The 72,089-nt window shown below is 38.4% G+C and overlaps 3 protein-coding genes and 3 long non-coding RNA genes across 15 annotated transcripts in view; 4 read left to right on the forward strand and 2 right to left on the reverse strand.

The window, feature by feature from the left end:
* The window catches only part of LOC110880662, a 1,313-nt gene extending 1,093 nt beyond the window's left edge, over positions 1-220 (reverse strand). Inside the window, exon 1 of the long non-coding RNA XR_004870503.1 lies at positions 141-220. This is a non-coding gene — a long non-coding RNA (uncharacterized LOC110880662). The remainder of the gene's footprint in view (positions 1-140) is intronic.
* A 30,323-nt stretch (positions 221-30,543) lies between these two features.
* On the reverse strand, positions 30,544-40,422 carry LOC110880487 (calcium-transporting ATPase 12, plasma membrane-type). Its single transcript, XM_022129009.2, has 4 exons — positions 40,318-40,422; positions 34,987-35,803; positions 33,270-33,278; positions 30,544-32,768 (listed from the first exon to the last, which is right to left on the reverse strand). The coding sequence occupies exons 1-4, from the start codon at positions 40,420-40,422 to the stop codon at positions 30,562-30,564; spliced, it is 3,138 nt and encodes a 1,045-aa protein (XP_021984701.1). The 3' UTR covers positions 30,544-30,561.
* A 6,032-nt stretch (positions 40,423-46,454) lies between these two features.
* LOC110883910 lies at positions 46,455-51,119 on the forward strand. Of its 8 annotated transcripts, XR_004870507.1 has the most exons (13): positions 46,455-46,603; positions 47,253-47,309; positions 47,392-47,605; positions 47,726-47,792; positions 47,904-47,965; positions 48,073-48,231; positions 48,628-48,782; positions 48,868-48,991; positions 49,174-49,222; positions 49,309-49,429; positions 49,543-49,585; positions 49,670-50,457; positions 50,713-51,119. It is a non-coding gene; the product is annotated as an uncharacterized LOC110883910 (long non-coding RNA). The 8 variants fall into 8 exon arrangements; XR_004870509.1 differs by having other exon boundaries at positions 48,849-49,222; positions 50,713-51,118; XR_004870510.1 differs by having other exon boundaries at positions 48,628-48,777; positions 48,868-49,222; positions 50,713-51,118.
* A 7,595-nt stretch (positions 51,120-58,714) lies between these two features.
* On the forward strand, positions 58,715-60,135 carry LOC110880488 (caffeic acid 3-O-methyltransferase-like). Its single transcript, XM_022129010.1, has 2 exons — positions 58,715-59,109; positions 60,105-60,135. Exons 1-2 carry the CDS (start codon positions 58,715-58,717, stop codon positions 60,133-60,135), a joined length of 426 nt encoding a protein of 141 aa, XP_021984702.1.
* Positions 60,136-69,435: 9,300 nt separating this feature from the next.
* Positions 69,436-70,629, forward strand: LOC110880664 (caffeic acid 3-O-methyltransferase-like). Its single transcript, XM_022129143.2, has 3 exons — positions 69,436-69,738; positions 70,104-70,168; positions 70,238-70,629. The coding sequence occupies exons 1-3, from the start codon at positions 69,546-69,548 to the stop codon at positions 70,547-70,549; spliced, it is 570 nt and encodes a 189-aa protein (XP_021984835.1). The 5' UTR covers positions 69,436-69,545; the 3' UTR covers positions 70,550-70,629.
* A 1,402-nt stretch (positions 70,630-72,031) lies between these two features.
* LOC110883911 overlaps positions 72,032-72,089 on the forward strand; it is a 4,536-nt gene continuing 4,478 nt past the window's right edge. For 2 of the 3 annotated variants that reach the window (XR_002560793.2, XR_002560794.2), the window contains exon 1: positions 72,034-72,089. This exon is cut by the window's right edge and continues 194 nt beyond it. This is a non-coding gene — a long non-coding RNA (uncharacterized LOC110883911). The other variant, XR_004870511.1, reaches the window with a different exon arrangement.

The raw sequence follows: 72,089 nt of genomic DNA on the forward strand, positions 1-72,089 counted from the left end.
ACACGTAATTGGTTGAATTTAACTTCTAAACACCAAGTTGATTCTAAATTAACCAAATAACATTCATGCATCAACAATTTTCCAGGTTTCATAACATCATGAGAAATTCAAACAAGAAATTAACACAAGTTTTTACATACCTTAGAATCCTTTCGTGATGAGGATCACTAATCTATGTTTAGATTTCGTTTTAGAGCAGATTTGGGCTTTCAATTTGAGGTTTATGAGAGTTTAGGGTTTTGGAATGGGGTGTCGCCCCCTTCTTCTGCTCTGATCGACCAACACTCCAAAATTTGGAGTGTTTGGTTACTAATGGTAATTAGATTTTAGTTTTTGACAATTTCAGCCCCTCAACTTTGTTCCACCCTTTATTTGATGGGTTTTAACCTTTATGAGTTATTTCTAGTCTATCAACTAACTAGGTTAAAGGTTCCTAGTTAGTAAATTCCCGTTTATTAATAATTTATAGCTTTAACATAAAGTTTTATATTTTTGGGGTGTTACAAGTCCACCCCCCTTAAAAAGGGTTTCGTCCCCGAAACCGAATTACATACCAAATAATGTAGGGTGGAGTCGTCGCATTTCTTCCTCGGACTCCCATGTAGTGTCTGACCCTTTTCTGTGCTCCCATTTGACTTTGACTTGACTTATTATCTTGTTCCTCAAACTTTTCTCCTTACGATCTAAAATCGCAATTGGTTTTACCGCATAGTTGAGGCTGTTATCCACCTCGATGTCATCGTAGTGGACACGAGAAGTTTCGTCGGCCAAACATTTTCGAAGATGTGATACGTGGAATGTGCTATGAATCCCACTCAACTCTTCAGGCAATTCAAGTCGATAAGCCACTTTACCGACCCGTTCAGTGATTCTAAATGGCCCAATAAATCTCGGGCTTAACTTCCCCCTTTTTCTGAATCTGATGATACCCTTCCATGGGGAAACCTTTAGCATGACCATATCGCCAACCTGAAACTCAATTGGCCTTTTTCTTTTATCTGCATATGCTTTTTGCCGGTCTTGAGCCGCTTTCAAGTGTGCCCGAACTATATCAATTTTAGCGTTTGTAGCTCGGATTATATCGGTTGGCGCTAGCCCCCGCGGACCCACTTCTCCCCAACAAACCGGGGTCCGACACTTTCTGCCATATAATAGCTCATACGGGGCCATTTTAATGCTCGCGTGATAGCTATTGTTATATGCGAATTCGACCAAAGGTAAATGAACATCCCAACTACCCCCAAAGTCGATAATGCAAGCCCGTAGCATATCACCCAATGTCTGTATCGTTCTTTCGCTCTGCCCATCCGTTTGTGGATGGTAAGCAGTGCTAAGGAACAATTTAGTTCCCATCTGTTCTTGGAATTCACGCCAGAATTTTGAAGTAAACCGAGTATCTCTGTCTGACACAATGGATATCGGTACTCCATGTCTTGCTATGATCTCGTTGGTGTAAACCTCCGACATTTTCTCCGAAGTATAAGTCTCACGAATGGGAATAAAGTGAGCGCTTTTGGTTAACCTATCCACTACTACCCAAATAGCATCAAAACCACGACTTGTTTTAGGCAATTTGGTCAATAGGTCCATCGTAATTTGCTCCCATTTCCAAACCGGAATTTCTAACGGTTGAAGTTTACCATATGGTTTTTGGTGTTCAGCCTTGACTTGTAGGCACGTCAAACACTTCTCCACGTACTTCACCGTATCCCGCTTCATTCCGGGCCACCAATAGTTTTGCCTCAAGTCGTGATACATCTTGGTCGCTCCCGGGTGAATGGAATAACGGGATTTATGAGCTTCATCGAGTAGAAGCTTTTTAACCCCACATGTGTTAGGGACCCAGATTCTATTAAAGCGAGCCTTCAGGCCGTGACTGCCCACCTCTAGGTCCTTAACTTGGCCGATAATTCTTTCCTTTTTCCAGTTTTCTGTCTTTACAGCTTCATCTTGTGCTTCTCGAATTTGTTCAAGCAAGCTCGAAGTCACAACCAGTTGCATTGATCGTACCCGTATTGGGGTATAATCCGATTTACGGCTCAGCGCATCGGCCACTACATTAGCCTTTCCCGGGTGATATCGTATTTCACAGTCGTAATCCTTCACCGTTTCTAGCCACCTCCTTTGTCGCATATTCAACTCCTTCTGATCGAAGAAGTATTTCAAACTCTTGTGGTCTGTGAATATGGTGCACTTTACTCCGTACAAGTAGTGCCTCCATATTTTTAATGCAAACACTACCGCCGCCAACTCGAGGTCGTGCGTAGGATATTTCTGTTCGTGTACCTTTAATTGCCTCGAGGCATAGGCTATAACCTTGCCCCGTTGCATCAATACACATCCGAGTCCCGATAGTGAAGCATCCGAATAAACCTCCATGTCTTCAACCCCGTCCGGTAGTGTTAGTACCGGAGCTTGAGTTAACTTTTCTTTTAACGTTTGAAACGCTTTCTCTTGTTCAACACCCCAGATGAATCTTTCTGTCTTTCGGGTCAGCTTGGTTAGTGGCGACGCGATCTTGGAAAAGTCTTGAATAAATCTCCTATAGTATCCCGCAAGTCCCAAAAAGCTTCTAATTTCAGAAGGGTTCTTTGGGGAATTCCATTTTGACACCGCCTCAATCTTTGACGGATCCACCAGTACTCCGTCAGCACTTATAATGTGGCCAAGAAATTGTACCTCTCGTAACCAAAAGGCACATTTAGAGAATTTTGCGTATAGCTTCTCTCGTCTAAGGGCCTCTAACACTTCTTGTAGGTGATGTGCGTGTTCAGCTTCACTTTTCGAATATACCAATATGTCATCGATAAACACGATGACCGACTTATCCAGCATCGGTTTGCAAACCCGGTTCATGAGGTCCATGAAAGCCGCGGGCGCGTTTGTTAGTCCGAATGACATCACAAGGAATTCGTAATGTCCGTATCTCGTGCGGAAAGCCGTCTTCGGCACATCTTCTTCTTTGACCCTTAATTGGTGATACCCCGATCTAAGGTCAATTTTGGAAAACCAATTCGCACCTTGTAGTTGGTCGAATAAATCGTCTATTCTCGGGAGCGGGTATCGATTCTTTACCGTGAGTTTGTTTAACTCCCGGTAATCGATACACATGCGCATACTCCCGTCTTTCTTTCTCACGAACAATACCGGTGCGCCCCAGGGAGACACACTCGGCCTTATGAATCCCTTGTCAAGCAGGTCTTGGATTTGGGACATCAATTCTTGCAATTCTGACGGCGCAAGTCGATACGGGGCTTTTGCTACGGGTTTCGCGCCCGGAATCAATTCGATCCCGAACTCTACTTCCCGTTCGGGCGGTATTCCCGGCAAATCTTCCGGAAAAACATCTTCATAATCTCGTACTACCGGTACATCTCCAATCTTTCGTGATTCTTTTTCGGGTTCATTTGCGTATATCATAAATGCTTTGCATCCTTGCTTCATTAGCTTGTGAGCTTTCAACATTGAGCATACAATGGGATTGCCTCCTTTTTCACCATAGATGGTGACGTGTTTCCCGCTCGGAGATGTCAGTTTTATCTCTTTACGGAAACACACGACTTTTGCGTGGTGTCGAGATAGCCAATCCATCCCAACGACGACTTGAAATTCTCCCATTGACATCGGGATTAGATTTATCAAATATTCTTCATCGTCAATGCTCAGTTTGCAATTTTCACATACATCGCAAACAATAAAACTTTTATTATTACCTATCTCTACTTCTAAGGGCACAGGTAATTTAGTTAGAATAAATGAAGGATGTCGAATAAATCCATATGAAACAAAGGATTTATTCGCACCCGTATCAAATAACACACGTGCAGGAATCGAGTTTACAGTAAATATACCTGAGACCACGTCAGGTTCAATCTTTGCTTCAGCGGCTGTTAGTTGAAAAGACCTCGCCTTTGCTTTGGGGGCTTCACCTTTCTGTTCCTGCCCACCCTTATTTTCAACCAACTCCGGGCACTCTGCTTTCTTATGACCCGTTCGGTAACAATTGTAACAAACCGTTACCTTCTCCGGGCATGATAAGGCTATATGTCCCGTTTTCTTGCATATAGGACAAGGCTTATCCTTGTAATGACATTCGCCTTTATGGCCCTTCCCGCAAATTTTGCAACCCGGTGACCCGCCTTTCGTATCAGACTTCTTTGAGCTCTCACTTGTTCGTGCCTTTTTGGTAGGGCTGGGATTTACATCAGGTGCCCTCCGTTCACCCCTTTCGATACTCTTTTTCAGCTCTATTTCCCTTTCCCGAGCAGCATTTATAACCTCGGTAAGGGTCTCGTATTTGGAAGGGGTGATAAACTCTCTATACTCGGCACTCAACATGTTATGATAATAATATATCCTTTGTTCTTCGTTTGTTACAAGATCATCACAAAACTTCATTTTATCCATAAACGTTGCCGTGATCTTGTCTATGGTCTCGTTTTTGTGCCTGAGCTGCATGAATTCTTGCTTGATTTTATTCATAACCGCTTTGGGGCTATGATGCTTCAGAAATGGCGTCTTGAATTCATCCCAAGTCATGATCTTAACAGCCTCAGCACCGATCTCTCTCTTCTTGTTATCCCACCAATCTTTTGCTTGATTTCTTAGTTGACCCGTACCATAGGCCACATAGTCATTTACATCACAATGGGTTCTCTCGAATACCCCTTCGATATCACTTAGCCATCTTTGGCACACTATTGGGTCAACCTCCCCATTGTATACCGGTGGTTTGCAAGCCATGAATTCCTTGTATGAGCAAGGTTTTCTCCCTCCATGTTTTTCCTTTTCAAGTTTTGAGTTGTCTTCTAATTTCTTGATTCTATCTTCTACCATTGATAGAACTGTGTTTTGAATTCTATCAATGAAGCCTGCCAGACTGTTTTCGATTGCCTTTCCAACCTCTTCGGCAATCGCCTCCCTGACTTGTTCGGTGACTCTTGGCACCGCATCATCGTTACCTTTATCAGCCATCTTCGTTTCTGAAATGTTTACACAAGTTGTCAAAACATTCCATTTATAACACATGCTGTTCTTGTTTGATTCTATCAAGTTCATAACTTGATTTAGTCATTCTTGCTGTTGATTCAATCAAGTTCACAACTTGATTTGATCGTTCTTGCTGTTGATTCAATCAAGTTCACAACTTGACTTGATTGTTCTTGCTGTTAATTCAATCAAGTTCACGACTTGACTTGATTGTTCTTGCTGTTAATTGAGCTTACTTGCTCATTTCATGCATGTGAGTTCATTTCTCATTCTTTACATAACATAAAGTTTATTAACTGAAATTAGTTCTTACCGGATGGTCGATCAAGCTTGAACCGAACACTTATTGACAACCGAGGCTCTGATTACCAACTTGTTACACCCTTATTTTTATACTAGGATTTAATATCTATTTTATACCAAAAGCCATTAAATTTTACATAAGTTTCAAAACTTTACTAGTTAGCCTACTAAGAACAAAAGTAGAACATAATATTGTTGTTTAAGACCTTGATTACAACAAAAGAAACACTGTTTAACAAGTTTAACATAGCGGAAGCTTCGAAATGGAGTGTTCGGTTCATTCATCTTGTCGCTTGATCGCATCCTTGACTTCTAATCACCTAAGAATCAACAATTAGATCGTTAGCTCATGATATTTAAGCATGATAAGGTTTAAAGACTAAACTCCCCATTAAAAGAATAGGAAAAATAAAAGTGTTCCAGGCTCCACCGTAATTTACGGTACCACCGTAAATTACGGTGAGTGCTGGAAATTTCTGGTTGCACCGTAACACAGGAGAGAACCTCCGTAAATCAAAACCCTCTACCGTAAATTACGGTGACACCGTAATTTACGGTAGCACCTGGGAATTCATGGTTTTGTTTGGTTTGAGCATTTCAACCAAAATTTCAACTTTCGGATTTCAACATCCTGCATTATCAATGTAGTAAAGGTCTAATGTTTCTAGTACACCATACAATAGCCACTACATACATCAATTATCATGTTCGGAATATAGATCTTGTTTACTTGATTGTTTGACCCGTTTGGCTTGCCTACGGAATTTCCTTCCTTCATGGCAACTACCAACGAGCTAAAATTCGTCATTCATGCTAATATTCAATTTAACTAGAAACTTGATAAACAACTACAACGATCTAAATTTACATAATGTAACGAGGCATGTTACATACCTTTCAAAGCGAGCCCTTCAAACGAGCGTCCACACCGGTTTGTCCACTAGATGCCCCGGCTTCTTTTCCTAAAGAGTTCAAGCACTTTATGTTTAGAACTCCATGTCTTACTCACATAACGCACATTCGTGATACTTCGTATTTATGCGTTTAAACTTTACAATTCAGTTTTTTTTTTTAAAACCTTCTTTGAGGCATTTCATCGAACATTATGGAGGCAGAATTTCTATTTCATTTGTTTTCATGTTTATAAGTTGCTAATTAGCCAACTTAACTTCAATTAAGCTATCACATATCATGTAAACATCACCTCTTTCCTGAAACTATCTTCTAAGGTCAATTTTTACTAGATTAACCTCTAAGAACCCTAGAAATCATCATCACCTTGTAAAACCCACAACCCACCTTCAAGGTGTTCATGGAGTTTTCTGAATTTAGTCATGATTTCACACGTAATTGGTTGAATTTAACTTCTAAACACCAAGTTGATTCTAAATTAACCAAATAACATTCATGCATCAACAATTTTCCAGGTTTCATAACATCATGAGAAATTCAAACAAGAAATTAACACAAGTTTTTACATACCTTAGAATCCTTTCGTGATGAGGATCACTAATCTATGTTTAGATTTCGTTTTAGAGCAGATTTGGGCTTTCAATTTGAGGTTTATGAGAGTTTAGGGTTTTGGAATGGGGTGTCGCCCCCTTCTTCTGCTCTGATCGACCAACACTCCAAAATTTGGAGTGTTTGGTTACTAATGGTAATTAGATTTTAGTTTTTGACAATTTCAGCCCCTCAACTTTGTTCCACCCTTTATTTGATGGGTTTTAACCTTTATGAGTTATTTCTAGTCTATCAACTAACTAGGTTAAAGGTTCCTAGTTAGTAAATTCCCGTTTATTAATAATTTATAGCTTTAACATAAAGTTTTATATTTTTGGGGTGTTACAGTTTATTGTGACGCATCGATACAGGGGCTTGGTTGTGTATTGATGCAGTGGGATAAAGTTATTGCCTACGCTTCGCGGCAACTCAAGGTTCATGAACGGAACTACACGACGCACGATCTAGAGCTGGGAGCTGTTGTTTTCGCGCTTAAGATATGGCGACACTACCTGTACGGTACCAGGTGCACGATTTACACCGATCACAGGAGTCTCGAGCATATTCTTAAGCAAAAGGATTTGAATATGCGTCAACGGAGATGGGTTGAACTTCTAAACGACTATGAATGCGCCATCAAGTATCATCCAGGCAAGGCCAATGTTGTGGCTGATGCCCTCAGTCGGAAAGAAACTCTACCTAAGCGCGTGCGAGCGCTACAGCTTACTATTCAGTCCAGTCTTCCTGCACAGATACGAGCTGCTCAGTTAGAAGCACTGAAACCCGAAAACGTCAAAGCTGAAGCCTTACGCGGCTCAAGGCAACGCATGGAACAAAAGGAAGACGGCGCCTACTATGTAACGGGGCGTATTTGGGTCCCACTATATGGCGGTTTACGCGAACTTGTAATGGACGAAGCTCACAAGTCTCGCTATTCGGTACATCCAGGGTCGGATAAAATGTACCACGACATCAGCACTACTTACTGGTGGCCTAGTATGAAGGCTCACATCGCTACGTACGTTGGAAAATGCTTAACCTGTGCGAGAGTCAAGGTTGAATATCAGAAACCATCTGGTCTACTTCAGCAGCCTAAGATACCGCAATGGAAATGGGAAGAAATTTCCATGGATTTTGTTACAGGCCTACCTAGATCTCAGCGTGGGAACGATACAATATGGGTCATAGTTGATCGACTCACCAAGTCTGCACACTTCCTGCCAATCAAGGAAACGGACAAGTTCTCCACTCTCGCAGACGTCTATCTTAAAGAAGTTGTTTCGAGGCACGGAGTGCCCACCTCTATTATTTCGGATCGCGATGCACGATTCACGTCAGAGCTATGGCAAGCAATGCATAAATCTTTCGGCTCACGATTAGACATGAGCACAGCATATCATCCTCAGACGGATGGGCAGTCTGAGCGAACTATCCAAACTCTAGAAGACATGCTTCGAGCGTGTGTCATTGATTTCGGCAACGGCTGGGAAAAGCACCTCCCTTTAGTGGAGTTTTCATACAATAACAGTTACCACACCAGCATTCAAGCCGCTCCATTTGAGGCATTGTACGGACGTAAATGCCGGTCACCTCTCTGTTGGGCAGAGGTGGGGGATAGTCAAATTACGGGTCCAGAGATTGTAGTGGACGCCACAGAAAAGATTGCACAGATACGACAACGCATGGCGGCAGCACGCGACCGTCAGAAAGCCTACGCGGACAAGCGTAGAAAGCCATTGGAATTTGAGGTCGGGGACCGGGTTTTATTGAAAGTTTCACCCTGGAAGGGTGTGGTTCGATTTGGTAAACGAGGCAAACTGAATCCGCGGTACGTCGGACCATTCGAAATCTTAGAAAAGATTGGCAAAGTAGCCTACAGATTAAACCTACCAGCTGAACTCGGTGCAGTTCACAATGTATTTCACGTGTCGAATCTGAAGAAATGCCTATCAGATGAGACCCTTATAGTTCCTTTTAAGGAACTCACTATCGACGAGCGGTTGCAGTTCGTCGAGGAACCAGTTGAAATCACGGACCGGGATGTTAAGGTCCTCAAACACAAGAGAATCCCTCTTGTTCGAGTTCGTTGGAACTCCCAGCGTGGTCCAGAGTATACCTGGGAACGCGAAGATCAGATGAAAGAAAAGTACCCCCGGCTATTCGAAACCAATGCATCCACTTCTGAGGCTGAAGCTACTACTACTGAATTTCGGGACGAAATTCCAAATCAACGGGGGGATGATGTGACACCCCAGGAAAACCAGTGAACGATGTAACTTACCTAGCTTCCTCAGTGAGTGCGTACCAAATTTCGGGACGAAATTTCTTTTAAGTTGGGGATAATGTGACAACTCGAGTTTCTGACTTTCACTTTCGCATTAAATGCGCGTTGACTTTGACTGTTTAGTTGTTTGGATTGTGGACTTGAAATTGTACGCGTTGTGTTTTAATGAAACGAATTGTCGTTTTGCCTATATGTGATTACTTGCTGTGGTAGAATATAATATTGGAATTATTATTAAAACACTTAGTCTAAAACACTTAGTCTAGATCACGAAACATGACATACAGATCGAAGGATCACGAAAGATAACCTTAGGTTCGAAGGATCTCGAAACATACCCTTCGAGCAAAGATAGGATCCTTCGACATCTTTCGGCCCGAAGGATCACGAAACATATCCTTCGACATCTTTCGGCCCAGTCTTTCTGATGGGCTTGGCCCATTCCTGTGATACGATTTATATATGTGAATGCATGTAAGTCGTCAGTTACTTCAAAAACCCTAGCTCCTTTGTGTGTGTGCGACGGCAGATCCCCACATCCGAAGCCAAATCCCTTTTGTTGATCATTCTTAATTTCGGTTAGTGATTTACGTGTTTTGTTCTTGATTTCGACATACTTGGTTAATCTATTATGTAACTGCATGCGAAATACATGTTGATCTGGATTGATAGGATCGAATGCATAGTATTGAATGGGTTGAATGATATTATTTTGATCAGGATTCGAAAACAGATTAACATGCCAATAGTGTTCGATTATGTGATATGTTATGCTAATCGACTGGATGATATACGTATATATGTTTGATAGTTGAACCGAATGATGATTTTGTTTACATGACATATAGATGATGATTCGGATTGGTTGATGATTGATTCTGTAACCGTTAAATGATTTCTGGGAATGATAGTAACTGTCGTAGATGATCTTGTGCCTTCTGTGTAACGTAACTGATGAAATGTGCTTGTTAATCGATAACATGATAAGATGGATTAGGGTTTTGTGGTAACTGTCTATGAATGAAAACTGTTGTGACCGAAAGATACTCGCTACTCGAAACATAGCTGTTGTGACCGAAAGATACTTGTTAGTCGAAACATAGTTGTTGTGACCGAAAGATACTTGTCCTTCGAACCATAGTAACATTGACCGAAGGATAGCATTGACCGAAGGATAGCATTGACCGAAGGATAGCATTGACCGAAACATTATTAGGTTGACCGAAAGATGACAGTTGGTCGAAAGATGACATTAGGTTCGAAACATAACTTTTGGTCCGAAAGATAACTGTGATAACTGTGGACCGAAAGATAAGGGTGGATCGAAAGATATATGGTTATGAACATACTTTGAATGATGGAATGTATGTTTGATTTATTTGGCATGCCATGCTTGGCGATGAATGTTAACATTTGTATTCGTGTACACTAGCTGATGATTTAATGTGAAATAATACGTGTTGTGCCGATATGCAAACTGACTGTTATGTGAACATTAAATTACATGCGTATCATTGTGAACATGAACTGATTTGTTATACGTACATACAATAGGACGTGATTAATTACTTGTGAGTGCATAACCTAGCATACCGAGCAAACCAAGGTGAGTTCACACTCTTACCAAGGCATGGGATTCCCGGGGTGTTGGGAATGGGATTGAAAGGATAAGGTTGAATAGATACACTACTGACACTATGACTAGACTACCATATTACTATCCTCGGATGTGAAGGATATTTATGCTGATCACTATCCTCGGTTGTGAAGGATACTTATACTGATCACTATCCTCGGATGTGAAGGATACTTATACTGATCACTATCCTCGGATGTGAAGGATACTTATACTGATCACTATCCTCGGATGTGCAGGATACTTATACTGATCACTATCCTCGGTTGTGAAGGATACTTATAGATACTGATTACTATTACGCATTTACTTTCTGTGAACTCGCTCAACTAGTTTGTTGATCATTCTGTTACATGCCTTGCAGATCGTTAGGTACTTGGAGCTTGCACTGGAGAAGCGGGTCGTTGTGGGCAAGGATCGTGGTCTCTACGTTGAACTATTATGACATTTAAAACTATTAACTACTGTTGGTTTATTTACTATGCTTCCGCTACACTTTGAAACTATGGTTATGTTTTGAACACCTATCGTATTGAATGGATGGTTTACATTTATTTTACTTAATATTAATTACATGTTCAATATGATTGGTGGCTTGATCCTGGTCAGTCACGCTCCCAAGCGGTGATACTCCGCGTGTGGATTTTGGGGGTGTGACATCATGTCTCTCTTTATGGCGGTAGTTGATGAGGGCCACCTCCTTCTGATCGTCCTCAGCAAGGTCCGGCATTTCCGTCTCCACTTTCTTGAAATATCGATCAAATCTCTCACACTCCAATCGCAGCACATGGAACCTAGAGGATAGTGCGTCAACGGTCCGGTTGTGTTCCTGACCACGTAGTTCGGCGAAATTTTGTTGAACACGGACCCAGAGCCCACCCTGTCCTCGAGGTGGAGGATCGATCATTGCCTGCTCCCATGCTTCGCATAGAGCAATGCCTTCAACGTCAGTCCAGGAGGCGGCCATTGTCGGGTCGTTGACGTCGTCAGATTTTCTAGTGAAATGGCTGATATTTGTTTGCAAATCTTTTTGAAAACGGCGGGTGTTTTGGGGTAAGTGATAAGTGAATGGTTTATATAGTGGGGTAAATGTGTGCAACAGTAAAAGTTAAACGGCTTTTGAGTTTTCATTTTTTTACCGAAGCGTCGGGAAGCGTCGGTCAAGCATCGGGGGGCGTCGGGGTCAAGCCTCGGAAACGTCGGCCAGGCATCAGAAACGTCGGCCAGGCCTCGGAAACGTACACATGGACGCATTAAAAAAATTATGGTTATCATGCGTCGGTGACTGACGCAATTTCGTAACGGAACGGACGCTTCAACACGTGTCGCTTGAAATGGAACGGACGCTTCAACGTGACAGGCGGACGCTTCAAGTGAAAGGCGGACGCTTCAACATCAACATCGGACACGTGTCGCTTGAATGGAAACAGGCACTTCAAGTAAAAGGCGGACGCTTCAACGTGAAAGGCGGACGCTTCCGAGACTGGGAGGACCTTCCAAGGACGCAGGAAGGTGACATTTTTGCAAATGCACTTGGTCAACAGACATTTTGGTAATTTCCCCTAACAATTTTACGTCAAACACCTTTGAACTTCAATCCAACGATCCAGAGCAAAGTTAACCTTCTTCGGCTAAAGTTTCTTTTTTTAAAAACATCGAATTTCTTGTATTAGGCTACCGCACTTCCTAATTTGGAGAGCCCGCCAGACTATGTTGTCTTAACTGGGCCCATGCGAATTAACAGGTCCCCACCACAAGAATTTCTATAAGAAAACTACTATCTTACTTCACCCCTGCATGGCGGTTCCTCCTTTAGGTGTCGTCTCACTGCACAAACAGATGTGATTGTGGAAATACTTGTTATAATCATATCTTTGATCTTCAAATCAAGGCGCCATCCAGGGGCGGACCCAAGCCCACCCCAAGGTGGGCGGGCGCACCCCCGGGGAAAAAAAAATTTAGTGTTAAGTCCGTCGAAAATCCCGTCCGCACCCCTTGGAATTTTTCGTCCGCACCCCTTGGAATTTTCCGACCGCACCCCTTCGGTAAAAAGTGTTATCAATTTATATTTTAAGTTTTTTTAGTAAACTCTTGTTTTTTTAAATACTAACTAAATTATATAACTTTTAATACCTAACTAACTAAACCCAAATATTCAATACCTTTATCCACTTATAATTACTAACTAACTAGCCCACTAAGTCTTAACCCATTAACCAAACCCAACAATATTTCAAACTAAAATAAAATAATTTAAGCCCAAAACCCTTAGAAATTGTCTCCCGCTCTCTCTCCCTCTCTCTCTCTTGCGTCCCTGCACTGTCAGCGAACAACATCACCCAACGACAACAGTCTAGCAGCCGGTGACCACCGTAATCAGACACCATACCACCGCCGTTCGACACTAAATCCAACCGGAATCCGAACACGGGTAAGTTTCTTTGTTATTTTAATGATTTTGGTTGATATTATAGGAGAAAAAGGGTAATAAAGTTGTTAAATAGGTTTGAAATTTTGTGTGTTTTAACGTTGTTTATGGTTGTTTAGATGGTTTTTTGGGTGATTATGTTGTTTAGATGATTTTTAGGGTGATTACAACTTACATTATGATTTCTAGGGCTTGAATAGTTGGAAATTGAAACATTATCTTATGGAGCGATTAACTTATATTATATAGAGAAAGACTTGTGAAAAAAGTAGCTTTATATTATGTTTTGGATAGATTTCAAAAAATGAAAACCCATAGGGCGACGTTTTAATTATGTTTGTAACAAGGTTTGACATGTTTTTGATGATTATATAAAATTAGTTTAATGTTCTTTTGTTTTACATGACCCGGCCCGACCCGAACTGACCCGATACGAACCGATTTTTTTACTTATGTACCTAGGGGCCTAAAATTTTTAAAAATATTCCGCACCCCCATGAAAAAATTCCTAGGTCCGCCACTGGCGCCATCGTCATAGAAAGGTACGCCCACACGTTTTCAATAATGTGTAATTATTTTCAGTCGTAACTCGAACGCTACCTTTGATCTATGTTATCTCCGATTGGAATTTCATCGAGTTTGCATAATTAACGGAAGTTTATATCTCAGTGTCGTGTTAATTTTCATCAACTTCATTGATACGTGAAGAAAGTAATTAATATATGTTGATTGAATCTACTGCATTCTGAATTTGAACGAATCATTTAACCCTAACATTCAATAGTGATTGAAATTCATGATTTGGTGAATCTGAATTGAGACACTCTAGTGATTAATCGTGTAATGATACAGTATGATAAAAAAAATAAAAAAAATAAAAATAAAAAAAAAAACCATACTCCATAGCTTTCCTTCTGGTTTGATTTTTTACAAAGTTTGGCTTAGAAAAATCACTAATTGGTAGTAATAGAATGAGGTTTGTGTTAAGATTTGCAATAAGAATAGTGCTAACGATAAAAATCCGGTTTGGTAACGGGTAGGATGTTTAAAATTCAGATGAAAAAAAAAAACGGATTGTCAACGGATCAAACAAGATACAGAAATCACAACTTGAACAACTCGTTGGGTGATCTAAACTTGAACTGAGATACAGACACTCATCACTCGATCCAACTCTAGGCTCCAAAGTCCAAAGAACACCATTCAATATGCCGCTACCGGTAACTCAAAAACTGAGAAACACAAGAAATCAATTTCTTTGTTAAAACATTCACTCTTTTCATTGATTAAAAGTTAAATACATATAGATCAATCTGCACTATCCACGTTTAAACAATATGACAATTAGTAACTAAGTACTACCTGAAAATAAAGAAATGCAACTACATAAAGTATAGAAAGGAAAATGCAAGAAATAGTGAAAAAAAAAAAAAAAAAAACTACTGAAAGTGGTGAAGGTGGGTTGCTTCCATCCTGCATGAGATTTTTTTCAACCTTCATCATGGAGCTCCAAGTGATCCAACTGTGGCACACGGGGTAACCGACCCGTTTCAAATGACTCGTAAAATGTTGCTAACCCACTACTATCAGCTAAGTTTGGCATGACTCAAGGTGTGGGTATTTTACTACACAAAAGGAAGATTAGATAATTATTGCAGAATGCAGCTATGTAGTAGCTGAATTTCATAAGGATTTGCATTGGTTTTCTAATAGTTTTTTTTTTTTTTTTTTTTTTTTTTTTGTAGTCTTGGGGAACATGATAACTGATGTGTGCTAAACAGACTATAAAAATTAACTAAGTTAGACTCTCTAAACTAGACACTACAAAGCTTTAAAATTTATAAAACAGACTCTCTAGACCTAAGCCACACAACCGGCAAGTGTACCGGTCAGTGTAGTATAGCCTAAGCAAGTCCGAGTATCGAACCACAGGACTCTATGTATCACGCAAACTAGACTTTGACAGACGCTGACAGACACGACTAAAACTTGTTTTAATTGATTGGGGGGGGGGGGTTACGGAAAACTAGAAAATCTATATTAAACTACTAAATTAAACTAAAATTAACTAATACGAAATAAGACTAAGGACTTTTCTTTATGCGAGAACAAGACCACCTAGACAAGAATCCTGGATTGTTTTTAAGAGATTACCGATTAAGTTAAATGCACGAGTTATAGAACCGGGATCGTAAAGTACTAAACCTATTAAGAACCAGCGAGGCCCCTCGACCCTTCTCAAGGAGAAACCTGTGGAACTACCTAGGCCGTTAATCCTACCGGTTATTAGACGCCTTTCCAGTTGTCTAATTATTGTGTAAGTACCCTAAGGTTGACCTATTCTTTTCCAATCCTAGGTCTAGGGTAGTTTGAATTAATTAATTTGACTTGATAGACTAATAAGACCGACAGGTAAACCAAGACATAACCTTTCCCAAGGCCTATCTAAAGCAATTCGCCGGGTAAGACCTACCAATAGCCCCTCACTTTCCAGGTATTAGGACTAGTAGAACACTAAGACTTAGTAAATTATTACCAATTACTTCTAGGGGTTATTGCGCAATTCTCCCTAAAGAGTTAAGGTTTTCTAACGTGATATAGACACTCACCGAAATCCTAAACCCTAATATGACTCTATGTTGTGATATAGACCGTCACTAAGAATCATACGAAGCAAATAATAACAATAAACCAACTCAAAGCATGCATACACATCAAATCATTAAATCAAACCACTTACTAAACACAAGTAATCCATAACAATCATGCAAATAACATAAACCGGTAAAAACGTTATATCAATCCATTCATCAAGTCTAGGCGGTTATTGAGTTTAGCCTAGCATGTTCATAAATGAAAACAAATCAAAGATGTTTAACAAGGAATTCATTGTAACAAGTTTCGTAAAAAAAATCAAGAACAAAGAACTAGAAAACCCGATTAGATCTTCAAGTCTTCTTCCCCGAACTCGTACCAATGATTCCTAGGCTTCAAGATCTTCGAAAAAGCTCCAAGAATGCTCAATGATCGCCCCAAAGAAGTCCCCAGTCGAATTAGGGTTTTTCCAAACGTTTTTGATGTTTTTATATCACTTTCCAAAATAACCCTTTACTAAATTCGAAATAATTACCAATCAGGACGTTCTGGCTGGCCGCCAGAAACTCAGGGACAAGGTGGTGGGGTGCCAGAAAGTGGCTCTTCAGCTTTTAAACTCTATTTCAACTCTTCAACCTTTCCAACATGCTTCAAGCCTTGACACTTCAACATTTTAACTCGTTTTGCTCGGTTTCTCGCATATTTGAGCATCAAGACCTACGAAACATGATTTAATCAATAGCATGCATATTCTAACGAAAAACAAAACTAAATATAACGAAAATTATACAAACTTTACACGAATAAATGATGTATTTTGCAATACATCAAACATCCCCACACTTACTCTTTTTTCGTCCTCGAAAAAGAATTATGCAACGGAATCAGAAACAAACAATTACCCGGGCCAAAAGTATAGGTATAATTAATTAAAACCAAGATTTGCGTTAGCCGCGATTGTGAATATACTTATCCCTTTAAACCCGAATCCAGTCCTAAACCCTTATCATGTAAATTTAGTTTAAGTGCGGTCAGTCTACCTAGGGTCTCACGCTAGAATCTACAGTCCACCTACTCCCAACTCAAGCTTATAGGACTAAAAGAACGATCATTTGACCAATTCCTAACCGTTTTATACCAAGATAAAGAGAGTTTGAAATCAAATCTAATTTTATTTCTTTTCTCTTTTTTTTTTCTAGCTTGCTTTTTTTTTTTTTTTTCATTCGTGAGACTAGACGATGCTTTCCCTAACCCAGCGGTATTCCGACTGTAGAGTCGCTATCCCCAATCACAGATTACATAGGTTTCGGTACTTTTATTCAGCAAGTCGATTTCACACATCCTAGAGGCATTCCGGCTGTAGAGTCGCTATCCCCAACTCGGATTACATAGGCCTGTGTTACTTTCATTTAGTTTCTAGCTCACTTTTATTCTATTTTTTTTTTCCTTTTTCAGCGAGATATGATAAAAAACTCTAACTATCTTAGCTTATAACGGCATCCCTTATACTATTTTTGCCGGTTTTAGTTTCCCATATTTCCCAGGCGAGAACCCACTAGCAGACCGACAATTAAGGTATATTAACTCAAAGGGACTTAGAACCAAAACCCGGGCCTATCCACATATCCCAAACTAGACGCAAACTCAGTTTATTATAATCTCATATTATTATTATTTGAACCCGAGCAAAAATTTGTTTTTTCTATCATTTTCCGTTTAAAAAATATGCAAACTTCTTTTATTTCAAAGACATTTTCTATTTTTTCAATTTTTTTTTTTTTTTTTTTTGGATTTTTCAATTTTTTTTTTTCATAATTAAGACTCAATATTTACCTGTATCCCATCCCCACACTTAGAGATTGCATTGTCCCTAATGCAAGAACGAGAATACGACTCAACAACTACCTAAAAATCAAAACTAGAAACGAAATAAATAACAAAATATACAACAACAAAAAAGGGAAACGACTTAGCTGAGTATGTGAGACTGTCAAAGTGCCAGTCATTTCCACATAAGCCCTCCAATTCGATACGCGCTCAGCAAACAACTCCTAACCTCGGACACGCGAACGAAAGCGGCTACAACAATCAACCTAAGCAAACAAACACCAAACACTAGCAAAAGATAGTATGCAAACAAGCTACTAAGTGTTAGTGCAAGCATCCAACAACCAAAAGTTTAACCATCCCCAAAATCCCAACCAACCTGTTTAACGTATTTAAGTACAAACCAACAAACGAGGAACAAAAACAGCATAAAGATAAAAATAAACAAAAGATATAGGCTGTCATCCTCGCTGCATCCTCGCTCTACTCCTCCTCACCTGCATGCGTCCCACTAGGACCTGCCTCAGACGGCTGCCAAGAAGGCGGCGGCGGCACACGAATACCCTGCATAATGGCTCGCATCCCATCCTCCAATCGCCTCTGACCTGCCACAATCTCTGCTAACACCTCCTGCCTAAGCCCACTGATCTGATCATCAACAAACATACGCAACTCATCGAAACCCGCCTGCATAGAATCATATAAAGAATCCAGAGTAAGTGGATCGGGTCGTGGCTGCGCTAACGGATACCGCCTAGCAAGAATATCCTGACGAATACGAGGGACATAAGGCCTCTGACAGCGGGTAGGAACCGCACCCTGCATAGCCTCCGCAGCACCTGAACCAGGCGGAGGCTGAACCTGTGGACCCTCTCGTATCGGCTCCCAAGTAATCGGATCAGTACGAGCTATAATCGCAGCAGACTGCAAATCCCTAACACTCATCAAGCAAGGGTCGGGGCCCTTCTTCATCTTGTCAGCCGGGTACCTCTCAAACACACCCAAACTCTCGGCCAACCAAGTAATCAACGGCCCACAGTAAATACGGGCTCCAGCACCACCCCTCCATAACCTCTTGATAGACATAGCAAACACAGTCGCCAAGTTGACTGGCCTCTGCTCAACCATACACATCAGACAAAATAAGCTCACCTGATTAACCTTGTTGTCTCCCTCTCCTCTACCAACCAGAGTCGCTGCTAGAATTTTGTGGATATAACGAAGAACTGGATCAGTAATATCACTAGCAACTGCCCCTAAAGCATATGGCACCCTCGATATGGTGCTCCAAAACCTCGATAAATCACTATTCGGAACACAAAACCTACGCTGCTTCCTAACCACCCCTTGCAAACTATTAATAAACTCGGGAGCCCTAACCTCTTCTTCCGTGTAAAACTGAGTTGCCACTGCAAACTCGGGGACCGTCATCTCATAAGACTTCCTACCCAAGGCAAAGAATACTGCACCTTTTTTGTTAAAACTTCCTAGCTTAAAGTCGAAAGTCGAGTGAAATTCTATCGTGATTTCCTTGTATTGTCGCGCATCACAATCCAAAATTTTCCTAAATTTCGGTCCCAACAACTGTTCCACCCGAGCCCTCGCCCCTAAACGATCCAACATCTCCCAATCAATCCTCCTATACGGCAGCAGCTCTGTCGTATACAAAGCACCTAACTTCCGAAACTCCTCCGAATTCTGCACAAACTGCAAAAGAGGGATGTCCAAGATCCTTTGACGTGGACCATGCGGACGTCCCGGCCCCGTATACTCAATAGCCCTTTTTGAGTCCGACTGCTGCACAACCCGTACCGGTACCGGTTCCGGTTCATCCTGCTGAACCGGCTCGATCTCCCTACCCACTGAGTCCCCTCGTGGGCGAGTATCCGTGCCTCGTTTCCTGCTAGCCCGAGTCGAAGTTCCTGCACCTGGCATTCTGCAAAATAATTCAAGTGTGACAAGACAAAGAAAAGCAGAATATTAGTCACGAACTATTTTTTTTTTGGTATTTTTGAATTTTTTTAATTTTTTTAATTTTTTTTTTATATATATATATATATACATACTATACAAAAAATAACGGTCGTATAGCATTACGTTCGCGGCCGTAGTTTAGAAACAAAGTGATATTAAAGCGACGTTTTGCAAATCCTTTTTAAGCATAAACCGAACCTCGCCCGAATGGAGATTGAGTACGGGCGAGTGGTATCACAATTCAAGTAAGCAAAAGACGCCCTAAGACACTAAAAACGACTCCAACACAATTAAAACGACACTAAAGACCCTAAACTAACCATTTAACTAGACTCGATCTAACTTAGACGCAAATTACACAAATTACAAACTAATACCTTCTCCCCGCACTTTACTTGCCCTCAAGTAAACCCAAGTGCCTCCCAAACCGACATCGCCATCCAAACTTGCTTAAAATCAGCCGTGAATTAATTTAAAACAAACTTTAGCGTCGAAAAGTGCCGCCTAATTAAAGGAGGGTGGAATTCGTCGCAAAAGGTCGGTTCAAAAATGCAAGTTTGGAGACAAGCGCGTGAACATACTACAACCCACTCAAAATTCAGCAAAGCACGTTCCAACCCAACCCGCAAATTACCAACATCCCGAAAGCAAACCACAAACCAAACCGACATTGAGTGTAAACCGATGAAAGTTGAAAAACTTATATTTTGCATTAGCGAAACGGGTCAAAATAATGACTAAATCTGTTTTTATGTCAACAATTCACCCAACCGGATCCCCACACTCAATGTTGGCTAACGGTATACCCCAAGCCATGATGAATATTGCAATCGAACGCCAAACCAAACCACCCGCAAACAATATTCTGCCTAACCAACCCAAACCGAGCCCAACCGCAACCGTAGACATCCGAAGAACCTTGCAAAACTTCACATTCAACCAACACCTAAACCTAGATTATCACTAACTAAACAAAAAAAATTAAAATATACAACTCAACATACAAAAGTCACTGGAGACATACCTTGGATATGGAGGGAAATAAGATGAACAGAACTTTTTCGGTTGATTTATTGGTTTAGGGAGGTGGGTGGTGGTTAGCGGCGGCGGTAGAAGTGGTGACCGGAAGGAGCGACGGTGGGAAGGGGGTTGATGTGTGAGGGGTTGGTCGCCGGCGGTTAGGGGTTTAGACGGGAGTGGTGGTTGTAAGGTGAGTGGGGAAGGTGAGCGGCAGAATGGAGAGGAGGAGGGGGCAACGGTGGGGAAGGAGGTTGGCGGTGGTTGGGGGTGAGTGATGGCCGGCGAGTTGAGGCAGTAAGGGGGAAGGGGTGAAGGTTAGGCGAGGTGGGGAGGGTGTGGCGGATGTGATGTGAGGGAGAGGGTGGTCGCAGGTGGTTGGGGGTGAGTGTGGCGGAGGAAGGTGAGGGGTGGCGGCCGGCTGTGTACGGCGGTTCAGAGAGGGGTGAAGGAGAAGGGTGGTGGGTGTTTGATGTCTTTGGGTTATGGGTATAAGGGTGGACAGTGTTTATGGGTATTTGGTTATTTGGTTTATGGGTATTTGGTTTATGGATATTTGGGCTCAGGAAGTTTTTAGGTACAGATACGGGAGGTGGCTTGGGGCGAGAAACAATTGAACTAAGTGGCGGCCAGCCACCACGATAACTTGGATCCGAAAAAAAAATTGGTTTTAATTTAAAGTTTCAGCTATGGTATATGGCGGCCCGCTAGGAATGGCAGTAGTTTGTGGCGGCCGGCCACCACGTGAAAGCTAATTCCGAAAAAAATATGTTGCGTACGTGCTGGCGGGGGCTAGAAAGATGTGAGGTGGGTGGCGGCCCGCCACCACGTAGTACTTTCCGTTTTTTTTTTTTTTTTTTTTTTTTTTTTTTTTTTTTTTTTAAGTTTGCCCCACAATTCCTTTTCATGCATTAGAAACAATTTTGATTTTTGCCCAAACCATCAAAGAAACCAACCGAATTTTTTTCTAAGATGTAAAACTTACTTGTATCCTTACTCTTCTCGCAATTTCCTGCAAATCCTCGGTCATGCCCTCCTGCAAACGACTCAAAAAACAAACAAAGACCCGACAAGACTAACAAAAACACACGTTAGCGACTAAAAATGACGAAAAAAAAAAAAATGAAGATACAAACGGTACAAAATATACACTCGGGTTTTCACCCGAAACACTAGTTGGCGGCTTTTGGTGGGATTTCGAGAGGAGTTTCCTCCCTCTCATCTTTGTTTATCGCTCCTCCAATGTAGTGTTTCAAACGATGGCCGTTTACCGTCCAACTACGACCGTCCGACTCATCCATAATCTCCACCGCTCCATACGGAAACACGTAATGAACCATATATGGTCCCGACCACTTTGATTTCAACTTACCTGCAAAAAGCTTCAATCTTGAGTTGTAAAGAAGCACTTTGTCGCCTTTGCTAAACTCCTTCACTTTCCGTAGCTTCCTATCATGTAACAACTTTGTTTTCTCTTTAATTCCCAACGATCTAGCATAGGCCGTATCCCTAAGCTCCTCAAGCTCATGAATTTGAAAGAATCGTTTCCTAGCGGCTTCGGTCATGTCTAAGTTAACGGATTTCAATGCCCAAAGCGCTCTATGCTCTAACTCGACGGGAAGGTGACAAGCTTTTCCGTAGACGATCATAAATGGTGTGGTTCCTAAAGGTGTCTTGTAGGCGGTTCTAAATGCCCACAATGCATCGTCTAGCTTGTCAGACCAATCTTTCCTACTCTTACCCACGGTTTTCTCTAAAATTCGTTTAATACCGCGATTCGCATTCTCCACTTGTCCACTTGTTTGTGGATGATATGCGGTGGACAAACGATGAGTGACACCGTAACGTGCAAGCAATTTCTCCATCAATGCGTTGCAAAAGTGAGTGCCACGGTCACTAATTAAGGCTTTAGGAGTACCGAATCGTGAAAAGAGCTTCTTTAGAAAGTTCAAGACTACTCGGGCTTCGTTTGTGGGAAGAGCTTGGGCCTCTACCCATTTGGAAACGTAATCGATCGCCACAAGTATATAACGGTTTCCCTTGGAGTTTGGGAAGGGTCCCATGAAGTCGATGCCCCAAACGTCAAAAACCTCTACTACTTGTATGGGGTTTTGAGGCATCTCATCATTGGCGGAAATATTGCCGGTTCGTTGACATGCATCACACATTTTCACGAACTCCTCGGCATCTCTAAGAACGGTAGGCCAATAAAAACCACAATCGAATACCTTTTGGGCGGTGGTATGTGCACCATGATGTCCTCCCGTGAGGCCCTCATGCACATGTTTTATGATATTCCAGCCCTCCTCTCTCGACACACAACGTCTAAGGATTCTATCTCCTCCTATCCTAAAAAGAAACGGATCATCCCACACGTATTTCTTTGCCTCACTAAACAATCTCTTCCTTTGTTGATGTGACATCCCCTTCACCACATTGCCACTAGAGAGATAGTTTGCTAAATCGCAAAACCACGGCAATCCCTCTTTTTCGGCCTCGATAAACTCTATAGACTCGTGAGGGAATGTATCTCCAATCTCCTCCTCACGAATCTCTTCCCTCTTGGGATCCTCTAGCCTCGATAAGTGGTCGGCCGCTACGTTCTCGGCCCCTTTCTTGTCCCTAATCTCAATATCAAACTCACTAAGCAAAAGAATCCACCGGATGAGTCGGGGTTTAGCGTCTTTCTTTTGGAAAAGGAAACGCAACGCAGAATGATCGGTGAAAACGATGGTCTTGGACAAAACGAGGTATGAGCGGAATTTATCAAAGGCGAAAACTACGGCTAAAAGTTCCTTCTCCTTGGTAGTGTAGTTTTCTTGAGCGTCGTTGAGTGTTTTGCTTGCATAGTAGATGGGGTGGAAGTGCTTATCCTTTCTTTGTCCTAAAACCGCTCCAACGGCATAGTCACTCGCATCGCACATGAGCTCAAAGGGCAAGCTCCAGTCGGGCGAGATAAGAATAGGTGCACTAACCAACTGTTCCTTCAAAAAGTTGAAGGCTTTAAGACACTCCTCGTCAAAGACGAATGGAACATCTTTCTCTAGCAAGCGGGTCATGGGGCGGGTGATTTTCGAAAAATCCCTAATGAAGCGTCTATAGAAGCCCGCGTGCCCTAGAAAACTCCTAATCGACTTAACACTCGTGGGTGGAGGCAACCTACTAATGGTATCTATTTTCGCACGATCTACCTCTGTACCCGCTCTAGAAATCTTATGCCCTAACACTATACCTTCCGTCACCATGAAGTGACACTTCTCCCAGTTTAGCATAAGCTTCGTCTCTACACATCGCTTTAACATTCTCTCTAAGTTCCTCAAACATACCTCAAAAGAATCACCATAAACCGAAAAATCATCCATGAAAACCTCCATGGAATTCTCTAGCATATCCTGAAATATGGCGACCATACAACGCTGAAAGGTAGCCGGAGCGTTACATAACCCGAATGGCATGCGTCGGTACGCATAGATGCCGTAAGGGCATGTGAAAGTGGTTTTATCCTGATCCTCCGGTGCAATGGGGATCTGGAAGTAACCGGAAAAGCCGTCTAAGAAACAGTAGAATTGTTGACCGGCTAAACGCTCCAACATTTGATCTATGAACGGTAGTGGGAAATGGTCTTTACGGGTGGCATCATTCAACTTTCGGTAGTCGATGCACACGCGCCAACCCGTGACCGTGCGTGAAGGGATGAGCTCGTTCTTTTCGTTCATGACAACGGTCATCCCCCCCTTCTTGGGGACAACCTGTGTAGGACTAACCCAAGGTGAATCGGAAATGGGATATATCATCCCGGTGTCTAAGAGTTTAAGAACCTCTTTTTTCACTACATCTTGCATGTTAGGGTTAAGCCTCCTTTGTGGTTGCACCACCGGTTTATAATCATCCTCCATGAGTATCCGGTGGGTGCAATAGGAAGGGCTTATGCCCTTTATGTCGGACAACCTCCATGCGATGGCCTCTTTGTTGGCCCTCAACACATCTAACAACCTCCCTTTCTCACTCTCATCTAACGCGGATGAAATAATGACGGGTAGTTCGGAACCCTCCCCTAAGAAAGCATACTCTAGATGAGATGGAAGTACTTTAAGCTCTAAGGGTGGGGGTTGGGTGTTGTCATCACTAACCGCTAGCACATCGGGGATTAACGGAATCCCTTCCTCTAACTCTTCACCTACACTCTCTAACTTCTCTTCCTCCTTCTCTCCTACCACTAGGTCCGCTCCACTAATGTACTCTAAGCAATGGTCGACACATGAGATAAATGAGTTCAAAAAGTAGAAGGAGTGGCAAGGACCACTATAGTCATCCGAACCGCTCGGGTGGTCCATAGAACGGTCGATCTCAAAGGTAACTCTCTCCTCACCGACTCTAAGGGTGATCTTACCATCGTAGACATCTATTAGAGCTTTGGCGGTGCGTAAGAAAGGACGACCTAAGATAATGGGCACTCTCTCATCCGCTTCCATATCTAGAATTACGAAATCGGCGGGAAACACGAATTTGTCTACCTTTACTAACAAGTTCTCCACTATGCCCCTAGGGTACTTAACGGACCGATCGGCTAAAGACAATGTCATTCGGGTGGGTGCAAGCTCTCCTAGGTCTAGTTTCTCATAGAGAGAAAAGGGCATCAAGTTGATACTAGCTCCTAAGTCGGCTAAGGCACGAGTGTTGGTGTTACTACCGAATAGACAAGGGATGGTGAAAATACCCGGATCGGTAAGCTTTTCGGGAAGCTTATTGAGCACCACGGCGGAACATCCCCCATTCAACGGGACGTTAGACAACTCTCCTAATTTTTCTTTGTTCCTAAGGAGATCCTTTAAAAACTTAGCGTATTTAGGCATCGATTGAAGTGCCTCTATGAACGGGAGGTTAATCTTCAATTGCTTGAAGATGTCTATAAATTGCCCATATTCCCTTGAGTATTTTTGGTTCTTAAGGCGTGAAGGGAACGGGACATACGCATGGTTCACTAAGGGGGAAGGTCTAACGTCTATTGGGGTTTTCTCAACTCTCTTCTCACTTTGAGACTCATCGGGCTGTGCGGTACTTGCTGGGCTTAGCCTGTTTTGCACTTTGCCGGGAGCCTCCATTTCAATCTCCTCATCTATAACATCTCCTTCCTCATCAACTACCCTCTCCTCGACTCTAGGGTTTCCTACGGTCTTGCCACTCCGGGTGGTAATGGCTTTAGCATGAGCATTGGGGTTGGGTTGTGTATTACCCGCAAATTGCCCGGGTAGCCTCTCTTCTAATTTTCTAGACATATCCCCTACAACTCTTTGAAGGTCTTGAAATGAGGCTTGGTGGTTCTTAAGCATGAGGTCGTGTTCACTAAGGGTCTTTTGGGTAGTTTGGTCCCTCACAACTAGTTGACTCATCATGGACTCCATTCTCTCTAAACTACCCCCTAGATCATAACTTGAACCTTGACTTGTTTGACTTTGGATATTTGACCCCCCATCCTTGACCTGTCCATTGAACCCTTTGTTGAACTGCCCACTTGAACCCCCACCAAAGAGTGAATTTTGGCCCCTATTTGGGTTTTGAGCCATTTGAAAGCCAGGAGGTCCATTTGAGCGAAAAGTGTTATTATTATTAAAGTTATTATTATTATTATTACGCCAACCCGACCCAAAATTATTATTATTACCCAAACCGCTAGATTGACCTCTACCGAACCCTCCTCCAACGTAGTCGACCTGCTCCTCACCAACAAGTAATGGACACACATTCGTGTCGTGACCCCCTCGACAATACTCACATTTGTCTATCTTAGCCCTAATTTCTTTGAGTTCCCTAGACATATTTTCCAAAACAGAGGCTAAACTAGGATCCATTGTGACATGGTTCACCCCTCGGGCGGGTGTACTAGTAGTGGTGTGGGAATTACCACTTTGATACCTCTGATCGGATCGTGCTTGGGATTGAGACTGAGCAAATGCCTCAAAACACTCTCTACACTCAGCTACTGTAAGAATACCCATCATGTGCCCCCCCCCCCCCCCCCCCCGCATTAGTGTCGAACCTATCACGAGTCTCTTGGGTGAGACCGTTATAAAATTTCTCACATAAAGCCCAATCAGAAAGACCATGCTGGGAGCAACGAGCACAAAGATTTTGGAAACGCTCCCAAGCAAGGTAGTAAGGCTCGTCGGGCTCCATGCGAAAAGAGTGGATTTGGTCCCTAAGACGTGCGGCTTTGGCGGGCGGGAAATACTTGTTCAAAAAGGCTTGACGAAGCCCCGCCCAAGTGGTAAAGGTACCGGTTGGTTGAGAGTCCAACCAAGTAGCCGCACGGCCGGCTAATGAAAACGGGAAAAGCTGTAAGTAGGTGGCATCGTTGGGTGCACCGCTAAGGCTAAAGGTAGCTAGCATCCTAGAGAAACGGTTAATGTGGGCCGGAGCGTCCTCATCATCTCGGCCATGGAATTGGATACTATTGGTGATGGCCTGCATGGCATAAGATGGAATTTGCCATGAATTTTCATTAACTATGGGTGGAACGGTGATGGGTGAGGCGAGGCCGGTGAAATTTTGGGTGGCTTGCTGATGGACGGTTTGCCTAGGGTTGGCCATTGGTTCTAAGTTTTCTGAATTACTAGAGGTACTAGAAGTAGGACTATTGGGTGGGGAAACCTTGGGTGAAGTTTTAGGTGAACGGTTTGGCGAAGGTGGTGGTGTGGGAGGCGGGGTGGAATCAAAGTTGGGAAAACGAGAAAAGGATGAAGAAGCAACCTGAGGGCCTTGGCCCAACTGAGATGATGACTGCTTGACTGGTGGTGGTGGTCCGTGCGAGCGCAGATGTGGCATCCACTACAAGCAAAAACCTGAACACAAGAAAAGCAGACAGAAGTTACTACGACTCAAGATGAAAACAAAAGACACAAAACAAAATAAAACACGTAGCACGTATTTGTCACTGAAATCTATCAAAGCTAATGAACGCAATTGCCAAGAGTCCCCGGCAACGGCGCCAAAAACTTGATGTGTGCTAAACAGACTATAAAAATTAACTAAGTTAGACTCTCTAAACTAGACACTACAAAGCTTTAAAATTTATAAAACAGACTCTCTAGACCTAAGCCACACAACCGGCAAGTGTACCGGTCAGTGTAGTATAGCCTAAGCAAGTCCGAGTATCGAACCACAGGACTCTATGTATCACGCAAACTAGACTTTGACAGACGCTGACAGACACGACTAAAACTTGTTTTAATTGATTGGGGGGGGGGGTTACGGAAAACTAGAAAATCTATATTAAACTACTAAATTAAACTAAAATTAACTAATACGAAATAAGACTAAGGACTTTTCTTTATGCGAGAACAAGACCACCTAGACAAGAATCCTGGATTGTTTTTAAGAGATTACCGATTAAGTTAAATGCACGAGTTATAGAACCGGGATCGTAAAGTACTAAACCTATTAAGAACCAGCGAGGCCCCTCGACCCTTCTCAAGGAGAAACCTGTGGAACTACCTAGGCCGTTAATCCTACCGGTTATTAGACGCCTTTCCAGTTGTCTAATTATTGTGTAAGTACCCTAAGGTTGACCTATTCTTTTCCAATCCTAGGTCTAGGGTAGTTTGAATTAATTAATTTGACTTGATAGACTAATAAGACCGACAGGTAAACCAAGACATAACCTTTCCCAAGGCCTATCTAAAGCAATTCGCCGGGTAAGACCTACCAATAGCCCCTCACTTTCCAGGTATTAGGACTAGTAGAACACTAAGACTTAGTAAATTATTACCAATTACTTCTAGGGGTTATTGCGCAATTCTCCCTAAAGAGTTAAGGTTTTCTAACGTGATATAGACACTCACCGAAATCCTAAACCCTAATATGACTCTATGTTGTGATATAGACCGTCACTAAGAATCATACGAAGCAAATAATAACAATAAACCAACTCAAAGCATGCATACACATCAAATCATTAAATCAAACCACTTACTAAACACAAGTAATCCATAACAATCATGCAAATAACATAAACCGGTAAAAACGTTATATCAATCCATTCATCAAGTCTAGGCGGTTATTGAGTTTAGCCTAGCATGTTCATAAATGAAAACAAATCAAAGATGTTTAACAAGGAATTCATTGTAACAAGTTTCGTAAAAAAAATCAAGAACAAAGAACTAGAAAACCCGATTAGATCTTCAAGTCTTCTTCCCCGAACTCGTACCAATGATTCCTAGGCTTCAAGATCTTCGAAAAAGCTCCAAGAATGCTCAATGATCGCCCCAAAGAAGTCCCCAGTCGAATTAGGGTTTTTCCAAACGTTTTTGATGTTTTTATATCACTTTCCAAAATAACCCTTTACTAAATTCGAAATAATTACCAATCAGGACGTTCTGGCTGGCCGCCAGAAACTCAGGGACAAGGTGGTGGGGTGCCAGAAAGTGGCTCTTCAGCTTTTAAACTCTATTTCAACTCTTCAACCTTTCCAACATGCTTCAAGCCTTGACACTTCAACATTTTAACTCGTTTTGCTCGGTTTCTCGCATATTTGAGCATCAAGACCTACGAAACATGATTTAATCAATAGCATGCATATTCTAACGAAAAACAAAACTAAATATAACGAAAATTATACAAACTTTACACGAATAAATGATGTATTTTGCAATACATCAATAACTATGCCAAACATCTTAGTAATTTTGAGTATCATTGTGATCCCTTTGTGTCAGGGGCGGACTTAGAATGTTAGTAGAGGTAGCATGGGCTACCCCTCAACCCCGTCTCCGTAGTCTAAAAATACCCCTTAACTCTGTTTCCGTAGTGTAAAAATACCCCTCAACTTCATCCCCGTTTACAAAGGATACCCCTGGTCTAAAAAATAAAAAAATTGGGATACCCCTAAATTTTTGAGCTAGTTCCGCCGTTGCTTTGTGTATACCGTATATGCCTTTGTGTTCAATCTTGCTGTTGCATATATGTACCCTTGACAGTTAAATAGCTTAAAGGTATTCAAATCTGGTATTTGTTGTCGCTTATACATACGTACATATATTCTAGTTGTTTCAATATTTTTTTTCAACCTCATCCTCTATACTACATGCACATGAGCTGGTTAAACCCATAAGAAACCTACGACCTGCTCATGATCTATATAAAATGTAGTTTCCCTCATCCTAGAAATGAACACACACAGTATGCTGCGAAGGAGTTTGCACGACGTAAAGTATTGTACCGCAAGACACAAATGTTTTAGTACACACCGCTTTCTTGATAATAAGTAATGCACGACTCACTGAGACAACACAGCACCAAACACAAACAATAAATGCTCTTCAACCCTTCTTGCGCCGCATATACAACACCAAATACTCACTCACACCAAATACATAGAACCCAAAAGCCCCCCACCCAATATTATAACAGCTCCATATTTATTAATCTCTCTAGAGTTATCCAACTTGTAAGATTACCACCCCACGCCAAAAGAAATACTCACACCTCACGAATGAAATTACACGAAATGAAAGATAACTTATATTGCACCCGTCACTTCTAACGTAACACTCGAATTACCCAGATGCTATCCGGATTAACTTATATTGCACCTGTCGCCTTCATTCTTTGATGGTTATACAAAGAACTTTTGGCAAAATTCAATAAGTTGCGCTTCTAATCACTGATGGTTTTCTTATAGAGTTGCTCTTATATGTGTGTGTGTGTTAGCAACAAAAGCGTTAAAGAGTGTTATCGTGCATCTGTTATGTTCACTGCATACATTCTCTCAATGTGTTTACTTTCAAACTTTTGTTCATTTTCATCACTTAGAATTCTTCTTTGTGGGTCTCTTTTATTTGGTGTATAGCATGATCCTTGAGAAATGAATATGAAACCCAAAAACAAGGAATATAGGGAACAAAACCATAATACTATTTTTATATAATCATAAATCGCAACGTAACTAAATACAACGGAGATGAAATAAAATCATAAAACTGCTATAGTCATGTATATACAACTGTTTGTAACTTAGCGTCTAATGTAGCTTAGAAATGGTTTATCGGGTACTCGTATCAACTTCATAACCCATCCAATAGGCCAAGACAAAGCTGCAATACCAATACATATTCCCCACTGCACACCATTTAGTCTTTCTGTATCAGCAAACTTGTTCAAAAACTCCACCATCACAATCTGAAGGATTATAGTAATTCCGATTATTCCAATAAACAACCTGTTTTTGTGTATCCCTTTGAATATATTCCTTTTCTCCAGCTTCCTCGAGTTGAACTCGTTAAACACTTGACATAGCACGAAAGTATTGTAAATTATTGTGTCTTTCACCCTCTCGTTCACGTTAAGTATCGCCTCACCTCTAAACTGGAACGTCAATAGAACAGTAATCTGGAAAATAGCTTGTGCAAGTAGGTTTCTCCACATGATATTAGTTATGAGAGGTTCGACCCGACCCACTGGTGGTTTGTTCAAGAGTTCCTTAGTGGGCCCTTCTGTAGCAAGTGCAAGTGCAAGTGCACCCAAAGTATCCATGATTAGATTCACCCACAGAAGTTGAACTGCGGTTAAAGGGACCCCACCAGAAGTTACCGCTGCAATGAAGTTAATAACTAGAGCAGCGACGTTTACCGTGAGTTGAAACTGGATGAACTTTTGGATGTTGTTGTACACACACCGTCCCCACATTAATACAGTTGAAATAGTGGCGATGTCGTCGTCTAAGATCACGATATCTGAGCTCTGTTTGGCTACTTCGGTTCCTTGAATGCCCATTGAAAGACCAATATCCGCTTCTTTGAGTGCCGGTGCATCGTTTGTCCCGTCGCCGGTAACTGCCACAACGTGCCCTTTTTGTTTCAAGCACTTTACCATCAAAAGCTTATCAAAAGGCGAAGATCTTGCCATCACACGGATTCTATCAACCTTTTGCATTCTTTCTTCATCTGTGAAATTACGAAACTGGACACCTTCCACCACTTCGTCTTCACACACTTCTTGACCTGATTCAAGTATCCCACATTCGGTGGCTATGGCTTTTGCTGTGAATAAGTTGTCTCCCGTTATCATCTTGACTTCAACTCCAGCGAACCTGCATGTTTCAATAGCTTTTCTGGATCCGGGTCTACATGGATCCTTCAATCCAACGATCCCGAGCAAAGTTAACCCTTCTTCGGCTAACGTTTCTGTACCTTCAAAAACCTTCTTATGCGCGAAAGCAATGCACCTGAGACTACTTGCTGCCATTCCCTCGATTATATTCTCCAATTGTTTTCTTGAATCGCTATCAATGATCTCTTTACACCCGTTGCTTATATAATATTTTGAGCACATTGCTAGTACCATCTCTGCAGCTCCTTTCCAGTGAACATGAATGGTGTTGTCGTTGTTTCGCCTAATCGAAACCCCACTTCGTTTTTGCTTCGAATTAAATGTCTCGACATGAAGAACAGTCGAACATTGTTTCAGTTTCTCCATATCCATCTCCAACTCCTCAACCGCCCACGATAAAATCGCTTTCTCGGTTGGTGACCCCGAGTATTCAGGTACCAGTCGTGAAGCGTGTTTGAATATCGTACCTGTAGTGTTGAGCCCAACTGCCTCATGTAGAAGTTCAAGGACTTGTAAGGCGATAACATTAGAAGCGTGTTGTTCTATGTACTCGAGACCAAGCCAGAACTTTGTTACCGTCATCTGGTTCATAGTCAAAGTCCCGGTCTTATCGGTACATATAACCGTGGCGGAACCCATGGTCTCACAGGCGGATAACTTCCGAACCATGGCTTGATCACTCATCATTCTCTTCATAGAGTATGCAAGTGTGAGCGTCACTGCTAGCGGTAGACCTTCAGGTATTGCCACCACCACGATGGTCACCGCCGCCGAGAATATACCCGTAACAGAATCTAGTATTTCGTTTACACTCGTGCCTTTCCCGTTATACTCTCGTTTACCGTTTTCATCTTCTGTGTTTCCCGTGAAGTAACGAATTAACATAACTAAAAGAACTAGGAAAGCAACTGCAAGACCTACCTTTCCAATTGAAGAAGTTAGCTTGTTGAGGCGTGATTGTAATGGCGTTTGCTCGTTATTATCACCCGTGATGGAACTCATCATCTTCCCCCAAGAAGTGTTCATCCCAACTGATAACACTAGCATCCGGCAATGCCCGTCAGCCACTTTAGCACCAGAGATTAAAAACGGATTCCTATCAGCGTTTACGTCTATTTGCTCACTCTTGTTGGTATCAGAATCGTCGGACACCCAGGACCATTCGGAACGGACCGGGTTGTTATTATATTCACAATCACAATCAATCATATAACAACGATCGCAGAACTTCATTGTAACAATAATGAACGAACAGTAATACGAATGATTTGAATGGAAAACTTACTGATCGAGAAACAGAAATACTTGCAGCACTCGATAATAACATAAACTGACTTCGAATACCTTCAACAAATGTCTGTTACAACGCTACGAAATAGAACAATGATGCAGGGTTCTTATAGGTGTGAAACGGTGCCTCTATACGGTCGCGTCTTTTCCTTAAACGGTGTATCCTGAATAACCGTTGCAGCAGTTACAACAAAGAGACACACCGTTTCACCTTTGGGCTTTATAAACCCTTGACCCGTATCATATTTCTATCGGACTGGACTATAAACAAACTGACACGGACATTGTTCTTTGACCCATACTGGACTAAAAATAACCTGGACAAACATGGCCTACGGCCCAACCGAAATAAACTAAACATAATAATAAAAGTCTGACCCATTAACTAAAATAAACATAACGTAAACGCGGCCCATCAAGAAATACGTGCTTAACTTTCGGTCTTCATTCTCCCCCTTAAGCACGAATCTTCTTGACCCGCAACAATCTTCACGCATCTTCGTCATCGGTGACCACGAATGTGATCACCAAGTCCGCATCATCCTCGGTCTTGACCTCCTTGACTTGAGCATTCTTCTTTCCATCTTTCTCTTTTGCTTTTGCATTCTTATCGCCCTTTTCCTTCATATATTCGAAGTACCATTCAAACAACTCGATATAGTGAACATACGAAACCTTCATCTCGAAGCCATCAACCTTCTCGTACCCATACTCGAGTGCAACTTCAGCCCACGAATCATCTTCTAATACCTTTTTAATTCCACCCTTGAGATTCACAATACGGTACAAAAGTAGCAAATTCACATCTCTTCCGTCTAGCAATTTCGGTGGCATCTCTCTTGACTTAACAATACCAAGAAAACTTGGTAAAAACCATATCAAAACATCATCAAAGTTGGCATCATAAAACTTGTCATAACCCGCCAATTCTTCGTGCATTAAGTGCAAATCCAACGGCTCTAAACAACTATCCATAATCAAGCCGTTCTCGATCACGTCATGCAAGAACCAAAGGAGCAACACCTAAAAGCAGTAAAGCAAATACTACGTTACATCAAAGGAACTAAAGAGCATGGAATCATTTACAAAAGACAAGGAGGATGTAAGATCACAGGTTATAGCGACAGTAGTTTTGGAGTTAATACAGACAAAGGAAAAGGAACAACTGGTCTGGTATTCTACTTTGGAGAATCACCTATAACCTGGTGTACACAAAAACAACAAACAGTGGCACTATCATCATGCGAATCAGAATTCATGGCAGCCACTGCAGCAGCATGTCAAGCACTATGGCTTAAAAGATTGTTAAGTGAAATCACAGGCTGGAAGGAAGAGAAGATAACACTCAGAGTAGATAATGTTTCAGCAATAGCACTCATGAGAAACCCAGTCTTTCACGGAAGAAGCAAGCACATTGACACACGCTATCACTTCATAAGAGAATGCGTGGAAAACGAAGATATCAGTGTGGAGCATATAAGTGGAGAACTACAACGGGCAGATATACTAACAAAGGCACTAGCAAGGATCAAGTTTGCTACAATGAGGGAACTGCTCGGAATTCAAGACTTAAAGCAATTCATGGATGTTCGAGATTAAGGGGGTGAATGAAAACCGGTTAATCTCTTAACACCATGATTAGTTAGATAGATAGTTTAAAGTTAGTTAATTAGCGGTTACAAAGTATAGGGGCCGAAATTGACAAGATGGAAGATTATAACCACCACCACCACCGAAGGGGTGTGTCCTCCTCCCTTCTCCTCATACCGATCGGCCAAGAGACACCACCAAAGGAGACGCAACTGTTCGGATAAATGGCTATAAATCGACACAACTCTTCACAAGCAATCTCATCCACAAGATCCAAAAGACACGTCTATTCACGAAGAGACACGTCTATTGGATCACACCCTTTAGAAACTATAAATAGGGATAGATTTCTCATTTGTAATTCACTCTCAACATTTTATGTATTCAGATATTCAGTTTATATTCAAGTTATTCAATTGTCTAGAGATCAAGATCCATTTTGGGGCCAACAACTCTCGCCTGTCATGCTCGACTCGTCCACCAGCAATGAATGCCCGTCAATAAACAACCCGTCTGCTGGAATCTGATCTCCGACATTCAAAACCACAATATCTCCAACAACTATATCGAATATCGATATCTTCTGTCTTCTCCCTTCTCTAACAACATCAGTCTTGATATTATTGCTTATTTTTGACAGACTATCAAACTGTTTTTCTTGTCTAAAGTTACTAACCGCAGACACAACGATAACTAGAAAGACTGCGAGAAGTATGCTTCCACCTTCATACCAACCCTCTTTGATTCCGTCCTCTTTGATGCCAAAACCAAGAGAAAGAACCGCGCACCCCATTAGTATGAGAATGGTGACATCCTTAAAAGCCTCAGCCACAAAATAGAACAAACCCTTTGGAGGGGGTTTTTGGTAAGTATTGGAACCAAACACGGTTATCCGTTCGTCTAAATCTTGACCGTTGATTCCATTTTGAAGATGAGTGTCAAGGGTTTTTGCTAAACCCTTAACACCGTCAGCCCTGCGAAGCGTTGCCAAGTCTTTGTTTTGTATGATGTTAACGAGTTGTGTTTGATCAATACCATGGTGTTTGAAATGATGATCAGAGTTGTCTTTGATATTGATACTAACCTTAGGAACATCAGTTTGTGGGATGATTTCGATAACGGAATAGGTAGGAAATTCAGAAACGGGGAGTGCCTTGGAGATGAGGTTTTTGGCGAAGGATACCAGGGTGTTTGAAAAAGAGATAGTGAAGTATGCAAGACGCCATCTTTTCTTGGCTTTGGTCAGTGGCGGAGCCAGAAATTTTTTCTTATGGTGTCATTTTTTATGGATACCCCGGTTTATAGTAACCCGGAGTCGAACTTTTTGGATCGGTTCGGATCTATCGGATCAAATCACATAATAAAAACAAATATCATAGTAAAAGTACAATGTTATTGAATAAAAACACATAATAAAATTACAAAGTCATTTGAAAAAATGTATTTAATAGTTGCTTTGTACGCATTTTCATGTTTTGAAAATGATTCATAATGTTTTCAATGGCAACTTGCAAAAAAAATTGCTCTTTTTCATTATTCAAATGATCATCAAACATCCTGTTAGGTTAAACAATTGAAACAAAACCAAATAGACACGGGGCTATAATGTTGGATTAGAAAAAAAAAATAAAAATTAAGCATGGATCTTTAATGATTTAAAGTATACTAATTAAATTCAAGTAACTGGGCTTAATTTTTGAAATATAAATTTGTTTATTATGTAATTCTTTTAGAAGAAAACAAAACAATGGTGTAGTTTGTAAAAAGACAATGGTGTCGCTCGTAAAAAAACAACGGTGTCGTTCAAATTTTTCCTATTATACTTTGTATTTGCTCCAGAAAATTCAATGGTGTCGGACGACACCGTTGTTCAAAGTGTGGCTCCGCCACTGGCTTTGGTAAGGGTGTGAAAGGTGGGGGTGCTCATCTCATAAAGCATGATACCAGTGTTGTTTTTGCAAATTTCTGTCAGTGAGAAAAGGTTGAAGAAATACAAGATGGTGAGGATTTATATTCTTTTTTTTTTGAACGGCAAATTTGGATCACTGACGGACCACTGGAGTATCATCGTGCCACCAGCAGAACCACCCGATCATATCCATCTCCACTAGGCTAATGCCTATACACCAATTCAGGAGGAAACCCAATAAATCTGAGAAAAACCCCCTTTGTGGGAATCGAACCCATGACCAATTGGTCACAAGTCTTATCCCACCACCAAGATACCACTAGGCTATAATGCCATGGGTGTGAGGATTTATATTCTGGTTCCAGGATGTGCACCTCCCGTAATTATATACTGAATAACAATAACTACACTCGCTTTGGAAAATGGCAAGAAACTTCCTAGAAATCAATACGAACACACACCAAAATTGCATGACGTGATCATCACAAAATTAGTGATCTGTATTCAGGCTTCGAATGTAATTCACGTCTGAGCTCCAGATGTTTATTGTTGGGCTGCTTTGTTTTTTACGCACGCACCTTTGATGTGACTTCTCTGATCTTTCTTCTTCTTTCATTTTCTATTTCTATTTAAATAAATATTATGTTGTTTTCTCTTAAAATTTGAACTAGGAATGCGACCCGCCGCAATGCGGCGGGAATTCTATAGTTATAACTAAGTCAATCTAGGACCCGCACCTTATGTTAAACCTGTCAAACGGGGAAAAAATAGACGATGTAAAATCGTTCACCTACACATGCATGTTGCGTCGTGTTAACTCTCAAAATTAGAACGAAACGTAAAAACGTTAAACCAAAGACGCACGCTGCGATGTGTTAAGTCACAAAATTTAGAACCAAGCATAAAGCGAAAAATTTGCGGAAAACGAAAACTATAAATGACCAATGTTGAAAGTAAAAAAGTTATAAGCATAGATTGCAAAAGATAAAAAGTTTTGGGTTAAAAGTAAAAAAAAAAACAAATAGTTTTGAGTTAAAAGTAATTTATGAAATACTTTTGGGTGAAAAGTAAAAAAAAATCAATTTTTTTTTGGAAAACCCCGAAAGCCAACGTTACGACAACCATATGCATAACCATTTTTTCTTTGAAAACCTCTCAAAGCACACCCCGCGTTGCGGCGGGGCATAAAACGGTTTCAAATAGTACTAATGTCACACAATCGTCATCGACGGTCGGCCCTGAGAATTCGTGTACCTTGTTCGAGCTCGAAAAAACGTGCCCTTAGACCTTAACGGAATTGAGTATTGGCCTCACTAAAGATTGAAACCTAATGTCAATGGGCTAATAACTAATATCAACCATAAAAATAGTTTTGTAAGTGGGCCTATGTTGGTGTTTGTATGAGTATACCCTATTAATTAATTTTTTTACATATGCATATCGGATTTTTTTTAGAATAACGTGCCCTTCAAAATATCGGGCCCTGGCCGGTGGTCCTCCCCGCCCACCCTCAGGGCCGGCTATGTCGACCACCAACACTGACTCGACCTAGGATATGCGTGTTGCGACAAACCTGTCAAACATGGAAAAATAAAGGTAAAAACGTTGAACCACACATGCACGTTGCGTCGTATTAACTCGAAAAATTTAGAACTATACGTAAAACGAAAATTTGCGAAAGATGAAAAGTATAAGTGACAAAAGTTGTGAAGTTAAATTGCAAATAATGAAAAGTTTTGGGTTAAAGTTAAAAAAACAAATTATGTAGGGTTAAAATTGTAAAAGATAAAAACATGTGGGTTAAAAGTAAAAAATCAAGTTTTTTTTTTGAAAAATACCCAAAGCACAATGTACAAGTGATGATGCATAAAAAAGTTGTAAACTTATATATGGAATAATGTAGATTTTTATATATTTTAAATCATCATTATCCCATAGTCGTGTTTAGGGTGGACGGTGTGAGGGTTGAGGAAGGACCGGTAAATATAAAAATTGTTGTAAAGTTTAAATTAAAATAATTTGGCTTTGAGGAAATCTGAAATTATACCGTGTAATCTGTAATCTGGAGCAATTTAAAAAAAAAAGTTGAAGTGTCGTTGACGTGTCACACGGGGAAACTGAGACGACATCACCATTATCATGATATAAATTTTACCATAAAGCAAATCATTATAAAAGTAAATTTTCAATTGTAGAATATGTTTTTATTTGTATTAGTGTGAAATAGAAGTTTCTTAAGAGATTTGTAGCAAAGCAAATTAATATATTAAGATAAAGCACATTCTATTTTAAAGCTACGAGGATTTCTAATAATCTATCTCACATATACATATTATAGATATAATGGGTAAGATCAAAAGAAATCTTAGCTTTTCAACTTTTAAATCGATGGCTAAGATGAAAATGTTAGTTTTTCATTTTTAATTTGAATACTATATTGCTATGAAAATATGATAACTAAGAAAATCCAAAAAATATTGTGTTGTTGTATAGCATTTTTGTGCTGAATTTTTTATATTATATTTTAGTGCTACATTTTATATGCTTGATTTTTTGTGTTAAATTTTTTTGTACTAGATTTTGTTGTAATGAGAAAACAAAAGAGCGAAAGTCTGTGCTTTTTGGACTAAAATGTTCTTCAATCCTATTTAGGCAAAACCCCTTTTTAGTGGATCAATCCCTAGATATAATATTCTTATCAAAATTTAAAATATATATATATATATATATGTGTGGTATTTTTTTTAACGGCCAACAAACTCAATCCCGAGCACTCTCGGGGCGCCCACTGGACAAACGGAGTATTCTGAGAGTAACCCGAGTCCACCACCAATTCCGGGGAAAACCCGGTAACCCACACGCCCGTAGGCACGACGGTGAAATTACCCGTAAAACCCGTTTGGCTCAAGATCCAACTCAGGTTTCCTTGGGTCTCCTATCATTGCCCACCAGTGTCTCACTCTGCACCAAGTGGGAGTAGAACCTGCATCTCTCAAGAGAAATGCAAGCTCTCCACCACTTGATCTAGAGATCATTGGCATATATATGTGGTGTTAGGTCCAGGAATTAAATACATCATTAACAAGTATTAAGACTACAAGGTATGGTGATGGACCATCCTTGGAGGATGATCCGCCACGTAGGCGCCACGTCACATTCCTCCCTAAGATGGTCCATCCTCCAAAACTAGAGGGCATGGTAGGATGGTCCTAGTCATAGTTCTCCACCACTTTTTATGTTTTTTTTATTTTTTTTAGTGTTCTATTTTTTTAACATTTAACAAATATACTAACAAAATATTTTCATTAATATTAAACCCACATTACATAAATATAAAAAAACATAAACTTAAAAAAAACAAAGACTTAATAAAAATAAACATAGAGTTAAATAATTTGATGTTTTTTCATGATGTCGTGTTGTAATTTTTTCAACATCTAACGTTTCGGCTCGGGTTCGTCCTCGACATTCATCATCATTATTTCCCATTCCTTGAGCCGAATTTTTTCATCGGAAATTCGGATTTTCTCATTCGCCAATCGGACCTTCTCGCGTAACTTTTCTTCCGATGCACGACTTTTTTCTTCGACGCCCCGCTCCTTCGCCTTCGTCTTTTGGGCCGTGACGTCGTTGTACATTTTTAGGTGTTCAATAAACTCAACCATGTTCGGGTCCACCTTTTCCTTTTCTTTTCCCTTGGCCCGCTCCTTCTTTGTTTTGTCTCGGCCCGGTGGACGCTCCAGTTCACGTACGTTATACTCGTCTTCGTCATAGTCGGCGTCATCATTTAAGTTTATGTGACACCTCGCGTCCGATCCACCGGCGCTAAAACTACCCGTTTCCGATGTTTTTTGGCGTTTCGCCATCGCCACCTCGTTGGGAATAGGCGCCCATTTTGGTTCATCTTTTACAACCATCCACGCGCGAACGTGAGGAAAGTTGCTACCATTCTTGTCCTTATACTTTTCCAACGTCATTTTGAACACATCCTCGTCGTTCCACCCGCTACGACGGTCACTTGTATATAATTTATTATATTCTTCGCAAAACCTATTGATGGACGAGTTCATTTTCCGCCACTTTCAGGAAACCGAGTCGAGATCTCGATACGGGCCTTGGTCCATCAAGGCGAGAAACTTGGCCAATACCTTGGACCAAAATCACCCGATTGGTTAGTACCTATAAAAACAAACAAAATATATAAAGTGTTAACATAATAATAAACAAAAAAAAAAACTTCAACAAAAAAAAAATTAAAACTTTAACAATCTACCTACTGTTAACAAAAAAAAAAACTTTAAAACTAATAAACCTAAAAACCCACTGTTAACAAAAAAAAAATAAACTTTGAAAAATTTGAACTTTAAAAAATGTAAACTTTAAAAAATGTAAACTTTAAAAAGATGTAAACTTTAAAAAAATTACGAACCTTTTAACGGGTTGTCAGAAGTGCCAATGAAAGCCTTGGCTAAGGCTTCTTCTTCGATTGGTGTCCACTTAGTCGCCTTCGGTTTCGACGGTTGATCACCCACCACTTGCTTGCCTTTGTTTCGTTTTCCTTTCCCTTTAGGCGGTTGGGTTTCGGGAACAATTTCCACATCGTCTTCGGGTTCAGATTGGGTCGGGATCGGTTGAGGTTGAACGGGTGGTGTGGGGATCGGTTGAGGTTGAACGGGTGGTGTGGGGATCGGTTGAGGTTGAACGGGTGGGAAGTTCCAAGCACCCCGCATCATCATTTGTTGAAGGGCTTGATTTTGGGAGATTTGAGCGAATTGGTTTGGCGAATGTTGGAATGAAGCAAACGCGTTCGATGAATATTGCGAGAATTGGTTCGGTTCTAGCGTCGGATAATATCCCGGAACCGAAAAAACATTAGGTTGGGTCGGATTGTTGGGAGTATTCGGGTTGTTCGGAGTGTTCGGGTTCTCCGGGTTGCTGAACGGATCCATGAAAATTATGTGGAAGAAGGTTTATAAAATAGTGGAAGAAGGTGTATAAAAATTATGTGAGAAAGAGGTGAAATTTTGGGGTTAATTTGGTGATTGAAAGTGAAAATGAAAGGTAAATATATATATTTTAAAAATGTGACTATTTGGATTTATTCAAATTATGGAAATTCTTTTTTTATTTTTATTTTTTTAACGGTCAAAAATTGAATGTGGCCCCACTTTTTTGGACCGTCTCCAACGGCAAGGAATGGACGGAGAGGCCGCGACGTGCTGGGGGCGGCACGGTGTGACCAGCGGCGCCGGACCGCGACGTCCCTGGGACGGGGACCATACCGAGTAGCCTAAGGATTTATCTTAGCACAATAGCACTTCAAGTTTTGTTAATCACTAAGCGTGTCTACACCCTGTTGAATTGAGTTCAGATTCAAGTTTCGTAATTAAGTAATTGAAAATGTGAAAAGTATATTAATTATTAAATTAATGAAATTTTTAATTAATTTAACCGAATAAACTAAGTGAACTGATTAACCGAAAACCAATTGGTTAATAAAATAGACTAACTGATGACTTCAATTTTGGCTACAATTGAGGATAATAACCGAACCGAACGAACATGCACACCCTGTCTAATTTTGCCGCCGCATTACATGGGCACTCTTTTAGTGTGTGTATTGAACAATTTTAATCATGGTGCAAAGAAAATTAATTTACAGAATTCAAGTATTTATTCATCCTCCTGTCTTAGTGAATGATCATATTTGATCTCTAAAATTTACTTAAATCACGGTTCACGCGGTGTTAGGTTGGTAATTTGGTATTGTTCACCATAAAGCTATGTCGATGTCACGCTGATTTTTAAGGAAATTTTATCACTATATATAGATATTTTATGCGTTTTATATTGGTTCAACTAATCTTATAAACTTTGGAATTTTGTATTTAAAGATATTTTATGCGTTTGATGCAATAAATATAATCTCAAACTAGTATACTACACTGCGTTCCGATTGATGCTGTTTTCTTAACCCGAACGGCCTGGAAACGGTTACACAACTGGTGCAGTAGAGCGCCTTTGTACCGCCTCCTCCATTTAAACCCAATTTTTTTCTTGGAAAAAGACATTTAGAGTTCCTATTTTATTTAATAAATGTTTCAGATTTTATTGACACTGAAATTTCATGCTATGAAAACACATTTAAAGTAGTCCATATTTGTTTAAAATTTGTTATGATGATATCCGGTTTTTCAAGACGATTCGAGTTATGGACCGGTTGGATGACCAATATTCCTGTTATGAAAACACATTGTTTGGATGAATAAATGCAAAACATTAAACTTTTATTCAAACAATGCGCTATATAGATAATCAACAAAGTATATATCGAATATTGCTTTTTTAAAAGAGATTTTACATTATTGAATAACAAGCTACACAATAATTTTCTAGTTCCAAACTTGCAATAAGGTTGAAACTACAAAACAGGAATCTCCTATCACTCTACGAAATTGCTTGCAACTAACTTGGAACCTGTACGATTGTGTAACACTTACACTTGTCATAACATGTATTACCATGCATCGATTTTGTGTGAAAATAACCCCCAAAGCGTCGGGAAATTACATAAGAAGCACTTATGGGTGAATCGATTCATGTAATAATATAATGCAACCAAAACGTGTGTGAAGGATTCTTTGACTTATTCTTGGACCACTCCTTTGTGCATATAGATACCACTTTGTTTGATTATAATTTTCAAAGAATCTTGAAAGATTGTTATGAGCCTTTTTATTTGGACCATTAAACAAGTTTGTAGTTGATATAAATTTTTTAAAAGCATTTAACCGATATTAAGCATATGCAAGTATGTATGTATATAAGGATGTTAGGCATATCTTTGAAAGAAAGACGAATGTGAATGCAAAGCCCATGAGTCGTTTTGACAAGAGCTATGTGAGGCCGAGATTCTAACCATTTACTTGTGTCATTCACATGGCCAAAGCGAAAGACATCATAAAGACTAGGAAAGATGCAGAGGTATATTGCTCATAACCATAGATTTCAGGGATTAAGCAACAAACACCAGAAACATGAAGCATCGTATAAATTAAGCAACAAACAATTGAATTCCGTCTGTAAACGATTGAGGTCGAAATGCCTAGACAGGAATATTTCAAATATAAGGAATGGTTAACTTTGAAGATGATTATTTTTATAGCTTTAAGATTCATAATTGTCATGTTTTTATTCAACAATTACTCCCGATTACCTTACAAGGAATGATTTCGCTTCCTATATGGGATGCGATAACAGAGTTGTGGACTTTCTTTCGTGTGATATTTTTAAAACAATTATACATACAAGACATGGAAATAATGCAAAACAGTATTTGTTGTAACCATTTACAAGTTGGAACAAATGGTTCCACCTGGTTTCTTTGACTCGATGGAACACCTAGTGACACATTTGATGTGTAAAGCCATTTTGGGTGATCATGTCCAATATCCATGGATGTATACTTACAAGAGGAGGCTTGGGTTATTGGAAAGAACAGTCAGGGTATGTAGTTGAAGCATATCTTGTAAATAAACTATCCAACTATTGCTCTATATTTGATCCGCATATAGAAACAAAAAATAATCGCGTGCCAAGAAAATTTGCTCCTAAATACTAACAATCCATTATATCAAAAATTCACAAGAAGAACAAGTGCATTATGCACTGTATCCTTCGAGATGTACCATCACTAGCAAATTGTAGCTAATATGTGGATAATAAATCTAAATGCAACCTTGGAAGACATGTCGCTAATCTTGTTGTTGGTAATCCTTCAGAAACCAAACTACCACAACAAAATTTTTGATGGAGTATCGCTACCGGATTCTCATAGGCAACCCGCTTCGTTGACAGTTTTTCGACAAAAACGTACCTAAGCAAATCTCATTTTGCGTAATATCACAATTTGTTCATCGTTAGATATGGACACCTTGGATGTATCGTTGATTGTGGTACGTTAAACATACATTGTAGTTGATTTAATGTTTTTAAGTGTTTTACAGTAATTACTTTTAGTTGATATATTGTTATATCATCTTCTTATCCAATATTTAAACATGTATACACACATACATAAATGATAATAAAACCATACACTATATGTCCATTGCATACATCTTGTCCGTGATATAACTTTTTAGAGGATAGATTAAACAAAAGTTGATTTTCTTTAAGTAGATTAAGATAGAATCTTATTGACAAAAGGTATAGGAAAACAAGAGGGGCATAATAGTACATTTGGAATAGCCATTTTGACTTTTTTCGAATCTTCCCCCTTTTAAACGTTCATAACTTTTTTATATAATATTTTTTTTCTAAAAAAATAGCATCATAAAATCGAGCATATTTTCATGTTTAGTTTGAGTACCATATTCCTATATAAGAAAGGACAACTAAAAAACCGAAATTGTGTTGTATTTTTATGTTGTATAACAATTTTGTGCTGAATTTTTTTATTAGATTCCTATGCAATATTTTTGTGGTAGATTTTTTATACTGATTTTTATATTTTTTTGTACTGGATTTTTTGTACTACTTTATTTTATTTATTTAGTTATTTTTTTTTTGTTGTATTTTGAGAAAACAAAAAGGTGATAGTTCGTGTTTTAGGACCGAAATAGCTCTTTAATCCTAGTTATACAAAGTGACATATGTTATCACTACAATGATTTTAAACTACATACAAAAAAAAACTCGTTTTTAAAGCATCTTCCACACTTTTATATATACTTGTATTTATCTTATTTTACAGTAATATTGTCTAAGAACTTGGGTGCCTCAACTTTCGTATATCACTTAAAAGTTTCACTTTTAACATTTTAATGTAAGTGTTTTACATATTATTTAAACTAAGTTAGAACCCCGTATATTACACGGGTTGCACTGTAATTTTATATAATAAATAATTAAAAAGATATATCTTTAAAAAAACTCGTATATTGCACGTGTTGAATAAAATATAATGTCATATGTTAAGATAAATAGTCATCAAGATTTATCTTTTAAAAATGAATATTGATGTACTATTTACTTATTATAACATTTTACTTTGTTTTTTTATTTTGCATAAATGTAATTCTATATAATAAATAATAAAAAAGATATATCTTTAAAAAAAACTCGTATATTGCACATGCTGAATAAAATATAATATCATATGTTAATACAAACAGTCGTCAAGATTTATCTTCTAAAAATGAACTTTGATGTATTATCTACTTATTATAACATTTTATTTTGTTTTTTTTATTTACTTTTAGATTAAAAACACTGTATTATATGGGGTTGAATCCCGTTTTTATGATACATTCAAATTATGAGATACAATTATTTTAATTAGTTTTTTGCACCTTCATGCTTATTTGTTTATTTCATTTATAAAACACTCGTCTTAAATTTGTATTCAAGAGAGTTTACGGTACAAAAAAGGTGGAGATCGATCCACAAGTTTTTATATGTTTCATCATTTTTATGAATTATAACATAAAATCGAGAATTAAATTCTCTTTGAATAGAGTATAGAATTGTTATATTTAAAAATGGTGGTCTTTCTACATGTTGATGCAATGTGTGATAAATGATGAGTTTAAACCAATTATAACAGCTCACCTGCCATTATAGCTAGTGACACGTAAAAAACACTTACAATTTGATAGAAGTATATGCCGGACAAAGAATAATTATTTAATTCTAGTGAAAAAAAACAATAATACAATTATTAAGTATATATCATACGGGCACCTTTAATTCCTAATTTACCATAATTTCAATCGTTTAAAAAATTATTATTATTTACTATCTATATCTATATCTATATACTATATATAAGCATTTCCTATGGATAGAAATGTAATTTAACAACGCGTACAAACTTTATAACATGTACAAACAAATAAAGCTTTTTTACAGGGGTTGAATTTGTATTTTCCTCCAAACTTTTAAGACGTCTGAGGGGCACAATCGAGATTTCATCCATGGAACTGAAGGATCCTACATTTATGATTTATGTCACCACTTAAACCGTCAATGACGTTACAGATGGATATCCCAGGCAAATCGACTTCTGAGAGACAGGATAAACTGACCTCATCATCTTCAACATTTGAAAGTTGCAGTTCAGCCATTAATCGATTTCACATGACGATTTATAAGAAGGTATTTTGACTATTTTATTCGTCATCTTTTCGTTAGGTTTCCGATTAGAGCTTTTAAGTTCATTCTTCTTGTTCGATTCTCATTAGTAGTGTGATGATATGATAATTTCATTTTGAATCATGTTTATTGGTTGTGAATTTGGGGATTATGACATGAGTTAGTTTATATTTTTTTGTCTGATTCAGTCATGCACGCCACATGTTTGATAATATGCCTATGTGAGATGTTTGTTTTCTTGAATCAATAGTTGAACTCCAGATTTGAAGTTTATTGCCATTAGATCATGTGTTTAAATTTTGTTTAAGTAGTTTGGTTATTTGGGCTGATGTATGAAGCATGTTGGTTGATCATTGCTGTAAACTTTTGAGGTATGCATTTTAAAGAAAAAAAATCATGTTTGCTTAGTGTAGGCACAATCATGTTTCATTTTCAACTGGAATTCATCAACAACTAGAATCAAGATCATGATGGTTGGTATTTCTAATATAGTATACTAGATATATACGTTTCTAGAAACTAGAATACTGATATATGCATATAATTATTATAATATATTGGTATATCAACTGCCTAAAATTTATATTTACATTTTCTGTTGATGATGAAATTGATATTATATATGTGGTTGGCAATACTTCATTCACTTTAGACTCACTGAACTTCATTTGCGAGTCCACACAACGGTGACCGGAATCCTTCTTTTCAGGTGCGGATTCTGTACTTTTTTGTTCTCAATTTTTAATATTTTAAAGCCTTAATTCGGAACTGATAGCACTATTTTTCTGTAGGTGATGGTTATTGGGAATGATCAAATTATTGAAGGGGTGTATGCATTGTGCTACTTGTAGACTTGTATAGGTTGTGTTACTGGGAATGATCTAGCTAATGCATTGCTATATCAATAAAGGAAATTCACCACCAAATGCTAGAAATCGTTCGTTCAGGGTTACAATCATGCCTTCAAAGACACTTAATAGTCCATGGTCATCTCTTCTACCCGATGTATTGCTCCCCATAACTTGGGTTTTCCATTTCTAAGTTTATTGTGATCTTGTGCAAGAAAACACAGAGCAAAATATCATTAGGGTTTTTGTAGATCAATTAATTCTTTGATAACTGCAGATTCTACAATCATTTTGAAGCGAAGCAGATTCACCACTTTAATCCTGAGGACTCTCAATTTGCCAAGGTCTAATTCTTTTACTCTTAATTTCTTAACTGGCACCAAATGGATTTGTTAGGGTTTTTTTAGCATTTTTACAATTTTAGCACATCTATACATTTTCACCACCGAAAACAGCCACCGTCACGCCTGACGCCGCAGTCGTCTCTGTCATGACATTCGATTCTTAACCAATACAGGTATCAGTCGAACCCGAATTTGTGTTTTATGGCACAATTTTTAGGTCTGTTTAAATATCTTTCTATTTGGTTTGTTTAAATTTGTCTGCAAATATTTTCGGAAGCAGACGGGGCATGCAATACAGGAACACAAAAGGGAAAGTCAAACATTTAGTTTTAAACTGCACAAGCCGATGCAAGTCCGTCACTACTCTGCCACTGCCTTGCCTGCAGTTGCTTCCCGTAATGTCGATATTCAGTCCGCGGTCAACTTCATCACCCAATAGGTATGGTTAATTATTGTTGATCAGTTATTACTCAGTTTTGTTTGATTTTCTTATTTGGTGTTAAATTTTTATGCTTGAAAAGTTTATAGGTTATATGCTAAATTGGTTCGGGTCAACCCGCGAATATTTGGGTTGTGTTTGGATTCAAATGTATGACACGATTTTTGGGTTCGAGCCGTCAGGTTGAACCCGCTGACCCACAAACACGACCCGTTTAGCACCCTTATTAAGGACTCTCTTTTGTTGTACTTTTTAACATCAAAGAGAACAAATTATGTTGTGGTTAGTGAACACAACCGCTTTCGTCTATTATTCCACACAAGCTATACAAAGTGTATAAACTACATATTGTACACGTTCATTTACTTAACACACCTCTTGTGGTTTGAGCTGCAGGTTCCCAAAGGCTTATATCGCCACATTCAACAAGGAATTCCAAAGATCTTCCTCATTATTTTTCTCTATTCAACAAGGAATTCCAAAGATCTTCCTCATTATTTTTCTCTTCTCAAAATGTCAGTCAAGTACCGATTCCATCCCACCCCTGTTAAGTTGTGTTCCAGCCTCTTGAGTTTTCATTTTCCTTTCATGCTCCCCAGATACTAAACTCGATCTAGGTTGTTTTGTTTGTTGCAGGAGGCAAGGTTAAGCAGGTGAACGACCAGGTCTCGGTGGTCTGCAAGGGAAGTGATGATGGTGGTTCAAGAAGGAGCAATAACCGATTAGGGTTTTCAGGGTAACCGGGTGAAGAAGATGACCGGTAAACCAAACCACGTGCACCCGTTTCTGCGAAGTTCGAGTTACAGTCCAAACTTCAGGGTTATTTTGTTCTATTTTACTCTGCCCAGATTTGCCCTTTGCTTTAGAGATTCTGTTCAACGAGTTAGTAAGCGTTTAATTTCATAGTCCTTTTTTATGATTTATTTCATTTGTTTTTTTTAGATCATGAACAGTTTCAGATCTTGAACAAAACAACCCAAAGCAAAGAACGGTATGTATGTAATATTGGGTTTTAAACTCTTCATTTTCTTGAGTTTGGTAGATGAGTTTATGAGATTGTTTGTTTACATTATGAAGAACATTGAAAGGTCATGAAGGCCGCTACATAGATAAAGGCGTCGTATAGGTTAGGGCGGCAACTGGCAACGGCATACCGGGAAGACAAACAGACACAGACGCTGCATCATCTTCTTCAACGGTAATTAATTGATTCTGCTCATCTTCTTTATATGGAGATTCGAGATTGCAACAGGTTAGAAGAACTCAGAAACAGTCGAACAAACTAATTGTTTTATTGTGATATCCCACTAGGTTTATATGTAATCCGTCGCGAAAGAGAATATTGTTTTAGTTGGTAAGACTTTCTTCACTGGACCTTTTGTTTCATGTTGATATATTAATAACTATATTTTTTTCTGATAATGCTTGCTTTCCGAAGGTGATGTGGGCTAGGAACTGCGAAAGGACTGGTTTATCTCCACGAGTACTATAAGATCATTTTGTTCGTTTGCTGGCCACTATAAGATCATTCATTGGCGGTTCTTAATTGCCGCTTCATGTGAAAAAAGAAAAAGAGTACATTAAGTTACATGGATGATGTTCTCGTAATGCATGTGATTTCCTTTGATTGTCATTTCATGTTTCTCGAATTGTCGCTTCGGTTATCACATTTTGTAGTTTGTTCAGTTTTTATGTGTCGATATTATGATATAGGATCTAGCTTGTCAAGCTGATTTCATTTTTTGCGTAAATTTAAAATTTATTTTTTTGGTTCTGTTTTGAGCTGTAAGAGAAGCTAGAAATGAAGGCAGGCGTGGTGGACATGGCGATCACGGGTTCGGGCGTGATGGCTGTCTCGGTCACATTTTATGTTTGTGAACTTCTTAAACATGTTTCTGTACCTGAACTGTTACATTTTTTAATAGACAACAAGGTTCTCTGCTGCATCAGATGCCACACAGTTAAATCAGGCAACTTTTGGAATGGGTTTGGTTTGGGTGTGCTAAAACACTTTTTGGCAAAGAGCTTTAAGGCAACTGGAAGCATTGGGATAGTTTGGAGCATATACTTCATATCTAATACTAACGGTAGCAGCATTTTCTTCTCGAGGCCTGAATATAAAAGATTATAAATTTGCCGACGCAGATTATTTGAAACTTGAAGCACCAGATTCTTTGAACTGGGCTTTTTGGTCTCCAAATGGAATCGATGAGCCTAATTATGAAGGTAAACATGTAATTTGTTTAAAAAAAAACTCATAAACATGGTATATTAAAGTATGTTAATGTTTAACCACTTGTTTTTAATCTGTTAGAAAGATAATATAATAATATAATGTTAGTTGAACAAGTGGACTGCACCTTATCTTATCTACATATGCAAGTGGCCAAGAAATTCTGGTTCGTGCTGTGTTCGGGTTCAACCGCGAACATGACCCCTTTAACATGTGCATTTGCTAGTTCTATTTAAATTTTTGTGCAGCATGCATGACACGAATGCTCTAATGTGTGATAGTGGATTGAATTCAACAAAAAATGTGATTTATCACTTTCAAGCCCGTTTCACTATTCCTAAATCCCTTGAGGCACACACCAGGATGAAACCTTTATTGGGTAAGGAAGAGAAGTCACAAGTAGTTGTTGTTTGCAACTTTAGGGGGTGTTTGTTTTTTCTTCTAACATCTTCAAGGAGCTAATGTCTGCAGGCGCGCAGACGTTACCCCTTGAAGACTGTTTGATTTTTTTTTTTTTAAAAGATCTGAAAATAGCTTCTTTTATCTTAAAAAAAAGCTAGAAATCCTTTCTTCAAACATCTTCAAACATCAGAACTCAACAACTCTCCCATCCTCCCCAAATCTTCAAACATCTCCTCCACCCTTCTTCTCTTCTTCCCTGCACATTATAACTCATATAATTAATTTTTAACTCTTTAATTAATTAGTTAACTAATCATTAATTATCCTACATATAATCTATAAAACCTACACGTATCAAAATTTTCATACATACACCCTATATATTATAGAATTTTATTCTACACAGTCGAAATTTATCCTACACACCTCGAAATATATCCTACACAACTCGTAATTTATCCTACACAACTAGTAATTTATTCTACACTTTAAATTGGGTTGGTTATTTGATTTGGAAAAAGTATATATTTTGAAAAAGAGTTACAAATTTTATTTAGTTAGTTATTAAAGGGGAAGAATACAAATTAATGATTTTTGTAAGTTTACCAATATACCCTTATATTAAAATTAAATGCAAATATTAAATGAAGCATTCTTATTGGTTGAAACTTCATCTTTTTTTTTTTCTTAAAAAAATTCTTCTCATTTGAACCCTCCACTATATATATATATATATATATATATATATATATATATATATATATATATATATATATGGAAAGGGTAAAATGAGAACCATCTTGAGTTGTGAGAACCCATGAGAACTAAGCCTTCCAAAAGGTTTTTCCGAAAAAGATTTTTCTCAAAAATCTTTAAAAAAATATCACTTGTTCCAACAAAAAAAATAAAAATAATTTTGCATGCAAAAATTTACATTAGGTGCAAAAAAAATATCATCACTGTAACAAAATTTACATCAGGTGTAAATAAACTTACATCAGGCGTAACTACTGACTCGAGATTTTTTCTTTTTGTAATTCGGTTTTACATATGTGTTTATAATATTTTCATCTACGTTTTTGCAAAAAAAAAATGTTGGCCAACTCGCGCAGGAAGTAGGAGTTCTCAATGTTCTCACAACTCGTGGTGGTTCTTTATTGAACTGAAGCCTATATATATGTATATATATACACACACAAATTATATACAGTTTACCTTCTTGTCATGGGCAGCACTAGCAAGCAGCTTCCCATCGGAAGAAAAATGACAGCACAAGACTTTCTTTCTGGTGCGTATACAACCAACTTCTGCAAAAGAAAAACATGTTATAAAAATATCAATTATAACCAAGCATGATTAGAAATTTCAGTTTGTTAGGCGCACAATCTGGATCTGTTCTAATAGAAGAACGTGGCCGAATCGATCAATGCACTACTAGAAAAAGGGACAATTTCCTACACAATTTTTTTCGTCACAGATTACTACACTTTTATGACGAATTTCCTACAAATTTTTTTTCAAGATTTTGTTACAAATTTTCGATGCATCCATGATGAAAAATAAGAAAACCTTAATTAATTGACAGTTGCGTAACAAATCTATCGGAAATAACCTACAAAACAAAAAAAACAAGGGAAATGATATCGTTTCCTACAGATTTATGACGAAAAATAAGAAAACCCTAATTAATTGACAGTTGCGTTATAAATCTGTAGGAAATAAACTACAAAAAAGTTAATTATTATTTTTTACCGAATAAATATTTATATAACCGAAAAAATAAGTGAAAATAATATCGTTTCCTACACATTTATCATGGAATATTTATTTTTTAATTAACTTAAACCATCCGTCAGTATTCCGTCACAACTTGTGACAAGTTTCTGACAAAAAATAAGAAAATCCTAATTAACTGACAGTTATGTCACAGATCTGTCACAAATAATCTACAAAAAGGATAAATAATAATAAAACTAGTATATAATAATTATTAAATAAACACATTTCCTAAACATTTATGACAAAATGCTTATTTTTAAAAATAATTGTCACAAAGGCGTAGGAAACAATCCATGTATGAATACAATTTCCTACACACTTATGACAAAATGCTTAAATCCATTGCAAGTTGTGACACATTTTTGACAACATTTAAGGATTTGTCACAAATGTGTAAGAAACAACCTATATAATTATTCTTATTTTAAATATTAAATATACGTAACTATGTGGACGTATGCATATGAGTATAATGTGAGTATGTATATATGTATTTGTGTATGTATGTATGTATTAGTGTATGTACAGTGGCGAATGATAATGGGTGCCCGGGGGTGCACCCGCCCACCCCAATGTTTCGGTTAGAAGTGTATATGGTCCGAATTTTCGTCCGAAAATTTTAAAAATTATATAGGATCGCCCCCCGATTATTTTTCCTAAATAATGGATAGTTTGATAAATATATTTTAACTCTTATTTTATTTGTTTAACCCTTGATTACTGACCACACAATAAAATTAATATCTCACAAATAGCTTCATGATTTACATAGAAAAAGAAATTGCTGATAAGTTTGATTCGGGAGACATATATAATGAATTCAAAAATCATAAAGGTCGTCGGGCTGAGTTGTAATTTTTCGTCCAGGTTTCATTTATCTCGTATCATTATGTATATATAGGTCTTTTGTTTGTTATACAATATTTAGTTTTTCTATGTGCAAGAACAGGTCCTTTGAATGAATGATTTTTTTTTTAGTTTTATTTGAAACTATTATTATTTGACCTGACCTGAATCGAATAGCCGACCCGACCCGACCCATAACATACCGATAGGAAATTTTTTTTGGGTCCCATCCGTTTACGTCCCCTCGAAACTTTTGGTCAAGCTCCGTCACTGTGTATGTATGTATGTATTTGTGTATGTATGTATGTGTGTGTGCATGTTTGTATCTATATATGTATGTGTGTGTGGATGTGATTATATTTGTTATTAAGTGTGCATTTGTATACATGTATACATGTGCGTGTGTGCATGTGCGCGTGTGTGCGGGTGTGCGTGTGTGCGTGTGTGCGTGTGTGCGCGTGTGTGCGCGTGTGTGCGCGTGTGCGTGTGCGTGTGCGTGTGTGCGTGTGTGCGTGTGTGTGCGTGTGTGTGCGTGTGTGTGCGTGTGTGTGCGTGTGTGCGTGTGTGTGTGCGTGTGTGCGTGTGTGCGCGCACCACTAAATATATATGTACTTACATAAATTGCCAAATTATATTTTGTGTAATGGGTTCGGAAGTATTTAATGTATAATAAAGCTGTACGTAAGATGGATTGGTAGGTATCTATAAGTATAATAGGTATAACTTTGTAAAACAGAAGTATCTCATGTATAATAAAGTTGTACCAAATACTGATTGAAAAAAATGATGTTGGACTTTAGAAAGACGAAATGTACCAAATACTGATTGTAAAATAGGTTTTTCGTATTACAGATTATTTCTGGATTTTTTTGCTAGAAAAATGCTGAAATATTAATTATTATTTTTTTTTGCAGTTTTTTTTATTTAATAAATTAGGTGGTTGGAAATGTGTCACAACATAATAAGATTTTGTCGAAAAATGGTCAAAAATAGTAGTCCTTTTTTTTATTTTGTCAGAAATCTGTCACAAAACATACTAAGTTTCGTCGAAAAACCGTTACAAACAATACTCAATTTCCTCATAATTTTTGTAACAACACTTCTTATTTATTTGTAAGAATTGGGTCAAAAAAATTCTTAGTTTCCTCGGAAATTTGTAACTACATTTCTAATTTATTTGTAGGAAGTGGGTCACCAAAAATACTCAGTTTCCTAAGAAATTTGTAACAACACTTTTAATTTATTTGTAGGAAATGGGTCACAAATAATACTGTATTAAAATTTTTTTAATTTTTTTGTTTTTTTGTTTTGGTCAGAAATGTGTAGCCAAAAAAATAAATCCTAAAAGATAATAATTAAATATATTGTAGGAGATTCGTAGCAATTTGCGACGTAGTAGTTTCGCAGAAAATGTGTAGGAACTTGCGTAGGAAATGCGTTGAAAACAGGTTTCCTACGAGCTGTTTTCCTACATCAGGTGCTTGTCATAAATGCGTAGAAAAACCAGTTTTATGACGTATTTCCTAGGAAAACTAGTGTAAGAAGTTTCAGATTTTCTAGTAGTGAATGGCGAGGTGCGGAATCCCTCGACATCGTATGAGAATCACCAACAACAATATCACTGATAATTATGTCCAATTCCTTTGATAATATGTGAAAGTACAAAAGATCCGGATGTAAACTGGACAGAGCTTCGCTATGACAATCTGGCAAAAGGTTCTAGACAAATGGCCCTAGTCCACTATTTATAGGCAATCCAGGGAAGTGAGGGTGTTACCCGATCGGATGGTCATCCGATCGGATTTGTAAATCAGATGAGACTATGTAATACCTTTAGATGACTCTGCCTTGTGCTCAATACGCGTCTGCTTCATAGTACCACAAAGTTCTCTTTCATTTCCTCCTTGTTGCAGAAAAGATTCAACGTTATCATCCAGAGAATAACATCCCTAAAATGTTCAATACTTCAATGTCATCCTAAATGGTTGTGTTTCAATGATTCAGATTATCTTTGTAAACATTGTGTTTTTCTAAGGGCAAATATCATAAAAACAATATACTTTCTATTTTTTCATTAAAGTCACTCCACAGTTTTTGCACATTTAAAACATTCTACTTTGTTTTTTTTTTTCTCGCAAAAGTCAGTCAACATTTTTTGCACATAAAAATAAGACATTGTACTTTCTGTTTTTTTTTTCTCAGATAAGTCACTCAACAATTTCAGCATTTTGAATCATTTTTTAAGAAATAAAAATTATATAAGCAACGTATGGTACAAAAAAAAAACACACGTATGCAGACACGCGCTACACGTTATCAATCTTTATTTTCTTGCACCAGTTGTAAATTATTATTTTTAGAACATCTCAAAAATTCATCTAAAATTTGAAGATGAAATTGATTTGTTTCGACCTTCGTAAATCAAACAGATTAATGTAACTAACTATGGTTTTTACAATAATCAATATTTTCTGAATTTAAAAGTTTTAAGTTTATATATTATATGTAAGTGCATTCTCTTTTAAATCATTTACATAGTAAATAAAAGTTGACTTCACTGATAAGCAATGGTTTTGTAATATTGGGTGCAAAGATGGAACTTATTAAAGAAAAACTTTATTGCAGGTTATTTAAAATTTAGAAAAAAAAAGTTGTTGAGTGACTTTGTGAGAAAAAGAAAACAGAAAGTATAGTGTTTTTATATGCAAAAGATTGTGGAGCAACTTTTGTTAGAAAAACAAAAAGTATAGTGTATTTTATGATATTCGCCCTTTTTCTAATCATAATTATTAAGAATGTAAAAATGGACAAATAAGTGTTAGCGGACCAACCCAACCGGACCCACCCCTTTTGACAACCCCACCAGCTGGTTAGTTGACGACGCAAACCCACGGGTTCCCTCTGAACCATACATCATCATGCTCTTCGGTACACTGTTCACATGCTGCATACTGCTAGCGGTGGTTATTCCATCACCAGGTGTATATGTTGATGCTGGGGGGCTTGGTGATGGACAGCTGTATTCACGGTGCCGGTACTGTTGGCGGGCCTCAGTGGCGGAGCTTGACCAAAAATTCTGAGGGGACGAAAAGTCATGGGACCCAATCTATATATTGTATAAATATTTAGGCAAAATAACTGAGGGATAATCCTATATAATTTTAAAATTTTTGGACAAAAAATAGGAAATTTTACACTTCTAACCGAAACATTAGGGAGGCAGGTGCACCCCCACTTTACACTAAGCTCCGCCATTGGCGGGCCCAGAAGACGAATGTTGTATTCTTTTTCTGTTAGTCTGCTCGAAAAAAATATATATAAATTATAAAACAAATAATATCAGATTAAATATTGTGCAATTAGGATTTATCTACAAGCATAACCTGTTGTTGTGGTTGGTCCTGCTGTGAGCGTTGGTTGTTACATATCATGCCCGGCTTGTGCACGCCGCCTCGTCTTGCCCACCCCCTGCTCCGGCACCGGGCCATGCCCGGCTTCTCCGTCTCCCCAGCGACGGTCTCGACGCCCCTCACTCCCCAGCTATACATGCATGCATACATGCATACATACATGCATACATACATACATACATACATACATACATACATACATACATACATACATACATACATACATACATACATACATACATACATACATACATACATACATACATACATACATGTGCATGCTACATACATACATGCATACATACATACATATATATATATATACATATATATATATAAAGGGGTTCATCCCCCACCCTCTAGGTCCATCGTTAGTCTGAGGCATCTTTCTCTGTTATGTAAAATATTCAATGTTTATTAATTATACTAAAACAGTACTAACTACTAACTGAACCATGCATATTTATAAGTCGTGGTATATGCCCCAAAAAGATAAAGATACTGACACTTGTTTTGCAATGATTAAAGTTATAAATCATGATGGTTCACATAGTTTAATCTCTGGCAACCATGACCCTTTTCAATTAATTAGAGGATTTCGATTGGTTGGGGAGGGAAATGGATAATAATGAGGGTCATAGTCCACACTATATAGTGTAGTGGATTCGGTTGGTAAACGAGGGTGGAGTGATATGACGCCGACGTAGAGGGTGGCGCTGATCATTTGGGTCATGAGTCATGACGACACCACAGGTGTGTTGAAAACGGAATTGTATTCAAAGTAGTGTACTTTTTTGGCATCATAAACTATAGTTAGTGCGGTTACCGTGACATAACAAACCGATACCGTCATTGGAAGAGGTTGTTTCAATTTGAACCAAGCCTTACCAGGTTTCGTTTTTGTTTTTTACCATTCGTTCAATAACATAATGTGGTTTGTGTACACACCCATAATCTCTCTTTCTCTCTATCTCTCTCTCTCCCCCTCTCTCTCTCTCTCTCTATATATATATATATATATATATAGGGTCAGGATTTAGAGAGAATGGTGAAAATATGAGAACGGTGAGAACGATTTTGGTGGTGACATGTGGCATTGATACTAAATTACACTAAGGGGTAATATTGTCAAAAAAACTCACTCACATGAACTGGGTGTTCAAATAAAACGTCATAAAAACACCAATTCAGAAAAACGCCATGAAAATACCCAGTCAAAAACGCCATAAAACACTTAGTTCAGAAAAACGCCATGAAAAAACTCAGTTGAAAATGCCATAAAACACTCAGTTCAGAAAAACGCCATGAAAATTCCAAGTTAAAATGCCATAAAAACACATAGTTCAGAAAAACGCCATTAAAATAGATAGTCTAAAACGCCATAAAACACCCAATTCAGAAAACCTCCATAAAACTCAGTTAATTTTTTTTTCGAAAAGTAGATCAATAGTATACTCGTTGGAAAGATAAAAAACGCTGAGTTTTATGGTGTAATTTTTTTTCAAAAAATAATCACGTATAAAAAGGTTATTGTCGTTTAAATATGATGGGGAAAACGACATGTGATTAGCATCTGCACCTTTGTTTGTATCTTCCTATTTACCCCTCCTGGTAGTTCCAATGTCCCTATTATTTACAAAAATGTCACCGCATCAATCTTAGCCACAAACCACTAAGATTTTGTGGCTGAGAATCGTTCTCACTGTTCTCACGCTTTGAGGCGTTCTCTCTTGATCCTGTTCCTATATATATAATACCACTCAAAACAAACTAAGGTCTAAGGCTCACTATATCATTTGGTTCTGGTTCAATCATGGACTCTTACAAGATGTCCGAGGAAGAGGAAGGGCTACTAAGAGTGAATCAAATAACCATGGGAATGCTTCTTCCTATGGTCATTAAAACTGCCATAGAACTCGATCTCTTTGAGATCATGGCAAAGACTCCTGGTGGCAACTTCTCTTCTTTTGATCTTGCTTCTAGTCTTCCTAGACAAACCCAGGAGACCCCGGTGTTAATTGAACGAATTCTTCGGTTTCTCGCCAGCCACTCGGTTGTCACGTCAACCGTAGTAAAGGATGAACATGGAGGTTCTAAGAACTTATATGGCATGACAGCCTTGTCCTATAACTTTGTCCGAAGGCAAGACGGGACGTCGCATGCTTCATCCCTTCTCTTTATCAACGATAAAGTACTTGTTAATTCTTGGTTAGTTATCTATATTCACTTCTTTTATATATAGCTTCCTTACATATAAAATCATTGTCAAGATGACATGAGATCCAAGTAGTGATGGTAAAATGAGTATATCGGATAACATGCCAAGCAAGTTGTCATTAGCATGAACAATTGTTTTATAAAATAATTAATGCGTTATTATAAGTTATAAAAAGTTGTGTACACCTATTTTTTTCCCCAAATTTTACCGTAAAATCCATACAATCCGTCGATCGGCAGTCAAATCTCGTTTTGCTCGTGTTGTAATTTCCAGCCGAAAGTTTAAATATATAAGGCTGCTGAACTTTTAATTGCACCTGTTACTTTTTTTATGGAGAAAAAGAAAACCTTAGGGTGTCCGGGGCACCCTCGGTGACCCCCTTAGGTGAGCCCATTCACCTATTAGGTGAGCATTGCCAACACTTAGGTGAGTTAGAGAGAGAGTAGAGAGAGAGGGTGAAATAGGTGGGGAGTTGCCGAAGAGAGGGGAGGAGAGAGGGAGATCTTGACCAATCAATGCTTTTCTTTTTTTTTCTTTTTTTTTAAAAAAAAAACAATTCACCTAAGAGGGGAGTGCCGCCATCAAAAAGGGGTATTAGGGGAGTGTTAGAGAGGAGTTGACGTGACATTTTATGGTTGGTTATGTGTAAGAGGGGGGGACTCACCTAAGAGGTGAGCACCCCTTACACCCTTAGAGAACAGAGAAGAAATAAAGATGAAAAACAAAATATAAATGCATAGCATCGGGAATCGGGATACGATGAAAAACAAAATATAAATGCATGGCATCGGGAAACCAATTTTTAAAATATTTACCTTTCCAAGAAATTATAGTTGAATTTTAATTAAAATTCATTATTATTACTCTAATTAATAAACCAAATAGTATACTGATGGTATTATGCTTAGCCAATAACATTTTTTTCAAATATATTTTTTGTTTTTTTTAACAAATTTATAGTATGTTCTTATATTATATTTACTAGGTTAGGTCATGCGGTATGGGGCTTGGGTTGAGGCGTGGGTTGGCTGAAAACGCCCAAGCCACCACCCCGGGGGGCTTGGGTTGGGGCGTAGGTTTGGGGCGTGGCCCCATTGGCGTGGGTTCGAAGCCGGGCGTGGGGCGGGCTAGTAGGGCTAGTAAGGTGACATGGCGGGCTCTCAATGGCTAAACCAAACTCATGCCCCCAACCCAAGCCCCACCATACCCCATGGGCGTGGGTTTGAGTGGTGGGGATGCTCCCGTTCCACGTGTCAACAAATGCCCAAACCCAAGCCCCACCATACCCCATGGTCTTATAACCCGTCTTTTACACGGTCGAATAAAAGAATCAAATATATAGTAATGAATATTTAAGTTATAAAACGATAATTTTAAACGTTTTCAAATGTCCAAATAAATTTTGTATCGTGTATGATCAATATGTGATGTTTATCAAGTTTATAAATATGAAACGATTTAATTCATCGATTAAAGATGCTACATAATCAACTTTCTCATAAGTTTCAGCACTCACAACAACCATTTTGTGTATGTTTTTTAAAAATTGAATGAATTATATATAGACACACAAGATTAGAACTTGTGTATTACACTACACAACTTAAGTAAATATACTGTTTAGCACTTAATAACAAAAATTAAATGTTACGTTTTCAGTTCAGCTTGTGTTATTCTAGGGAGCTGATTAGGTCTCTTCTTCCCACTTGGTGATCATTGCATATTTGCATGTTTAGCCTTGGATGTAACCTGCTCACAATCATCAGCACAAGAGTGTATCGATAATTTTATCCTTCAACTTAGGTTCAGCTAGCTTTTAAGGTGGGCTTTCCTTCGGTTTTGACTTTTTCTTTTTGTTTTAACGTGTTCGCCTTTTCTTTAAAGGGGCTGATTTCGTAAATTTAGTTTCTTTAGAAACCCTTTCTTCAGAAACCGAACTTACGGAATGAACTGGTGAATCAGTTTCTATAGAAACCTTTTTTTTAGACTCCTCCCTTTTGGGATTATCTCCATAATTAGTTTCCACAGAGACCTTTTCTTTAGTCTCTAAGCTTTTGGTATCAGTTGGATTTGATTCATCAGATGATGAGCAGTTAAAAATAGTTTGGCTATCATCTGATTCAGATTTTGTAGCTTGTTCAGAATCTTCACAAGCACTATGCTCATTATCTGGTGTACCAGAATCTGTAGTCTGATTATCAACATGTTGACCAACCATTTCATTCACACAATCAGACACAACAATATTTTCAACTTCATCACATACGGAGGGTTCTGAGGCATCACTTGAGGTCTCAGGCATACTGGAACAGTTGTCTGAGTCACTCAAATCTCTCGAAACAGGTGTTTCGAATTCCTCAGCAGATGCACCAGACTCCTCTGGTAAACATTATCATCGCAATCAGATTTAACAACCACATCATTTAAATTTTTAGTTGTAGCACCTCGAAATTTTGTGTCCAATAATGTATTGACACGTGTCTTGAGTTTACACGTGGCATTTAATATTAAATAAAGGACTAAAGTTGACAAACCTTGAAAGTATGTAAATTCGAGGGTTATAAATGTCAAACAAGGGTAAGTATACTGTATAGTAACCCTAAACGATGCTCGTACCTTCAAACGAATAAATCATGGATCGTACGGAAGCGAAACGCGGAAGAAAGTGAGAGATTACAAGCTGCAGGGGTTAACTGTGTCAACATGTTTAATTATACCTCTGAGTGACCCTTTGACGTACCCGAGGCTTTGTAACAGTAAAATACACTCACTAGAAGGTACTATATAAATTCCGTGAAGTTCCGTTTTAAAACGAGAAAGTTAAGATCAAATTCGTACGAGAGGGGTTAAAAGCATCAACAATGAAAGTTAAGGCTTCTCGGATAATAATTAAACTAACCGGGGGCTTAACAGCACGGGTAAAAGGCACGAGGCCCTTAATTGTAATTAACCGAGGGCCAAATCGCAAAGTTACCCCTTCAAACCCGAAAGGTTAGGTTATTAATTACCGAAGATTTTGTTAATCATTACAAAAGATTTAAAAAGATTTAAAAACAACCCTTACGGACCGCAAAGGTCCTGCCTTACAGACCGTAAGGGGGTAAAAGATTTGGCTTGTCTCCGCCACAGGCTTACGGACCGCAAGGCCCAAACCATACGGTCCGTAAGCGATGCCCAGCGACAGAAAGTTGGCTGTTGGCTGTTTAAAACGTTAAGACATTAATGTATGGGTTTCCCAGAGGTATGGGCGACCCCTAATCACTCTCTAGCACTAGAGGACACATGTTGTTGATCAAGGGGGCATGGGTAGACATGTTTGTCAATAATCTAAGGCCTTAGAAGTACTATATAAAGGCCCCATTGCACAACATGTTACTCACACCTTCTCTGCCTTCATTGATCACATATGGAGCTCAACATTTCCTCTCAAGTGTCCTCTAAGCAAGCATAAGACCTCTGTAAGTCGTTCAATCCTTTGTGGTTTAGTTTTGCTTAGTTATATAGCTAAAAATCAAACCGTCGTAATTACGGTTTGACTTCGAGATTAGTCTACAATGGCTCAGTCATATCTCGAATTGAAAGTAGTTATAAGTTGGTATTTATGTGGGTAATAAACCCCTAAAAGGGTTCCCCCTGATCACCACTCTAACTAGTTCAAATGTCGAGTCAAACGTATACTTAAAAAGTCAACAGAAAGCCATTTTTGCGATTCTTGCATAATATGTAATATAGATGATATGAAACCTGTTTGAACACTCATAAAACATGATGATAAGTATACTAACTTGTCTAAGCTCGTTTGATTCGGCCATTTGCTATATTGACCCGGTTCGGAGCCGAATGTCGCAAAAGTTTGACTTTTGCTTTGACTTCAGTTCTGACCCGTTTTAACGTAATGTAGATATGCCTTAGGACTCTCTTAGGACCAGGTCACGTGATGGTATCACCCTCTGTGACCAGTTCGTTGTTTGTCCGAGTCTTTTACGCATTTCCGTTAATTGCTTAAAAGTTGACCGTAACGCTCTTTTCAAAATAAGACGAGTATTTGGGACACGTGAAGGGACCATAACCTTGCTTACTAAATTCTAAGCATGTCCCTAAAGTTTCACGCCAATCCGAGGTCTAGAATAGGAGTTATGCGAAATAGCGCAATTAAAAGAAACTTCTGTAATAAACAGCGCGATTAGCATAACGCCTACCTAAACCAAGATTTCGACATCACCAAACCTTTTACTCACTGTTGTAAAATAATATTTTGGGATTTTTAAAGATTTTTAATTAATTTTAACCTGCTCATAACCTGCGGTTATGGCTACGGTTCGGTAAATACCGAATATGCCCTTTTCGGCCAAAACTTGAGTTCTATAAGGTCTTTTGACCCGATTCCAGTTGCTACTGATTTTAAATAATAAATAAAGTATTTTGGACTTTATAAACTGAACGGGAAACTCAGATTTCCTGTAGAACTCAGAAAGCCCTTTAAAAGTCCTTAAAATGACCGGAAAACCCCTACGGGGCGTATAATGAACTTAAACTCGTTACGGGCATCACGGAAGGTATCCTACTGATACCACAACCTCTTTAAGGCATATTGACTTGGAAAACAAGTGTAGGACTCTTACGGTTACCCGTTGCGCCTATTGCGCGCACGGTTCGGCTTATGTAACTAGTTTACATAAATTAGCCGATACGGGTCAAACCATACTATTTTGACCCCAAAATCCAGAGTGTGAATATTAAACCCATATAAAACAAGTCTTCGAACTTGTTGGGTCAGAAACACATTCCATTCTCGGTTTTCGCCTTTCACGCGATTAAACCGTATCTATCCCTTGAAACTGACCGGTCTAGGCTACGACTAATATAAAGACCCGTTAGGATTCTAATAGGTTATTTTAAAACCTTCGTTCCAGAATAGGAGCCCCAGTAAAAGATATCTGTGATTTAATCAATTAAGGACAATACTTGCAAAGGTAAATACTTTTAACTTATTTTTCGTATTACGGGCTTGAGTTACGGTATATATAAAATACCGCTTGATCGAGCATCAAATCTTCCATCGTTTGGTGGTTAATTGAATAATTTGATAGGCTCGTTTAAACAGTCTTGTTACTTAAAAGCCTTTGGGGGGTTAATGACCATGTCCCGGATATCCTAGGCATCATTTTACGAAATGGCCACGACCTCGACATCCGGGTGTAGGCGTACACCCGACATTATGTCTATATTAATAAAAGACGTAACCGTTGGTTTACCCACCTCAGTTTTACGCAATGTGGTGTGTCTATTGATCTTTAACCCGGACTAGATCCGGGCTACTGAACGCAAAAGGAACATGTAATTCGTTCACAAGATTATAATATTAAATAATTCTCCCAAGTTATAAAAGAGTTTGTGCCTTGTGCATTCAAATCAATTTTTAATAAACATTTTACAAAAGTGTCGGTTGAATGTATTTACCAGTGTAAACTGACGTATTTTCCCAAAAAGATTAACTGCAGGTACTAAACGTAATCGGCTGGCTATAGCTCCTTAGCATCTTAAGAAGTCTCGCAAGCTTTGATGCCTTGTCTGTTGAACAATACTTTTTTATTATTTTGATCCCCCTGTGGATACCATTCGACTATTGTGATACATTCGATATTACAATCAATGGTTGAATTATATTTATCTTTATGCTTCCGCTGTGCTTTCATATAATTGTGTGGTTTGACTATATTGTTGCCAACTACGTCACGGTAATCCCCCACCGGGCCCACCGGTGATACACGTGGAAATCGGGGTGTGACATTAGTCTTAGCAACATCACTAGAAATATTGTCTGAAAAAACCCTTAGTCTCAGCAAGCATAGACTAAACATAGTTCCAAACGTGAGAATCATGTTCAACACATAAAGTAACATCCAAATTATCAGCATCATTTGAATGTCGTTCATCATCCACTTCAGACTGCTCTTCCACTATCACTAACTCTGCACATGAACTAAAACAGTTAGTATTGTCTACAGAATCAGAGTTTGGCATATTTTCTTGATGCTCCTGCGTTGACGTTTTCATAGACTGCTTTTCTTGTTCTGGCGTACCAATTGATTCATTTGAACAATTTTTATCCAAGACCATATTTTTAACAAAACTCATGGGTTTTTGAAAATCAGTGGGTTTAGCATTTTTTTGGTTTGAAAGGTTCCCATGGAGTATAATCGCTTGGTTTGCCATACATAATTTTATCATAGTTTTCTATCTCCTGCTCAGTAGTGGGCATTCTAGAATAATTATGAATATATGGCGGCGGACCTTGTTTATAACCCAAACCCTTACCCTTGTTTTCTTTGAAAGCCAGTTGCACATTGCATAGATTACGAACAGTGTCACTGGAAGTATCAGTTTCTTTATGTTCAACTCATTTCCTTGATACTCACCAGTGAGAAGTTCTAGCTCAACTCTCATGGAATCACATTCCAAAGTTTTTACGTTAAGACAGTTGCACATTGCATAGATTACGAACAGTGTCACTGGAAGTATCAATTTCTTTATGTTCAACTCATGTGTTGATACTTACCAGTGAGAAGTTCTAGCTCAAATCTCATGGAATCACATTCCAAAGTTTTTACGTTAAGTCTGTTTTTGTAATCATGGACCCAACATTTTTGTTGATTTACGTCCAAGTGGAGCTAAGCTATGTCCTTCTTTAGTGCGTCAATTTTTTCGTAGAGAATTTTGTTGTTCTCTTGAATACTGATGCACTTTGACATGGCACTGTTGTAATCATTGATTAAAGCAGAATTATGTGTTCCCATCTGTGCAGTTTTATTTCTACAGTGTTCAGAACATAAAAAGAGAGTTTACGGTTTCGGAGAGTAATTAAGGTTCCTCAACTTGCGTCATTAAACATTGATGATTGGCCTCTCCAACTTCAGCAATCTTGACCGACTTCATGTGTGCCACAACATCTGCCCAATTGAAACCACTTTCTTCTTGTGCCATCAAAGCCTTTCATGTTCCTACATTCCCTTGGCTTGTTGAAGTTTGAGCAGGTGTAACCACAACCATAGATCTCTCAATGTTCCTAGCAGCAGCTTCCTGAGTAGCCTCATACCCCACCGGTGCCTTCTTACAATCCCTTGCAAAGTGTCCCGGCTCATAACATTTGTAGCATCTTAGTTTACCTCTTAAAGTTCCAATGCGAATGTTTGACATAGGACGAAGACCATACTTTTCTGAAATTTTTTAGCTTGAAATGCCGTCATAGCCGAATCCCAAGATGCATCAAGCTTTTCTATGTCTTCTTTGACCACTTGATTGAGATCAGTTGCTAAGATAGATGGGGGCAATAGATCACCTGCTAAGAAAGCGTTTAAGTTGTTAAGCATAGATGCTGTAAGAGCCCGTTTTTCTTCATTTTGCTTAGTTAGAAAGGCTATGTTCTCTACTGAAGGTGGGGATGGGGTATTTTGAGATGATGAAGGGTTTATTGGGCTGAAGACTACATTGGCATGCTGAGGGTAGTGCTGGGCGGAGGTCGGAGTGGCGGATGTGTTAACAGTAGCTTGTGGTGACATGTCGTACACATAGTTGGTATTTTGAGCTTGCAGCTGAGCTTGTGTTATCGGACTGAAAACAACATTCTGATTACTGTTCGGCATTCCATTAACATGACTGAAAACAATGTTGGGATGACTCTAAGACATTAAAGCGTTGTTAGGAACTAGTCATCCCAGCAACAATCATCAAATTCTTATGATTAAGCTCTCTTTGTTGATTGTCTATCTCACACGACTTGATTATAGCAATTAGCTCAGTAAGTGTAGCTTCATTCAGATTCTTTGTACACTTGATCATAGAAACATCAGCATCCCAGCTCTTAGGCAATGAATTCAAAAGTTGACGATTCATCCCCTGTTTGTGATTGTGATACCAGCACTTATCATTTGCGAGACCAGATTGACAAACCTTCTGACCTGATTTTCAACAGTTTCACAATAAATGGGATTGAACGAACTGAGCTGTTGATTTAATATATTCACTCTGCTTCCCTTCGTGTCAGCATTGCCCTCATACAAGTGTTTTAGCACATCCCAAACTTCCATCACGTTCGTGCAGTTTATAACACCGATTGACATGTCCGGACCAAGAGCCATGGTAAGATTTGCCATAGCCTTATAATCCTCATCCTTAATTCTTCGATCATCATCTGTCCACAGATTTTCAGGTTTAGGAATCTGAGTTAGAGGGTCATCTTCCATAGCATACATGATGGTACGAGGCCCATCTCTAATACACCTCCAAATCCTAGGTTCCTTCGCCTTGCAATACTGCTCAAAACGCCATATCCACTCGAAGTAATCATCTCCGTAAAAAATCCTTGGAATCTTGGTAGACGGGCCGATAATCTGATCAAGTTCCTGATGCAATGCTAGAGTTTGAGTCTCGATGGCAGCCAAAGTAACGTTAGCGAGATCCGCAGCAGTCATAACGCTGTTAGTTTTAACATTTTTAAGTTTTCCGAATAGAAATTAAGTAATTTTTTAATAATAAGAGTGAATAGTCCATAACAGTCCAATCCGAAATGGTCCACTCGGAAAAGTAATCCAAATCAGATCAATCCGAGAGACAATCCGAAATAGTAGCTAAACCGAAACACGATCCACAATAGGTCTATTCGGAATAGTAAATTATCCCAAATGATCCGAGACCACTGAAGTTATCCGAAATGATTTGTAGTTGTTCCGCAATGCAGACAATCTTCAACAAATCATTATCCGAAATGCAACCAGGACGGTCTGAAATGCACTCGAAACCCAAGCAAGTGATCCGAAAATGAACTCGAAACCCAAGCAGGTGATCCGAAATGCACTTGAGATCGAAGCAGATGGTCTGAAACACGAGTAGAACCTTTAATCAATACCGAAACAGCAGCAGACCAGCAACTTTAACGATCCGAATCAGTGTGATAGCAGATCTGAGCTTGGAAATAGGTTCAACATGCGTTGATACCAATTGTAATTCCCATAAAACCGGATCTAACGATATCACACGTAGCTTGATTGGTGGTGGAATAACACAATCAAAGCAAGATTCAAAGCAAAAGAAATAAGATGAAATAGAGAAGGATTCGATTGATTAACTTGCATACAAAAGCTTTGTCTAATACAAGTTAATGATGGCAACCAAAGAACCACTAAACCCAAATACATCATTTACTATATATAGTAAGGGATTAGTCCACCATTATCCCAAACCCTAGGCCCATAAGCCTTCCAAGCCCATTCTAATACAAGCTAATTAATAAAACCTACAAGCTAGCCCAAACATGTGAAGCACTAATGCATAAACCTTAAGGGTCTAACACTTTGACTTTTTTGTGACATAAGCAATCTACGTCAGCAAAAAAACTAACGAGGTTAGACATTAGTTAGAAAAAACTCGTTGGGAGAAAATAGGTTAAAAGTTGGTATTGTCCCAAAACATTTCGTTAGTTGAGACTGTTATCGACCAATATATATTAGTTGAGATTATTTAAATCCAATTTTCCTACATATTATACGTTATGGTTTAAAAAACTTTTCTGATTATCATCCTTATTTCACTACATTGATCATTATACCAAATTAAGGTTATAGAGATTACCTTTACCTTCCTTAACACCTAATCTTGATCAAGCTTCAACATGCAATTTAAGAACTCATTAAATACGATCTCATTTCTGCCGAAATTTATTTGATAGCCACTCTTCTACTCGCCTTGTTCCTCATGTGTTCATCGACTACAGAAAAAGGGAGAAAGATGTCATGAGTTTTGAACTCACTTTATTCGATCATTTTGGTCGTAGAACAAACCACTTAACCATCACAATCTTCCCTTGGAACCCCTCCACTTTAAATAAGCTTTAGATTTTAAACCGCTACAAACCAGTTTTATTCTTTTATCCGCAATGAAAATACAAAGTTTCCACCATGTATTTGGTGTTAAAAAATTCTCTACAATTATATATATTATTTAACACAATTAACTTGACAAACAAAGTTAACTCGTATAGTTTTCTTTAACAAAGTTTTGGAATAAGTCATTCGTATTAAACAATCGATTCACTATACGAATATAACTTTTCATAGAGAAGTAGATGAACATACCCTAATTTTGGGATGTTACAAATTTTATAAATATTTTACCTAATTAACCCTTTATCAATGAATACTTTTGAAGTTAACCCAATTTCCCCTCAAAAAAGACATTCTCAGTTTGAAGAAAACTGGTACTAATCAAGCCGTGGTTTATCATAAACACCATATATACTTTTTTTCTGGGCAGGTACCATCTAAAAGATGCAATTATTGAGGGAGGGGTCCCATTTGACAAGGCTCATGGGGTGAATGCATTTGAGTATGGTGCTAAAGACAATAGATTCAATGAGGTCTTCAACAAGTGCATGCATGACAGAACAAAAATAGTGATGAAGATGATTCTTGAAAAGTACAAGGGATTTGAAGGAGTCAAAGAACTAATTGATGTAGGTGGTGGTTTAGGTGTTAACCTTGAGCTTATTGTTTCCAAGTACCCTAATATTAAGGGGATTAACTTTGACCTACCCCATGTTATTAAGGATGCACCTCCTTACCCAGGTATATATTCCTTTTCATAAACAGCTGATTACGATTTTCGGGAAATGACAAATCAAATCTGCGAGCTTGAGTGGGTCGGAACGGTAAGTTGGGTTGAACCAAATTTATTTTTAAAGTCATTAGCTTGTGTCATAACTTGTGAAATTCTAAAGATGGTTTATGAGTATAATGCATATACATAACTACATATTTCAAAAGTGAAAAAAATATTATAAATAATTAAAAGATCCGTTCCAAGTTTCAAACTAGACTAAACCGTTAAATCACCAAACTATGAAAACCAAATTGTTTGGATCTAAAACCGACCGAACCAGATATGGACCAAGACTCCAAGCCAATGATAATTGCTTAATGTTCTTGACTAGGTGTGGAGCATGTCGGAGGAGATATGTTCCAAAGTGTTCCTAAAGGAGATGTAATTTTCATGAAGGTTGGTTCATCAACATTTTTAACATAATATTTGTTTATATATAATTGTTTTGCTTTTTCTTTCTTATAGAGCATACTTCATGACTGGGGTGATGGTTATTGCCTCAAGTGTCTAAAGAATTGTTGGGCCGCATTACCAGAGGGCGGTAAGGTGGTGGTGGTGGAGGCGATAATTCCTGACCCTGAAAGTGATCCTAGGTATAGTGATGAAGTTTATAAGACCGCCATCGAAAGTGATATGATAATGTTGATTGCCAACCCTGGAGGCAAAGAGCGAACCGCAAAAGAATACATCGTCTTAGCCAAAGAGGCTGGATTTAGTTCTGTGGAAATTATTTGCGGGGTCTCTACTTTTTGGATCATGGAATTCTACAAGAATTAATGTTTAACTTATATGTTACATGTAATGGCCGCGTCTCGAGGATTTGATGTTAAGTTTTTGTATTTAATTTCGCTTTATCTAATACTAATAAAGAAATACATCTAATGCCATATGGTATTCTCTTATTTCATTCATTTTCATCTAATGCCATGTGACATTTTTTTTTTTGACAGGTGGCATTCTCTTATTTAATTCATTTATAATTAAATTAAAATACTATTAATGTATTAGATTAATCTCTTATATTATTAATATATCTAATAATATATAAATATAAATAATTGTTATACATTATCCCAATTTATTTCTACGTTAATTTCTTAAACTTTATTTTTTTAATGATTTTAATGATTTTATGGATTTTGTCTTTGTTTTCATTTTTTCTATTAAAATATTTAATTTATAAACATATATATCATAAAACGAGTATTTAAATTAAATTTAATATTAAATTAATACTATATTAATATTAATCTCTAATATTATTAATTATTAATTTATCTAATAATATGTAAATATATATAATTGATATACATTATCGTGATTTATCTTTGGGTCAATTTCTTAAACTTTATTTTTTTTAAAGATTACATGGATTTTGTCTTTGTTTTCATTAAAATATCTAAATTATAAATAGATAAATTATTAAATGAGTATTTAATTTAAATTTTATATAATCCTTAACTTAATATTTAATAATAGTTAGCAATATGCTCTCCACACTACAGACTAACGCATCATCATCACTGTGGTTTCCTTCGGAGTTTGTTTATTTCTTCTGTTTCGAACACTGATTCTTAAAGTGTCATACTTCATTGCAATTCCAATATACTACATCGGCTAAGGGGGAGTCTGTAGAGTCAATATTTTGTAAAACATTTGTAATCATTTGGATTATTAATGAAAAACAATTGTTGATGAGGACTTCTCGTTTATAATTATTTATCATTTTCTATACAATTCAATATTGTTTTGGTCTTGACTGTTTTATAATCACAAACCTTGTAAACTCAGACCTAACAAAACCAAACCTTACTAACGCTTTTCTTTTCTTTTCATTAATGTTGAAAGGGTTATAAGCTTGGGCATTAACAGGCCTTAAACGCCGCCAATTGGGGCGTGAATGATTGAATGAAGGTTAAAGGGTGAGGGGCGTCGGCTGGGTAACACTTGTAAAAGGAGAAGAGGCGTTGGTAGGCCTTATGCCCATCAAGAATCAACCAATCAAATGCATTCTTTCCTTTTTTATTGTTTTTTAGATTTTTATATCTATCTATATCTATATAATCTATAAAAATAGACTAAAGGCTGACCTCATTTTACTTATGTGTCAACCAACTAGATATGTCACATAGTATCTGCTGCTGATGTAATAAACCACAATTTAAAATATTAATAATATAATCTATCTATATTTTGGCTGAATTTGAATTTCAAAATTGAAAAATATATATCTGGGGATCACATTTGGCTCCTGTCACTTTTGAAATTGAAATTCAAACCTAAATCAATCTCTGCTCTCTCTCCCTGAACCGCCTCA

This window comes from Helianthus annuus, chromosome 10, assembly GCF_002127325.2.
Source record: "Helianthus annuus cultivar XRQ/B chromosome 10, HanXRQr2.0-SUNRISE, whole genome shotgun sequence".
NCBI classification, from domain to species: Eukaryota; Viridiplantae; Streptophyta; class Magnoliopsida; order Asterales; family Asteraceae; genus Helianthus; species Helianthus annuus.

Coding starts and splice junctions, on each gene's coding strand:
- LOC110880487 (XM_022129009.2), bottom strand. CDS start 40,422: ATGACGTTGGAAAAGTATAAGGACAAGAATGGTAGCAACTTTCCTCAC. Junction 35,804..40,317: donor GGGCGCCTATTCCCAACGAG/GTGGCGATGGCG, acceptor TGACACCATAAG/AAAAAATTTCTGGCTCCGCC.
- LOC110880488 (XM_022129010.1), top strand. CDS start 58,715: ATGGACTCTTACAAGATGTCCGAGGAAGAGGAAGGGCTACTAAGAGTG. Junction 59,110..60,104: donor AAAGTACTTGTTAATTCTTG/GTTAGTTATCTA, acceptor TATATTTACTAG/GTTAGGTCATGCGGTATGGG.
- LOC110880664 (XM_022129143.2), top strand. CDS start 69,546: ATGCATGACAGAACAAAAATAGTGATGAAGATGATTCTTGAAAAGTAC. Junction 69,739..70,103: donor GGATGCACCTCCTTACCCAG/GTATATATTCCT, acceptor GTTCTTGACTAG/GTGTGGAGCATGTCGGAGGA. Junction 70,169..70,237: donor GAGATGTAATTTTCATGAAG/GTTGGTTCATCA, acceptor TCTTTCTTATAG/AGCATACTTCATGACTGGGG.